Raw genomic sequence first — 72,089 nt, 5'->3', positions numbered from 1 at the left:
AACGGAAGGCTAACAGAGCGACACAGACAAGCGCCGCCTTTTCATTGTGAACTTTAACCAACCCGCCCAGCATTCACTATTTTTGGGCCGAGAGCAGAGTAGAGTGCGTTAGGGAACAAACGCCCGATAATGGTACCCTAGTTCAAGAAGAACTGGTAATGAATGGAGAGCGAAAAAATATTAGATCTAAGATTACCGGCTTAGCGCGTTAATCAGCGAAAGATTATTGGTATTAGCAGCTCAGAGGTCGGAAGCGGAAAGCCGATTAGAATGTTCGCAGGCGACTGCCCGTTTATGCGTCTCAAAGGACCGTTTTGGCGTCTATACGATCAAGTGCATAGTCGACCGTCTTCTGTTTGCGGTCTTCGGTGCGATCGAGTTGCTGGCACACTTCACGGACTCCAAGGCCCGCTTGAACGAAGAAAATAGTCTAGTTTCCAGTGATTTTCTTTCTCAGACTAAACAGTCCGTTGGTTTTGGGGAAAGGAAACGCGCATAACTGGCTCACCGGGTCAGTGGGCACTTAAGTCTCTCTGGGAAGTACGTGGCGGTTGTGTTAACCTAATGCGTCGCGCATTATACGGCATCTGCTTTACCCTCTAAACTGCTGCTGCTAAATGGCTTGTACAAAACTATTACACCTTTCTCTGTAAAATCTCGAGCTCTTAGGGCGAGGGAGTCCATTCCAAGTGAAGGCAAACGTAGCTGCATGTGGCAAAGCATGTGGACTGATCAGAATATTAAGTTTGCGAGCACAGAGTGGCCGCGGCTGGCGCAGGTTAGCCTCAGATAGGTGAGAGAGGGAGAGGCGTGTGTCCTGCAGTGGACGTAGTTGGCATGATAGTGATGATGTCACGATGGCCGCTGGAAGTCGAGTTCTCCACTGGTATACGAGCAGGAACAAAAATGTTCGGCTTGTTTTGCTTCCCTTATTATATACATTACCTTAATCTCCTCGTATTCCACTTTCAGAAAGATTCGGCATACGTAAACGAATCAATAGGTCCTATGTGCGGGACAAAAAAAAATCAGCGAACTCTTGCCTAAATTCTATAAACATGCGAAAGCAGAATTGCAGGAATGATAAAGACGATGATGACAGAATTGTTTGTGTATCTTCGCTCCGCAGATGTAAGTTGATGAAGACGACGATGTGCACTGCACAGCGCGCAAGTGTGTTGTGGTTGAACTCCAGGTGTGGTCGGTTGTGCCGATAGCCTATTACTCTCGCGCAGCGGCCAGCGAAGCTGATTTGTTCTCTCCGCCACGGGTTCCGAATCCCAATCGCGGATGTTTATTTCATTTATTTTTATTTGCTTCTTTCACTCGGCACAAAACCCACAAACATGGAAAGATCTTCCTCGGAGTTTACCCATCGGAATACTGCTACCGCGCTAAAAAAGAAAAATTCGTTCACGAAAAATAGGGCAGAATTAAGGCATACAGAATTTCTTGGCAGTTATATAGGCACGTCTTCGGTTCGGTACAGTTGCAGACGACGCTGCACCTGATATTCACTGAAGTATCGGTCCTTGCCTGCTCTTATGAGAGCGTTTGGAGCACGAATTCAATAATTATGAAAGACCAAACGCAGGTCTTTATGTTACAGTGATGGCTCTTTTTGCCTGACCTCAGCTAAGTGTGCGCACGTAGAAAGAATTTGGCAGAAACCTCCGCCCAGCGGCTCTAACCTCCGAACATGATCCCAGACATTTCTCAACTCTTCTGGGATCTCCCTTCGCTCATTATCGAAAGGGTAACGAGCACACTTAGTTATGGTAAAACCAAGGATGTCAAGCAGCATTCGCTTTTCCAACGAATGGCGGAGCAGGTTGCTGATCTTACTTCATAATTAGTTGGCGCAGATCACTTGGAAAGAAAGTTTCTCTATAGTGTAGAAAAAAACGACAGCTTAGTTACAGGTAAAGCAAAATAAAAATATTCCCACTGTAATTGCAAAGAGGATACACATCTCTCTTACCTACGGCGCTGCCACATTCACGCACACTGAAGTTTGGACGATTGTTTCCTCATTGAAGGATGCGTGCTCAAGGTAGTAGTCTGCCTCCTTTCTCAAATCTAAACTCAGCAGCACAGACTGCTTGGGCGAGTTCATGCATTGCCAAGAACATGGACAAAGAAGCACTTGGACAGCAAAGCAGTCGTGTCTCCATGTTCTTGTGCGCTTGTCCGTGTTTTGCGCACTCAGCGTTTCCCCCAATGTATTTTCCTGATTTTTTACTGTTTTTCGTGGAGATTATAAATGATAGCTTATGATCCGACGTTATCTGCGGGCGGGTGAGCACCGGCAGTGGTCGGTCACGTCCAGTAGGCAACGCCGCGCCAGACGCAAATTTGGCGCGCCTACAGTGCAACCACTCCGACACGGCGCAGCGTCTGCGCCTGGAGAAGCGCATGCGCACAACGCCCGACACTCCATCAGTAAATTCAAGATGGCTCTTTGCGTTTCTTCGAAGGGGCACAGGACCTCTCCAAACGTGAATTCCACGGTGTTGAAGGAGCAGACGATGATTGATGCCAGATGATGGAGACAAAGAGAAAATATATTTACAGGATGTACAAGGGCAAACTGCGTTACAAGTTGAGTCACACAGACCGTCAAGCTGGAATTGACAAAAACAATTCTCACACAGAGAAATTCGACAAAACCTTACTCATCGACCCGAGGTTAGAGTCTAGGTCTGTAGAATTGCGTGCCACTGCTCGGAGCCACTAGCTCAACTACACAGGACTGCCCTCCAATGATTTTGCATGCAATTTTAAAGTTTTTGCAAACAAATAAGTTAGGGCGGTCATATTTCGAGGGCCGCCTTAAGATTCGATAACCAATGGAGGTAGCCACAGCCTCTGAAGGTTGGACCCAACTTCGAGCCCGGGGCTTGGCTAAAAAGAAAAAGAAACATACAGGAAACATTCTGAAAACTCTCTCTCCCTGGGGTTGAGTTCTCGCCCTAATTGTTTGATGTTTTCCCCTTCCCTGCCGCACCCGCGCGTTGCCTCTCGAAGGATGAAACTTTTTTTTAGCTAATTGGCGGGACCACTGATCCACTGGCGCACCGCAGGAATGTCAAACGGGGGAGAACCGCAACGCTTCGGTGCCATGGAGAATGCCAAAAAAGAAAAAAAAGGCCCATCGCGGAATGCGAGGTGGTTCGCATTCTGCCGCCGTGGGAATGCTGCCCAAGACCAAGCGGCACCACGTGCTCATTGTGCGCGCCTCGCATGCTTTCTTGGTGCGCTTAACAAAGCCAGGTGTCTCCGGCCGTCACAGCGCTGCTGTTAAGCAGCCAGTGCCTCCTGCGCCTTTGCCACTGCTTGCGGGGGGAGGGGGGGCACGTGGGTAGGGGGGACCTCGGAGCTTCACTGTGAGCTCTCCACGTGGACCGGAGGCCCGCAGTGACCGCAAGCTAAGGGAATAAAAAAAATGTACGCGTTGATGAAGCGCGGCCTTACACCATCTGTAGTGGATTTTCGAAGCGGCTCAGTCCCATGGACAGGAAATGCGGTGTGGTCAGGCCAGCAGCTGCTGGCGCGGTCGACGCGGAATAGAGACTGTTCCATTGCTTGCATTGCTTCTATTCCACACCCGATTATTCTTCCACCATGATTCCGTGCTGGGCGCCGTCGAAGCGGGCCGGAAGCCACCGAACACGCTGGTGGTCGAGCGCCGTTGTACGCTGCTGAAGTGTAGTGGTTCGCGCTTTGGCCGAGGTTACGTCGCTATGTTTTAAGAATTGAAGAATAAGTGTTTTTTCGAGATTTTCTACTTTGGCAGAGCAAACATGCAGTATCTGTTTCATAGGAAGCATTCAACGAAATGGGACGCACAAATCTCAAGTCCTTTTAACGAGGTGGGTTCCATGTTCCTTCATCGCGGCAGCTCGGAGGCGCACCTGCGCTCTTTAGAGTTCATGCACTTATTGATTTGCAACTTTAGAAATACGCGCATGTGTTGGACAACCAGATGCAACAGGCGCAGCGATCACGTTACACAGTTTTTCGCTCCCACAGAGACTGTTTCCAAACATTTGTTGGAGTGAGCTTTGACTTCGGATTTCTTGTGTATGGCCCTTTGTAGTTGTTCACCTTACAAAACAACGAAAAATGTCGATAATCAAGTCGAAAAATGGTCGGTGAATCGGGATGAAATTCGGTGGTACACGCCATGCAACATTCAGAAGACTATTTTGTGCGAGCTAAATTTTTTCTCCCACCTATTTTTTTTTCATATCGAGCATAACGAAGCAAACGTGGATGTCCGGGAAACATGAATTCCCAAAAAAATGCTATTACGTCATACTATTGAGGAATGATTTGCTTTATGGAGCTTTATCACGCTTATATCTGCAAAACTGTGTCCCTGTTGTTGTTGAATATGCATTCAAGCAGGGCTTGTTGCATAGTGCTGCCTAGACGGGATGTGCATGAAGAAATAAAAGGACGTTGTAAGACTTAAAAACTGCGAACGCTGTCCTGCTAACCACCACAGTATTCGTCGTAACAATGTGCGTTGGTTAACTTCTTCACTGGAGGTAGCTCTTTCTACTAAAAATATAGGAAGGCGTACACAGACGCCAACGGATGTCCCGCTTATTTACTCCGCCCCTTTCTAAAGTGGTGGTACTAAGACGGTATATTCCTTTCCAAATAGTGTCCACTTCATCCTGCTTGTGCATTTTCCCTACGGACTTCGGATGTCAGCAGCAACTTTTGGTGCTATTTGTGATGGGGGCTATGTCGTATTCATCCGGAAAGGTGTCCAAGTATATGCGTAAGAACTCAAGTGAAATCGATAATAGAATGATCGGTACATAAAAAGAAATTCAAGCGTGACGTGGCAGCTAAAAGCAAACTTTTTTATGATTCTGGCGAGAAGCTGCGGAGTATGCCTCGCCATGCGGCTGGACTTCATGCCGCGTTTCGCAAAAAGAATGCTCTAATATGCCGTGGCTACCACATAATAACCGGAAAAATCTCGTCGTGCACTGCGACAGGTTCTTTCCTGATATCTTAGGTAATATCACGCGCAACACTTGTGTAAAAGAGACATACGAGTCATCAGGAACTGTCACTTCTCTCTAACTGGCGGAGTCACTTTAAAGGTGAATATCACATGTATTGCGTGAAAGCATTACTTTGTTTCTAAATCAGCGCCCATTGAATACGTAAGTCCTGGCGTACAGACGAATATTGCTAAGGCGCCACTAAAGGCAGACTAAATAAAAAAATATTGACCTTTCATGATGAATTAGCGTGCCATAAAGAAAAGCGGCTGAATTACTCAAAGAGGAGGAGAAAAAATGTGTTTCTCGTTCGAGTGGTCGAGCGGTTGGCTTCCTCATTCGAGGAGTCCACTGGAGATGGCTGATCGACTTACTTGCTGAACGAGCGCTTCTTGTCCATGCAGGGTATCGCCGGTGGCTCACACCGCTTAAATGATGTGCTAGTTGGGGTTTGGGGTTTGGGGTGTTGGGGTTTGCACCCGCACCGCCATCTGATGTGGAAGAATGTGGGACCTATGTCGGCGCACCAGGGGCGGACGCCACGATATGTTAGTGGGTACATCTTGCTGTGTGTAGGTCTCGGAATGTGTTTGTTTGAATAAGTGAAAGCTATGCCGTGTTCAGTGCTGAGCTTTTTTTGATGGGCAGGATAAATCCCGCGGTTAAGCCACTAGATCTCGAGGCGTTCGGCGTAAGAGAAAGGAGATAGCACGAAGGTAAAGGGTGGGCACTGATCGGACGATTGGTAAAATCCCGCTGGGTTGGTTAACGCTCGAGATAAGGCGTTCCCTCTTTCCTTCCCTCCAGTCCCGCGTGGCCCGGCGTCCACGTGATTCGATACTGTTCTTCCAGCTTCGGGTCCAGCCTCTCAGCGACCAGCAGCGGCGTTCACCCGTTGGAAAGGTTCCGGCTGGCCTGTCGCGAGTCGGTTACGACGTGAACTTCGCTGCCCCCCTCTCGATGGCAGGGAAATATTAATAAAGATCACAGTTAATATTAATAACGATCACAGATCACAGCGCCACCCCCGGTCCCTTTATGCAGGAATCTGCGATGTTTTGATACAATTATTTACGCGCATAACTCTGAGGCTAGGGAACATCACCATTCACTTTCAGAAGGTGATTGTAGCGCCATATCAGTGTCGACGTCACGAGTCTGAATCGAACGGCGGGGAAATTTTAAGTTGCAATTTTCTCGGCAAGAGAAGCGTCTTTTCTTGCTGAACAAAGATAAAAAATAGCCAGAAAACGCAACAAAACGATTTTTGCAAAGACCAGAAGTAGGATGCGTGTTCAGTGCCCTTTTTACGTACGAAGAGCTCATGCAAGCACCGGTTTTGCGTATGTTGAGAGTCCGCAACGACAGGGCTTCAGAAAATGGAATATCCAGAAGGCGTGCAATATTTGCAAGCGTGAGCTTGTCTTTTTGAAGAGGTGACTGGTTTTTTCATAATGCTAACACGGCTGCAAGCATATATACTTAGGACATGCAGAAAAACAAATGTGCTCACTCAGCAGCAAATACTTTCGTTGCATGCCAGCACAAAGGGCAGTGTCCTAGTCTGTGACTGGCGAAAGTTCTTCAGTTGTCGCATTGCGATTGAGTGTCACTGAAGGAGCAGCCGGCATTTCTGAGAGTGCCTCACACTGGCCCAAACTATCTCTCAGTCCTTCGATTTTAATATCATCGTACGGACCACAGAGGTCACTGGCGAAGAGATTGGTGCGTTGAACACGATTTTTAGTGACTGCAGTCTGCGTCTCTCTCTGATTTGTCACCCTCATTATCTTTTCTCGCCTACGCAGGCCGCTGGACCTCAAGTTCATGCGCATCCTGAGCGCTTTCGGCTGGTTCCAGGCAGCCACGGAGAGAGCTAGCGGGCGTTTAGATTTTATTTTGATAATATTTTCTTTATATTGGTGTTCCGGGTACATTTTCCATATTATTGTAATGTATTAAATCAAAGGAATGCATCAGTGGTCTCGTCATTCACATTAACAAGCTACAGGCGCTCTGCGAGCGCTTATGCACCTTTGTTCTCTGGGGACTATTCACTCCTAAGAAGCGAATAAAACGACCTGAACTGTATTAAAAGTACTTCGAGATGCTGCAAGAAAGACTGAGTGCGCCACGCAGAGTGGACAGAGCATTCAGTGAAGGGAAGTTTTGTAATGAGTCATCACTCGCCCAGATTCTCTGCAGTGCCCCTCTTCTAGGCCGTATGACCATAGCTGATGCGCTCTCGACAACGCCCACGGCACGCCAAACCATCCGCCGAGGGGAGCTTCACAGAGATAGCATGCTGTCGCTCGGCAAGGTACTGCAGCAGTTTTCGCTTAGGACGCGGTACGCTAGCGGCCGGGCGCTGTATTGCGGAAACAGTTCATTATTTCACTTATTGTTCTAAGAGTTCTGTTGTAACCCTTTTGTTTACTTTGAGAAGTGGAAATAAATACACGTAAGAAAAATGCACATTTTAATCCGACTCCTATAAAATACAGCGCCGCTAAACATCACCCCAATTGATATTTGGGGTAAATAGCCAGCTGCCGCAATTGGGAGGTTGCGCTCTGTTACGCTATGTGAAGTAGGATTCTCATGATGTCAATCTCCGATAAAGGAGCGGATACAGCTTCACGTGATTCGACATCACCGTCACCGCCTCGTCTGTGGACAACTCCTCTTCCCTCTCGTACTCTGCCGGTGCTTTCCTTCTCTTCAAGAACAAAGCTTCAGTTCTTCCTGGGTGGCCACCTATTATATTCTCGTTTCTGCAGTAGCAGGATAGAAAATAACGTTTAACCTTCGCGCCTTTCTCCGGCTCGAAACCCAACGCCTTAAAAGACTCCTCTGCCCTGTCCCTCATTCTTCAATCTCCTCTAAAGACTCCTGCCTCCTACGGCGTCTTCAAACAAACGCCTATCCCAACCAACACTATTTACATCGCCTAAACCCAACACTTTACCAAGAGAAGTGTCCTTGGTGCGGCGACATCTCAACCCTAACACATGTCCCTTGTTCATGTCCCCAAAAACCCCACCATCTAAAGCCGCGTATGCGGCCCTGGTGTTGTGGGAGGTGAAGCTGAGCGGCGCACGCCTCGACGACCAGGCAGCTCTCCTCTTCATCGCCAGAAGGTCGGCAGAAGCCTTTGGGCCCGTGAACTGACTGCTCACCCACAAGCTCTCTATCCGTCATCCTCTTCAATAAACTTTTACTCACTCACTGTCTGTAAAGAAAATTCTTTTCTCGCCTCCCATGGCCACCGTATTATTCCTCTTTGTCTACCATTTCTTGATCAATGTCCGGGCTCCCGAAAAAAAGCTAGAATGTTGTGATAACACATAACACCATGTAGCTCCTCGCAACAGTGAACAAGCAGCCGCCTTTCCACTGCGGTTATCCTGCTTACCAAAGCTTGAGTGGAGACTCCTATTTTCCTGCGAGATTTTCCTTGTTCGTACGCATTTTCATCTTTTCAACCTTGCATGAACGATATTCTAACTTCTCTGCCATCTTTCGTTTTGCCCATACAGAATCTCGCGGACGTGACGGGCGCTCGGGTTCCACAAATGTAGACGTCAAATACATCCCCACACTGAAATAACGCGCGTGCAAAGGGAGCTACGAAATATTAGCGACATGTTTTCTTGAGCACGCTCGAAACGAATGTGGAGGGAAAAAAATAATGCCTCGAGCCTGGTTATGGCCAATCTCTCTTGTGGGTATGTGCCATTTTATTACAACAAAAACAAGATCAAGTCGGCGCGAGACATCGAACGCACGCATCTTTTGTTCAGAACCATTTCTTCACGAAGCATCGCCAAGCTATGTGCATTCACCCAGGCCGTCCCGATAGGCCCTTTTGTCAGCTCCACCAGAGTGGTTCCCGACTCCAGTTTGCGATGCAGGACGATCTCGAACAAGGAGCTGACTGGTGCCATGAGAGCTGCCAGAAGAGTCCAATCCGTGTCACGCAGTCATCTGGACAATCATCGGTCGCACAGCTTACCAAGCACTTCGTCTCCTCGGTCTGACGCCTCAGCTGTTCCCAAGCCACTGGTGACTACCACCACCACCTCGGTCAAGGCGAGGAGGCATTAAGCTTCCAGAAGCGCCTGTGCAAGAATCCATCCTCTAGAGCACAGCCGTCAGCGGTCCCCCTAGCGACCTACAGTGTGAGTAGGCAGTTGGCGATCCACTGCGAGCAACGTTAAGGGGCAACACAGTTCTTAATGCGACGCGCCAGCATTACTAGCTTACTTATGAATAAAGCCGCCGCAGTGTGCTAGTGTGTGCACTCGATGATGGTGCTGCAAATCAAAGTGATTGTAAGAAAAATGCGGTGACGTTATCAAGTGGCCGTAGAATGCACACTTCCAGCCGAGATCCACTGGTTCAGGCAATCATATACATACCGTTCTGCATATACTGCCCACTGGCAGACCTCAACGTGGCGCCAGTTTTCCCGATTACATTCCGACCATTATTGTGACGCTACCGTTTCGAGTACAGCTTTCCGGGTGGTGTCATACGATTTCACACTGCGTGTACCTTACGGGTGCTGGTAAAGTTGGAGGCTACCTTGCGACAAGGATTCGAGCCGACCACATATGCACGTTTAATAGTATGCATTCTCAGACTCTAACTTTTCCCTTCAGGCTCGGTTGGGGTGTGAGACAGTTGCTGTATCATTTAGTTTATTCAGAAACCAATTTTCGTACCAAAATTCTGATGCAACCGCTTGTCGTACAGCGTTCCGGGTGGTATGCGTCTAGGGACAGTAAGTACTGTAATGATTTCGCATTTCATCAATTAAGCCGTCTTAAGTGTGTCTATCAAAATTTTGTTTCCCTCTCCTGCTTGGAAGCAGCTCCTCGATACCCATAAGCCTTTGCAGGACATAGAGACATGGCCGTAGCATGTTTCACTTGTGGAGCAAAAGCTACCAGCTGGCTGTTAGGCCTGACGACAGGCTGCTGATTGCTGTGGCTTACCCTCATTTCGAAGAAGAGGGGGGACTTCACACAGAAAACGTGTAATTGAAGAAAGTTTACAACACGTTTCGCACAGTGGCACTGCAAATTTCAGTGACAGCTAGAGGGGTTATAGATTCCCGTGATGTTTATTAGCTCTGTCGAGAGGTGCCTTTTCCCCGAGAGTGTTGTAGTAGCCAGGTACAGTCACGAGTTACGTGGCATGGAGGAGAGGGTTGGGAGTCGCGTGGGGCGAGGTGTAGACATGAGTCACGCACGGTAATGCATGGTAAGAGATGATCCCTATATATACATACTGCGGGGCTTGGTTTGGACAGAGAGTGAAGGAGCAGGAAAAAGGACCTAGTAGGAAGAGGGAGGCCATTGCTGTCATAACTGTGTTCAGACCAATAGGTCAGCAGCATTCTGGCCAATCAGCGTGGACCCTTGCAATGACATCAAGTGTGATGTCGGTCTATAGTCTGGCTTCTTCTTGCATGTCATAACAAGCCCCTGTATTCCCTTCCTTTTTCTGGTCAGTAGCTTAACGGAGGGCCTGGTTGTGGCAGTCTTGATGCTGTAGGTAGCATGAAAGGGTTCTCGCACAGCTTCCCCCTCCCTCACCGTTCTTTCACGTTTCATGTGGCAATCGCGGTAATACCGGACTTACTACTTCCGTCTCTATGGATGAGGGTGGCGCTGCTGAACACTCTCAAGGTTCAATTACACTACACATTAACACCCCCAAAAGCAGAAGGTTTGAGAACCGTCACCGTAGCTCAGTAGGCAAAGCACCGGACGCAAAATTCGGAGGTCGCGTACTCGGATCCCACATTCGGCATGGTTTGCTCTTTTTGTGTTTTCTACTAAATATCCTTCAAACAATAAAATAATTGCATTATTAATCCGCCATTCATTAACATCACAAATTAAGAAAAAGTCGCTTGTGCTCCTTGGTTTCAGTGACCATTACTTTTTTTACAACTGGTGGTGAGACAGAGAGCCGCGATTTCACTTCATGCACAGTTTCATATCAAGAATTAGTTCAGTCAAGTCTCAGCAGTGTGCACATGTCATTGTGAGAGCTTTGATAGTTCAATTGAGGCTAATTAGAGGTGCTCTAAATTTGATATTCATCAGCACTTGCGTACCATTCCTCATGAATTCCATCCCATGGATCAGCAGTTTTCGTATTTCCGAAATGACATGCGCACGCACTTTTTTATCGTTCGGTACACCTGACCCACTTTTCATGCACAAGTGTATTACTTTTGTTTCGTTTACGAACCCACTTTAATTCTGCGTTTTCTTTTACCTTAATATTATTTCCGACGTCTTCTCGTGTTCAACCAACGACAGAGTCCTCGCATCTCGCTTGCAGTGGCGCAAGTCATCGGCTTTCGCCATCGCCACTTTTGTGGCCAGGCTTCCCAGGAGGCAACCCAGGCTGCCATTGTCTTCGTCCACCCGTTCTGTAAGTGGCGTCTCGCAGACTCCTGCACATAGCTGCTCGCGGGCAAAACTCGCGACGAGGAGCTCACGTCAGCCGAGATGATTCGCAGCTGGAGTGTCCTTGCCTCAGTTCACGATGACATGGGAGGGAGAGGAAGCACGTCGCACTTACCTGCAAAGCATTCGCGACCCGCAAGCGAATGAGTAAGCCATGTATAACGTTGGCTGCTCCGGAGTTTCGCGACACAACAAAGCTGGTTACCGTCGACGGTACGCTGCATTTCCCCTGCACAGGAGTCTTAAAACTAACGCTTAAAATAATCGAATGGTCCCTTAGGATGACGGAGTGGATTCCAAGGGAAGGCAAAGGTAGCTGTATGTGCCAGAGTGATGTGAACACATCACAACAGAAAGTATTCAGGTATGAGTGGGGCGGCTGGCGCAGAACAAGGTTAATTAGAGATCAATGGGATGGGCCTTTGTGGTGCAGTGGATGTAGTTGTGATGATGATGGCGATGATGATAATGATGGCGGCGTCGCGGTGTGAGCCTTCCGCTGGTATACGGGGAAGGGAAGAAAAAAATTGACTGGCGATTTAGCATTGCTAAGCACGAAATAGTGTGCGCGAACACTGTTTTTAGCAGGTGGACACCACACCCACGTACCTGAAATCACCATTGAGGTGTAAACTGTCCCAGGGATTCAGTTATGCGCGTATTCAACATTTTCATCGTCATTGCTTATTTACGCAATGTACCCGGCCGCTGCCGTGACTCAGTGGTTATGGCGCTCGGCTGCTGACCCGAAAGACACGGGTTCGATCCTGGATGCGGCGGTCGAATTTCGATGGAGGCGAAATTCTAGAGGCCCGTGTACTGTGCGATGTCAGTGCACGTTAAAGAACCCCAGCTGGTCGAAATTTCTGGAGCCCTCCACTACGGCGTCCCTCATAGCCTGAGTTGCTTTGGGACGTTAAACCCCAATAAACCAAACCTAAACCAGCATTGTACTGCGTGTTGCGTTTCTACAGCAATGTTTTCAAAGCAGACATGCATTCCTCGAGCGCAGTGTTTCTGTCACAATGTTTTCCACGCCAGCACAAGCAGCACACACCTATCTGTCACTGCCGCCACATATATGAAAGCGCGAACATTAAGTTGGTAGTAGGATTAGTTGATGAAGACGACGATGTGCATTGCACAGCACAAGAGAGTTGCAGTTTAACACGAGGCGTGACCGGCTGCGGCTATAGCTTGGTGCTCTTGTGCAGTGGCCAGCAAAGCTGATCTGTTCGTGCCCCGCGGGTTCAAATCCCAGTCGTGGAAATGTTTTATTTGTGGTTTTCCCAAAGTCACTCTCATGGTCAAGCTTCACACAAACCGGGGAGCAGGTTTCACCTCGTGACCATAGGTATATCATGATTGTGTTCTAGCACAGCATCTGCCCCCGCCGTGCCATCACGTTTCACGTAACACTCGCGGTAATACAGGACGTACTACGCCCGCCGCTATGGACGAAGGTAGCACTGCTGAACACATTCATGGTTCGGCTGTCGCAATAAAATGTTTGGTTATTTTTGCAGGCATCATTATTGCGTTCATTGCAACTAATGTCTCGTCATCCACTATCGAAAGAATCAGACATAGTTGAAACGAATCATTAGTTGCTATCCGCATGACGAAACGAAAAACAAAAAGGAAGGATGAATCAGCTGTTCACTGAAGCATCATCCGGCCCTTCTCATACGTGAGACGTCGGGAGCATGAAGCCAATGCTATAAAAATCCAGACTAAATACGGAGCTCATTATTCTGCTTCAGCGACAGAGTCTCTACAAATGTCACTTTATGCCTGCCGTCCACTAGAGAGCGCACACAATAGGAAAAATTTGCCAGTAATCTCTACCGAGTGGCTGCACCTCATAAACACAGCCCGCCCATATCTCAACACCTTTTGTGGGATCTCCGTTTGCTCAGTTATCGAGACGGCAATACCCACAATTTGCTGGGGTATAGGCACGGCTGACATCCTGAATTCGTGCTGGCTTATTTTGGCGAAGCAAGTTTCTGAGCTCACTTCATTATTATTTGTCGAAGACCACTGTAAGAGAAAGTTGCGCAAAAATAAAAGCGATCGCCGATCTAAATATATACTCAAAGGGAAAGGAAAGTTAGTACATTCGCAAAGACTTTACATATCGTTTTTAGCTCCTCGCGTTGCCATTACACACACTGGAGCTTCGAAGATCGTTCCCTGAGTGAGTGACGGGTCCGCAAGGTGCCATCCCCCCGGCCCACTCTTGCCTCTCTCAGAACGTTTCCGCTGGTTTCCTCTTAGCTTCCCATAGCATCATTCACTGAGAGGCTGAGCGCGCAAACCGAGGAACAAGTTAAATGCTGGGCGAGCGCTGAGAGGCGATGGCGACAATGGGTGAGCAGAGGAGAGAGTCGCCGTTTGTGGCATTGCCAGCCATTGGGAGGAAACCAAAGCTCAGGCACCTCGGTGAACGGCACTAGCAGTTTAAAGCAATTTTTTTGTTTTTCTTATGCTTGCGGAAAACTCGAAAGTTTTTCCCGTCATGCTGCACGACTTACGCAGTTATCCTAACCGGTTTCTCGCTCTTTCCAGCCACGCATTGTCCACGCCGTGGAGTAATATGGGCGGCTACCCCCTTACACCAGGAATAATCTTGTCTGCCACGTGTGGCAAGTCTTCTTATGACAGCTCTGCAGATACTGATGCGCTGAGCGCCGCGTAAACAGGCACGCTCCAGTCTTTTGAAACTGACACCTCTGGCTCCCTGACGCAGTCAACCAAGCGGCGTCGATCAAGTGCACCTCCTGAAGGCTCATTTTATCCTTCGAAATCAGTTCACGCTGAATACGTTGGTCGGTATGTTTATCTGCATTGATAAATTAACCTGCCCGTATCAAAATTGGCTGCATTGACTGGAAAATGAACATTTACTACCTTTCAAACCTGTGTAAAGGAAACACGTGTGACCCTTCAGCTGCCATCTTCGCAAGCAAAGGGCGATGTGTGATTATGCGCGCATTCCTAGGCTAGGCCACACCCAAACAGTAATCGTGCAATTATTTTCGGTCACGATATCAGGGACTTCAGTCGAGTGTTGTGATGAATTTTAGGCATGATTTTTCTGAAGGTAAAAACGGCCATAAATAGCCACAAAATCGCTTTTTACTAAGAACAAAAGTTGGAGTTCCCAGTATCACGTCAAAGTGAGAACTCATGCAAACATATTTGCATGCGCTGAGAGTCTTCATCGACGGGGCCACCCAAACTCGAATTTAAACAGCATGCAGCACATCCATCTGCGACGCCTCTTCCTTCAGATGAGTTGACTGGTCATTTTAAAAACGTCCAACAATGCTTCAAGCACCGCCTGCATCTCAAGGCCCTTGTTTAACGGTCAGGCAGGGTATGCCGGCGTAAATAAGGACTACCAAAGGGGCAAACTTGCTTCGCATACCCGCGAATACTTTCGTTCCATGTCGGCATAAGGTAGAATATTCAATACTGGCGAAAGCTCTTCTGCTGTCGCATTACAGTGGAGTGTCATTGAAAGAGCAGCCGCCATTTTCGAAGCTGTCTCTCCATTACCGGAACTATACCTCAATGTCTTGCTTCGTGTAGCACCCCACGGGCCTGAGAGGTCACTAGCGAACAATCTGCGGCATTGAACACGTTTTTTTAGCGATTTCTTCTGTGTTTCTTTTTGATTCGCCTCCCTCATTCACTCTTTTCTCGCCTACGCAGACTGCTGAGCCTGAAGTTTGCGGGCATCCGGAGAGCATTCGGCCGGCCCTGGCCGGTTACAAGAGCCAGCAGGAGTTGCAGTTTTATTTTTAAATTTTTTTTTATATATTATGGAACGGGATACAGTTGTCAATATTATTATAATTTAATAAATAAAAATATTCATTATTTCTTTAACCAAGAAGCGCTCGACGAACACTTATTATCCGTTGTTCTATGGGGGATTGTTCACACGTAAGAAGAGGTTGAAGCTCGAGGCACAACTGCGTTAAAAATGCTTCTAGATGTTAAAAGAATGGCTGAGTGCATACATACCACACATGGTCGACAAAGGATTCAGTTAATGGGAGTTTCGTTAATTATGACGTAGAGTCATTACTGACACAGATTATCCACAATACCCAGCTGTAGGCCATCTAACCACAGGTGGTGAGCTCTCAACACGGACGCCAATTTGCGCTTAGGATGCATCACGCTAATGGCCGTGCTGTCCATGCTCTAATGGTTCGCTATCTCGTTTATTGTTCTAATGGCTGTATTTTAATCTTTTTACGTACTTTGGGAAGTAAAACAAAACTGACTATTAAGAAAGAGCCTGCGCGTATTGCTGGGCCTGTGCTAGAATACAGCAACGCCGAACGCCATGCGTCCTTCTACTGGGTGTCTATGGCTGCTTGCCGAAATTATTGGGCAGCGCTAGGGTGAGCTAGGCTGCGGTAAAGGGGGATCTACAGGATGGTAAAAAAGGCCACGGGGACACTTTGTCGGCCTAAAGTGTGCATGGCGAAAGCCTTCCTGATTACTATGTCACCTCGACTGTCTGCGCCGCCTGCTGCTGGGGGTGCGAGGAGGATGCGCGCCGGTGAGTGGGAGGGTAGCAGCTGGCACTGCGCCAAGATGAGCCGGTCGGACACCGTCACCGCGAGTATGAGCTCTTAAAGGCTTTCGCCTTAAAACCGCGGATTTTACCAGCGGGCGGCTCACCGCATGATTTGAGTGGCGGCCTCCTCCGCGTACAGTGCCTTTTCGTTTTGGGATTCTGACGGCGGTAGCTTCAGCACTTGAACTCTCGTGACTGGGAGCAGTGGTTATTTCGTTTACTTTTTTCGAATAATTACGCGTGTCCAAAGAGACTGAACCCTTCGCCGTGCTGTTTGCACGAGCCGTTGCTCAGAAGTAGCGAGCTGCTTACTATTGCGAACAGCGTTGGTGGGGAATGTTAAGTTTTGTTTTCAGGCCTTTTTTTTTTGGGAGGGGGGACCAGCTCCACGATAGAGGTCTAAGTTTCTGCGGAACATGTTGACACCGGTGTAGCATGAGTCCTGTGTAGTGGGCATCTAGCAGCTGACGGTCAGGTACGATGTCGGTCTGAGGGATGCCTATCTTTAAATGTTGCGGGAATGCGCAAGTTTCTGCAAAGCGTTGTGTTTCGCGTAGTGCCGTCACTTGCTCATTTACTTCGTGCTGGTGCAGTTGTGATGTTAGGCACCCGTCTCGCTTCTTCAGAGATTCTGGGAAGCCAGCGCGGGGAGGGCTACGAGGACAGCAGTTTCGGTAATTTCCAGGTCCGTCCGGTCCGTCTTCTGTCGCAGTACACACGCCTTTAACAACATGGTTGTAGGTATATGTAATCAACCTGCAGTAGTACCACACAGGCAACATAAAGGCCCAGATTCCTAGGACTCCTTCCAGCAGCTTTGTCTTCCAAATGGCACATTCGTAATTCTGTTCTTTCCCAGTTGTGAACTACTGTGCCCCAGTATTGAGTAGCCGGCTACAAGATCCTCAGAGCGTCTTCCTGCCTTCATTTGTAAATAAAGACCGTTCCGTGTCTCCCTCATTTTGATCGTATTCGCCTTCGTTGCCTACTGTTTCTTCTTTTTCTTGATCTTGCGCAAAGTCCACCCGGACTACCAGTATTTTCAGCAAGCGCAAATTCTGCGCAGCTCATCGCAACGGTAAGCCAGGAGCTGGAAGCCTCCCGCCTTTCCACTGCTTTTCTCCTCCTTACCGGAGCTCCACCGGAAGCCCCTGCTTTCATTCGTAATTTTATTTCTGTTTCGTATCCGTCTTCATCTTCTTGGAAGCCCCACATTAATGACATTCTATCTCCTCCATCTTCGAGTGTGTCAGCACAGAAGCTTCGTCTGCACGGACGCTCTCGGCTCGCTGAGGTGAGCGCTCTGATGCGCCTTTGCGCCCTGCCGTGTATGCCAATGAGGCGCGCCGTAGGCACAACCTGGAGCACTGCTCAAACATACTGCCTCCTTACAGCCCGCCTCACCCACAACATTGGGCGTCGATTGGGTCGCCCGCGTTGCTGTCATTGCGGTGGGTTTCCTCACACTCCTCACTTTGCGGAGCATCCTTGCGGAGCTCTATTTTATCCCGTATCTGTGCCTCCTATTCTTCCTTAAGAGCGCCGCAATACAGAGCTCATATCAAAGTTTAACGCAGGATATCGTCATCCAGGAAAGCGAAAAGTACTCAGAGTGCGCACCGAGTCGAACTCAAGTAGTCCGCGGGCTGCCAGAGGAGGAAAATGAACGCATTGCTATGGCGATGCGGGCAGCTTTCTGACTTGTGGGCGGAGCTTTCGGGCTACCCCAAGAAAATAGTACGCTGTACTGATTCCGCGAGTAGTCCCGGACTGTCCGGGACTGCAAATCAAATGTGCCAACAGGAACAGTACGTTGGCTTAACATTGGCATCGCAGTTGTTATAGCAACGAGCGATGCAAAATCGCGTGCCCGTTAGGTCCGGCCTTTTATGGCACGAGCCACCATGCTTGCTACCTTCATAGTGTGTCGTCAATCGGCAAAGTGCACATATTTTCTTGGTATTTAACAGAAATTTCTGGCGTGTTTTGCCATGCTAGCGCTCTCTTGCATTAAGGAATCATGACTTGTGATGCTGTTAGTTACATGCTTTATTGCATAAAAATTTTCTGCAAAATTGGCTCGGAAAACTGAGTTATGGCTAAGAACGACTGGCGCATATTGTTAGTCTTTCTTGCTAGACTCAGAAGGCAAACTACATGCTTCTGCAGGTGGATATTGCACTCTGATATCCTGAGTATCTGACACCTGGTTTAATATCTGCTGCGGGTCCTTGGACCGGTGATATTAATCCTTATATCACGCACTCCGATATTACGCACTCCGCCAAAGCTTCTGCAGGTTGATATCGTAACCTGATATCCTTGTATATATGATACATGGTTTAATATGTGCTGTGCGTCCTTGGACCGAAGATATTACACTCATTTGGCGGATGCGTAAAGCGCTCTTGCAACGGTTTGCCCGTAACACCTTTTCATACTTTCTTTCGTTCTCTCTTTCTCTTTCTTTCTCTCTCCGCGCTCCTGTTTTCAGCACGCCGCGGAGAGCCTTCGTTCGGCTTGAACCAGTAGGCAGGCTTTGTGCACTTTCCTTTTTCTTTTCTTTCTTATTAGCAGCGGGCAGGGTTGACGAATAAATGGCGCAGTGTATGAACACGGGTTGGCCCAAGACATTCACGCATGCGCGTCGGTCCTCGGCGGTTGTATTCGTAGGCCCGTGCGTTGTTCTTTTCATTATCACAGCACGGGGGATCGATGGAATTCGGCATGTCGTAGCTTCGAGGGACTGAAATTGTTGCAATATTCCGCATTGGAGGCCGTGCCCTGTGTGGGGCGACACACACATAAAAAAATTACTGAAGGTCCAGCTCTGTTAGTCCAGGATAGACGTAGCGAAAGCGTGGAGGCTTCTTCATCGGAAGAGTGCATTCACTAGATGCGCCTTTATTTATGGTTAAAGCTTGAGCCGTCGTGGCGGAATGGTAGCGTTTCCACCTCAAACACCCTGGTTCTGTTCCGAGTCTCGGCACAGATTTTTTTTTAATAAGTGACTGTGCGGGGAGTTTCAGTGGCTCCCATAGATGCCGCCACCAAATACGGTGGTTAGCGGTTAAACGCAGGCTCTGCGAAGGCGCGTTTATACTTCGGCGTAACGCGCGCGCGCGCGCTGCACGGCGACGTCACGTCGGCCAAAGCAACACCCTCGATACTCCAACTGCGCTTCACCGCCAACGCGTTGGGCGGCTTCGGCGCACTCTGACCGCACTGGCGGAGACTTGGAGCATGTCTCTATTTCAAGCCGAGTGCGCCAGCCGCCGCCATTCTGGCCAGACCGGTTCAGATCCGCGGAGAGGCGCGCGTTGTAATATCACGTGCCTCCTCGGAGCACCGCCACGGCGAAATCGCAAGTTCGCCCGTAACCGACGTAAGTTGGAGCGATTGACGCAGAATTCTACTCCAAACCAAGAAAGACCATCAAATTTATCGAGCGGCCCTGATGAAGCAGCTGGTTCAGCCTGTGGTCGCGAAAAAAGAACAGGCCATTCGGCCTGCTCGTTTCCTGTAGTGTATGAAGATAGCCTGATTCATGCACCCTTGTTAGGAGATGAAGAAGCAAGTCCTAAAGGAGCAGGATATGAGAAACCAAGTGCACAAGATGCAGTCGGTGAATTACAGCAGCCTAGTGACGCACTTGATTGCGCAACGCAAACTACCGATGACCTTCTTCGGCGCAAGCAGTCGGATTCAAGGAATATAAACCGAATGACAGTGCAATTGTTCAGGAAAGCAGATGCTATCGGGAGACTGCAGTGAGAAAACAGCCGCCTAAAAAAGAAGCTCAGTGGTTTTGAAAACCACACTCTCCACTCGGCGTTGAGAAAGTGCTTGGACAAGGTCGGCGCAGCCCAGTTCTGCTTAGAAGACTGCCTAGCGGAACAGATCGCCAATGCATGAAGGCAACGGCCCGTGTGGTCTCCAGACTTTGTCCGGAATGTGTAGTTTTGTACTACTTGTCCCCTAAGGCATACCGTTACATACGCAACAGAGAACTGTTGAAATTGCCTTAAAAAAACACGCTACTTCGCTATGTTGGCAAATCCAACAGTGAAAGTGGGATCACACCATTAATGAAAGAACGCCTAAAGCAAGAGGTGGGGCAGCTGAAAGAGCAAGCGCGGTTTTCCTCAATTATTGTGGATGAAATGGCTATAAGCTCCAAATACATCTACGATCGTAAAATGGACTGCTTTTTTGGTCAGCAAACTGTGAGAGAAGATGCTGGGACCGGAGAGAATGTAAACAACATCGTGCTTGCCAAGAAGGTGCTGTGTTTCGCTGCACAGGCCTGTCCACGTCGTACAAAATTCCTTGCTGCTTTTTCTCCACTAACCGATTAAGTGGCAAGCTCCTGTATCAGCTTACAAAAGAAGTGATCGCTGAAATTGAAAAGTGTGGCCTCTACGTCGTCCGGATCGTCACGGATAACCACAAGATTAATGTCACAATGATGCGCCACCTGGGCAATGGTTCCCTCAAGCCAGTGGTCAGTCATCCAAGTGATCTAGAAAGAGGCCTATTCTTGTTTTTTGACCGGTGTCTTATTATAAAAAACGTGCGAAGCCTTCTGGACGGGAAAATGACAGATGGCAGTCAACCAATAACTGGAGAGTTTGTGAAGCAGCTCTATGTCCTTCAAAAAAATGAGATTGTGAAACCAGTTCGATTCCTGACACAGAAGCACATAGAGCCAACTAATTTTGAGAAGATACATGTGGGCAGAGCAGTGCAGCTGTTTTCAGATGAAGTTATCTCGGCGCTTTCTTTTTTGAAAGAATACCCCAGTTACCACCCTCATGCAGAACAGTTCAGGAACGCAGACGCAACAATATTGTTAATGAAGATTATGCAGAAGTGGTTTGCCATCCACAATGTGGCCAACCGATCAGCACATGTGCATATGAGAAAGACTGCCCAAATGCACTTTTTTGCGCTACCGACGAACGCCTACAATTGCTGGAGAAGGAGTTCCCAGACTACCTCGCAACTCTCTACAATGCCTGTAAAAGGAGCGGGAAAAAGTTTCTTAGTGCTGAAACCTACGAAGCTATCTTGCTGACAAGCAAATCTACGGTAGTATGCATTAAGTACCTTCTCGAGAGCGCCTTCTTTTATGTTTTAACAAGGAACTTCTCGAGCGACCCCGTCGAGCTCCTCTTCAATTCTTTGCGGCAAATGGCAGGCCGCAACGACTGTCTGGATGCAAGAGCCGTGACATTTAGCCTGGAAAGGATCTTGCGGACTGGCAGCCTCTGCCCATCCCAAGCTTCAAACGTTGAAAACGGACAGACTGCTTTGAGGTAGGTGCATGCTATTTGAGCTCCGGGACGAGTGCTCATAGTTGTGAACTGGTTGTCTCTTGTTTCAAAATAGAAAGCTTATCACATTTCAGGCCCTTGCAGAACTAATATTTCACGATGCGAGCAGCTACTAGTGTTGTAGCCTGCCTGCTGACTAGAATTTTTTACAGTTCAGAACACACGAGCACGCAAATCCTGCTGTGCCGATGGGCAATGTGTTACAAGCAGTTTTTGCTTTTATGTGGCTGCTGCTTAGTAATGGTAGTAAATGTTTTACATGTATTGCAGTATGCATGGTGCCTCCCTGAATGTGACGTCCTCCGAACTTGATGTTCCGGCTGAAGCAACAGCACAGGCAACCACGCGCGATTCGACCGAGACAGCGCAAGTTGCCCCAGCCAGGTATATCTTGCATCAAATGTTTCTCAAGAGCTTACGCTTGGCTGGCTCGCTGGACTACTAGTGCTGTTCTTTTGCAGCCAACAGCGATTTGTCTAATACATATATTTGGCTGATATAAATAGTGTGCATATTTTGTTTCACGTTCACGGTAACTGATGATTTTGTGATGCCCATTGACGAGCTCTTCACATCCCTGAAAGCGATGCCTCGTGAGTGCACACTCGTTCACCTACTCCACCCATGTGAAGTGCCACCAAAAAGCGATCATTTTGCGTTACGTCACAGCTATGACAACTGAGTGGTATCAATGCCCAAAATTTGAAAATTTTGAGGGAATGCACGTTGAGTGGCGACATGATAAATGTCATATTTGGTTTATGCACTGGCTTTGTCTCTACATGCTGTCTAAAATTTGCTCTGCGGAACTTTTTTATAGGTTAGTGCCAAAAGCTGTTTTTTTAGTGCTCTCACAAATGGGAATACATTGCAGAATGTCTAGCTCCAAATAATAATATGGGTATGTTCTATTTCAGTGCAGCGGCCGCCATCAACCATAACAAATGTCAGCATCGCTTATATAGCAGTGTTCTTAGCGAGAGCAGTTGAGGAGCGGAGGACATGCAGCTTCTGCCCTCCCCTCCACCTGTCGGATGGACCCAGTCCCGTGCTGATGGGGCGTATTGAATTGCAATCAAGGGGTGGGCTAACATTCCCAAAGTCAGAATTTGTCACTGTCCTTGTGACCGGTAAGAAGGCTGTTGACATTGCTCTGCCGCACATAAAAAAGAGCAACGTGCGTCAGCAGCTGGCTGAACTGTTATTGCCTCGACTAGAGCAGTCTCCCCTTTTCGTTTGCCCAGCAAGGGATGACCACGCCGCAAGCACACTATCTGTAGTGTTTGATAAGTTCATGAGGCCACTCTTAGCCAACGTCGGCGCTACTGTGACAGACAGGGCTGCTTACCGCAAAAAGCGGTACAGGAAAGTGCTCCGTGTTTGAAATAAACACAATGTAAAAACGGATGCCGAACAATATGGCTCCAATTTTGTCTTTGTAAATAAAATGTCATTTATCCTCAAATGGTTTTATCTGTCCTCCTGCCAAGCTGTAGCTTCGGCGCTTAAAACACTCTTTTTTGCTTGCCGCGCACGAAAGAAAAAAAAACGAGACTAAATTCGCCCCAGTTCCAACCATACACAACGTAAAAAAACCTTATGCATTGCAGGCTTTTATTTATTTGGGGATACTGCTAGCCCATTTCGAGGCTGTAGCAGGATTGGGGTATAATATGATACATTTGAACACGTCACAAAAGAGGCATCCACAAAAAGGAAGCCCAACATTTGAGTGGGACAATGCATTCAGTGGCATCTGTAAGCGTTGAAAGTTAAATATATTACACGCATGTACAAATCTCATTTGTACCATTTCCAGAGGAAAACTGACAGAACTCCTTGATCTCTATATATCAAAAGTAATTTCAGGTTCTAAACTAATATGTAAAAGAACTGCAGAATTAAAATAATCCTCTCCGCTCGACTGTAAAATGTTCCGTGTTTGGAAACCATGCACGGCTACAGAAATAAAGAAAATTTCCTGCGTGTTGTGAAACGAACGCTCTCATGACGATCTGCCTCACCCCGGTCCTAAGTCAGCGTCATAATTTAAAAAAGCAATTGCATAATTGCACCAGTCAGCTACTTGTGCTGTGCGATAAACTTCTAGTGCGCGTCGCACACAGACTGCGAAAACTGCGTTTTCGTCCTCTGCGCCCGTCCGCATCAGGGAAAGCGAGCCTTGGGTTGCGCGCGCCACGGTGAGGCGAGAGGAGCAGTCACACCGCTTTCTCCGATTACGCTCTCTCCGTGCGAATGGGACGGCCTGAGCAACGGCGCGCCGCCGGAGCTGATCGCGGAGGCCACGGTCTGATTGTATAGCTATGTTGCTGTCGCAGTAAAGACGACACAAAAGTGGTTGCGGTGCACGCGAGCTCTCCTTTTCAATACTCCGACATTTTATCAGGTATGCGACGCAGCTGGCGAAGCGAGCGAAGGCGAGCGCAACGACGAGGAACGCAGTGTGACGTCATACCGAACGGCGGCGGTGCGAGCCGCCCGACATCATGCCAGATGGTGCGGCGAGCGCGCAAAGCCCAGTAACAGGCTCACATATCTGGGAGGACACCCGAACCGCGCACTAAAGGAAAGGATATAGGAGGGAGGGAAAGAAGAAAGAGAAAACTGAAAATTTAAAGTTGCATTTTGAGGAAAGGCGCGGCGCTGCACAGTGGCGGAACACCTGTGGCTCGGTGCTACTGGTGTGCGATGTCAGTGCACGTTAAAGATCCCCAGGTGGTCGAAATTATTCCGGAGCCCTCCACTACGGCACCTCTCTCTTCCTTTCTTCTTTCACTCCCTCCTTTACCCTCCCCTTACGGCGCGGTTCAGGTGTCCAACGATATATGAGACAGATACTGCGCCATTTCCTTTCCCCCAAAAAAAAACAATTATTATTACTGGTGGCGCATGCGCAGTTGTGACCAGGGAGCGAGAGAGTGAAATGCGCCGTGTGTCCTCACTGCTCCTCACGCCTTGTGCAAAGAGCTATTTTGTAGAACGTGGGCACGCCGACCGCGTCCAATCTATTACATAAGCAGAAAGTATGCAACCGGGGTAAGGACAGTAAACACTGTACTAGACGAAGCTATAAAATTACATCAAAGGCGGGAGCGCAGGGTGTATTCCCCGTGCGCTTCAAAGTTGTTCCAAATTTACCGGAGACACGGTGTTGTGTAATAATATTTAATAACCGCCTGAATTCACATTGAGCGCAGAAAGCTATAACTGCTCAGTTAGCATATTTAAGAGCTTTATTCGCAGAATCCAAGGTAGAAATGATTTTCATTTGCATCAATGAAGCTCTCCCAAAGCGTTCCACCAAACTTTTAATTAAAAACACACTTGTTTTAAGCTCCAAGCGTAAAAACACATTATAGAAACACCTAAGCAATTCTTATGGCGTGTAAATGCGCGAGCTAATGTAACTTCGCCACAGCGTCAGTGGACGCCTCAATCGCATTTTGAGTATCCGGTGGCGTTTACCTAGAACTAGAGACAGTGTACCCGCCGCGGTGGCTCAGTGGTTAGCGCGCTCGGCTACTGATCCAGTGTACCCGGGTTCGAACCCGACCGCGCCGGACGCGTTTTGATGGAGCCGAAACGCTATGGCGCCCGTGTGCTGTGCGATGTCAGTGCACGTTAAAGATCCCCAGGTGGTCGAAATTATACCCGAGCCCTCCACTACGCCTCCGCTTTCCTCCTTTCTTCTCTTAATCCCTCCTTTATCCCTTTTCTTACGGCGCGGTTCAGGTGTTTACCGATATGTGAGGCAGGTCGGAAAAGGCAGACGGGACACCTGAACCCCGCCATAAGGGAAGGTAAAAGGGGGGAATAAAACAATAAAGGAACTGGAGGTTACCGGAATAATTTCGACCACCAGTGCCCGTTGAAGATTCCCAGGTGGTCGAAATTATTCGGGAGACCACTACGGCACCTCTTCCTTCCTTTATTTTCTTAGGCCGACCTTTTTCCCTTCCTTTATAGCGCGGTTCAGGTGTCCGCAGATATTAGGGACAGATACTGCGCATTTCCTTTCCCCAAAATCTAATTTTCCATTTTCAAATAAAGGCGCATTAAAACGCGAAAAAAACGCCGTCACAGCTGAAGGCGCGATGCGTCTAAGGTTCCTATCTTTGTACAGTTATGAACTTGTGGTCCTGTTAACGCTCCAAGGCGTTAAATTGATTTCTGCGCCAAAACGCCTCACCCACCGACAGAGCTGTTGGAATAAAGCCCGGTGAGTTTCACCCGCCGCTACAACTGTGCGGTGACCGACCCCCCCCCCCCCCCCCCCGTCAGTCAGCCCATGTGTTGCTGCTGTTACGTCCGCACCGCTGCGAAACTCTTGTTACCATCACACAACGGCACATGCACACATAGGGTGATTGGCCAAGAACTGGGGCCCAGAGAGATTTTCAGGTAAATATTTCCTGGACGAAAATAAAATGAATGCTGAGGAAGGAAGAGGAAAAATATGCCCTCGAGGTGAGGCAAAAAGAGGAAGACGAGGCAAACCTCCTGACGAGGCCTACACCCCGAATAATACATCGAACAGTGGCCGCATGGCAAAAAAAAAAGACAACAAAAAGGAACAGTGAAATGAAACGGGAAATGCTTAACGCACACAGGAGATCGACACTAAGGTTTATAGCTTAGTGGTTTAATGATAATAATAATTGAAAGAAGAAAAATAATATTGAAAAAGTTGCCAAGGTAGGTGATTTTATTCCATTATAAAATTTTGAACAGTGGTAAAAACAGATTTGTGGCTGCATACCCAAGTATGGTGGTTCCAAACGACAATATAATTGGGTTGCTCAAACAACGGCCAAGCTGTTGTAATAGGTTCTCTAAACCCGACTTCTCTTCATTGTGTAGCGGCGAGGAAACAACAAAAAATGGTCTATAGTTTCGTGCTCACCACAGAATACGCGGACGGGATAAAGCGCCAACGCAGACCTGTGCAAATAAAAATTTAAGGGTGGGATCCGGCAGCGGGGCCTTGAAAGAGATACCTCAAGCTGCCGTGAGTGGCTGATTTCCTCCTGCACGAATACCTCAGGTGCAGGTAATCATCAGATCTCAAAAGAGATCCAGTTGTCATTCTTAACAAATTCTGTCTTCAAAAGCTCGCTGCTGTGATGTACGCTGTAGCCGGAACGAGAGGTAGCACGGGGCCATTAAGGGACGCCTTTGACAGGCAGTCCGCAACTACATTGGCTGTCACACCGCTATGACCAGGCACCCATATCATGTGAACAAGGCTCAAATGCGGAGGCAGTAATGAATGTAAGGTGTTCAAGATTGGCGAATCTACAGCCGAAGCAAGGGACGAACACAAATAAAGAGAGTCTGTAGAGACAGTGACTGAAGAGAAAGATGGCTCTAGTTTGCGAAGTGCAAGCACCACCGCCAGAAACTCCGCTTGGAAAATTGGGGTGTAGTCGGGAAGCCGCACACAAAGCGACCAACTAGAAGCATGCAATATATTCCCACCCCTGCCTTTTGATCACATTGGGAGGTGTCAGTAGCTATGATGAAAAGTAGTTTAATGCGAAACTGAAACTGTGTGCGTTGAATCTTCTTCTTTGCCTCAGTATATATCTCGACCGCATTCTTCTTCTTTGTCGACTACTTCTTCCCCTTCTAAATGTTTCTTCAACCTCACTTGAAAAAAAGGAATTTCTGCAAGCACAAAAACCACGGCGTTCTTAGCTACGGTAAGCCAGGAACTGCAAGCATCCCATCTTTCCTCTGTTTTCCCCTCTTCCTTACTAGAACGCCTTTAGAAACTCTAGTATTCTTTAGACTTGCTTCTTTGCTCATCTCCGTGTTCATTTTTTTAACTGTAATGAATGACGTACTGAGTCTTTCGCCTTCTTCCAAAGTGGCCAGGCAGAATCCCGCAGACGTCATCGACACCCAGGTTCCACGAAGGTAGACGTGAAATGCATGCCCGGACTGGATTTAATCGCGAGCTAGCCCCCGAAGTATTGTCGACATGTTCTCTTCTGCGCGCGCAAAAAAAACCTTAACTAGAAGAAAAAAATGTCTCGAGGTCTCCCTACTTCTCGAGCCAATCCGTTGCCGTGGGTATGTGCCATTGAGCCCGAAGATATCATCATCATTATCTCGAGTCGGCTGCTCGAGCTCTCTGTGCTCGAACGGCACGAGACATCGAACGCACGCCATCTTTTCTTTAGAGCCGTTCGTTCATGACGCCCCCCCCCCCCAAGCTATGTGCGTCCACACCATTCCTCCCAACCAGTACACTGCTCAGCTGTATCAGAGTGGTTGTGGACTTCAGCTCGCGATGCAGGACGATCCTGGCCAAGGAGCTGACCGTTGCTGTGAGAGCGAGAGCTGCCGGAACATCGCAACCTGTTCCGCGCTTTCATCTGGGCAGCCACCGGACGCCGAGCTCGCCAAGCACTTCGTCGCCTCGGGGCCACGCAGGACCAGTACCATCGGAGCAATCTGTGCCACGGGACCATCTAGGCAGCCACCGGACGCCGAGCTCGCCAAGCGCTTCGTCGCCTCGGAGCCACGCAGGAGCAGTACCATCGGAGCAACCTGTGCCACGGGATCATCTAGGCAGCCACCGGACGCCGAGCTCGCCAAGCGCTTCGTCGCCTCGGGGCAACCCAGGACCACTACCATCGGAGCAACCTGTGCCACGGGACCATCTAGGCAGCCACCGGACGCCGAGCTCGCCAAGCGTTTCGTCGCCTCGGGGCCACGCAGGACCAGTACCATCGGAGCAACCTGTGCCACGGGACCATCTAGGCAGCCACCGGACGCCGAGCTCGCCAAGCGCTTCGTCGCCCCGGGGCCACGCAGGACCAGTACCATCAGAACAACCTGTGCCACGGGACCATCTAGGCAGCCACCGGACGCCGAGCTCGCCAAGCGCTTCGTCGCTTCGGGGCCATGCAGGACCAGTACCATCGGAGCAACCTCTGCCGCGCGGTCATCTGGGCAGCCACCGGACGCCGAGCTCTCCAAGCGCTTCGTGGCCTCTGGGCCACGCAGCACGAGTACCATTGGGAGACAAGCCGCTGGTGAATGCCACCACCTCCGTGGCAAAGGCGAAGAGGTGCTTAAGCTCCTAGAAGCGCCTGTGCAGAAATGCACGCAGCCGGTCACAGCCGTGAGCCGTCCCCCACAACCTGAAGGGTGAGTTTGCTTTTAAGCCTTCTACTCTGCCGAGTGGCTGTGGTGCACTTGCGAGATTTTCCTCTAGGCTGCTTCTCCGTTACCCGCCTCGGTGGCTTAGTGGTTAGAGCGCTCGGTTACTGATCCGGAGTTTCCGGGTTCAAACCCGACAGAGGCGGCTGCGTTTAGATGGAGGTGAAACGCTAAGGCGCCCGTGTGCGGTGTGATGTCAGTGCATGTTAAAGATCCCCATGTGGTCGAAATTATTCCGGAGCCCTCCACTATGGCAACTCTTTCTTCCTTTCTTCTTTCACTGCCTCCTTTATCCCTTCTCTTACGGCGCGGTTCAGGTGTCCGCCGATATGTGAGAGAGATACTGAAACATTTCCTTTCCCCCAAACCATTTTTTTCTTCTCCGAACCCTGTATTCAATGCCTTCGGTCAGGGCGCGTGTTAAGGTTCAGCCGGTCGTCATGCAGGTTCCATTAGCTCCAGTTCAGAAGTATCCAGGGGTCGATTGTCGACATTCATATTGCCTGTCGGCGCCATTTTGCCTCTCTGATTGGCTCTCAGATGTTCCAGTCACCGAGGTCGTGGGTGTCACTCACCGTCAGACGCACTTTTCGGGTTGACGTCAAAATGAAGTGGCGTCGAAAATACATTTTTAGCAGCGCTATTCTTGGTACCTGGCTGGTAAATATATGTGACTGTGCTGAGCAAAAGAAGCTGCAGGTGCTACGTATGAGAACACATGCAGTCGACTTGCCTTTTGGAGGAAATTGCGGCATAATGAAAGGTCGCTTCCTGAAATCTGATTGGCTGGAACAATGTCACGTGAAGCAAGTGATACGCAAGCATTATAGATTGATGTCACATTGGCCCTTCATCTCTTCATCGTGTATAGAATGTGCCGCCATCGCCAAGAATGACTGCAATTTGCAGCCATAATTTCGCCCGGCCGCAGTGTAAAATTGGAAAATTGGTTTTTGGGGAAAGGAAAATGGCCCAGTACCTATCTCACATATCGGCTGACACTTGAACCGCGGCTTACGGGAAGAGATAAAGGAGGCGGTGAGAGAAGAGGTGCCGTAGTGTGTGTGCGTGTGGGAGGGGGGGGGGGCTCTGTAATAATTTCGACGAGCTGGGGATCATTAACGTGCACTGACATCGCACAGCACACCGGCGCTTTTGCGTTTTGCCTCCATCGAAATGCTGCCGCCGCTATTGGGTTCGAACCCGGGAACTCCGGATCAGTAGTCGAGCGCTCTAACCCACTGACTCCACTAGGTGGCTGGATGCCGCAGCCGCATTCCCGCTTTCCGAAGTCGGCGCAAGTGCTCAGTCCAAAGAGGAACCTACTTTGCCTACTACTTCTTCCTCCTCTTGATCTTCCTCCAAGATCCACTGGAAAAATGAAATTTTGCGGTGGCCCAGTGGTTAGAACGTTCGGCTACTGATCCGGCGTTCCCGGGTTCGAACCCGACCGCGGCGGCTGCGTTTTTATGGAGGAAAAACGCTATGGCGCCCGTGTGCTGTGCGATGTATGTGCATGTTAAAGGTCCCCAGGTGGTCGAAATTACTCCGGAGTCCTCCACTGCGGCACCTCTCTCTCTTCCTTTCTTCTTTCACTCCCTCCTTTATCCCTTCCCTTACGGCGCGGTTCAGGTGTCCAACGATATATGAGACAGATACTGTGTCATTTCCTTTCCCTAAAAACAAATTGAAAAAGCAAATGAAGCGACCGGAAGTTCAGTGGCATGTCCCGGACGTTTGGTGTCTGCTGTGTATTTCAATGCAAAAAGTCACGTCTTTCGATCTTCCGTCCTAAGTTTTTCGCATTTTTTTCGTATACAGTCTACTGCAATATCCAAGGAATAAGCAAGCTCAAAGCGAGAAGTGTGTACAATGTTTCGGGAACCCTGTAATTTCAAAGAAACCGAAGAAAACAGGCAGGCATGCATGTTCCTATTAGTGGCGAGCAGGTCGTGCGGCGGCACATGAGCCTCAAGGGCAAATTTTGGCCCTTTTCTAAGAACTTCTTCAAAATTCTGAGGGATGGAGATTTCCCCAACCGTTAGCACTGGTTTCCTGGAAATGCTCTGGCGCTTTTCACCATTTCTGAGAAGGTGTTTAAGAATCCCTCAAGTCTCAAGCCGGCCAAATGATCGAGGTGAACTGGTCCGTTATTCTTAAGCACCTTCTCAGAAATGGTGAAAAGCGCCAGAGCATTTCCAGGAAACCAGTGCTAACGGTTGGGGAAGTCTCCATCCTTCAGAATTTTGAAGAAGTTCTTAGAACAGGGCCAAAATTTGCCCTTGAGGCTCATGTGCCGCCGCACGACCTGCTCGCCACTAATAGGAACATTGCCCAAAAAGTGAACCGTGAAGATAGCGAGAGGTGTCTGCTTGAGGGTGTTGATTGCCTCGCGAGGTGTGCCTCAGGGTGTGCTAACCGTCGTTCGTGCCGTGTTTTAGATGAAATTGTTAAATATTTCAAAGATAAACAAATCGTCTTGCTACAAGCTGACAAAGATGGGGGATTCGTCGTCATGAAACAACAAGCCTACAAAGAAAAAGCACTGCAAGCTGTGGAAAAGAACTTTGCACCTGTGAGGAAAAGCGATGTACGCGTTAAAACTAAGTTCATGGATTTTTGCAAGGACCTCAATCTGTTTTCTTTACCTAATGATATTAGTAAATGCAGAGGCAACTGCTTGAACGTCTTCTTCACGGCTAAGACTCACAAGCCTGAAATACCCTTCAGAACGATCATCAGCGAAAATTGCTCATGGCAGCAATGTGCTAGCCGGTTCCTTTTAAAGAAGCTCTCGGTGATCAAGGTGGATGATCCCTTCGAGACAAAGAAGTCCCAAAATGTGTCAGATTACATTTAGGACAATAGCCTGGTCGGTTATGCATTTTCTGTTGATGTCGAGGATTTGTTTTATTCAGTTCCTCAAGCCGAACTTTTAGTTGCTGTGAAAGAATCTGTTGAAGTTACTGGCTAAATTTCCTTTCAGTCTTCAGCTGGTATGTCCCTTGACAATTTTTTAAAGCTTTTAGAATTTTATCTCAGCGTCACTTTTATCTCTTTTAACAAGCAACCTTTTCTTCAGCGTAATGGTGTTTGTATAGGTTCATGTGTGGCGCCAATTTTGTGTCACATTTTTTTAGCATGCATTGATCGCCTTTTGAATCAAGATTTTATTGGTGGCCCTGTTTTAAAGGTCTTCAGATATGTAGACGATTTTGTAATTCTTTTAAAAGCCACTAATGACTCCACATTCGCAGACTCCATCCAACAGGTCCTAAGGACATTTGAGAAGCATGGTAAAGGCCTGAATTTTACCCATGAAATTCCTGACAACAACGAATTACGTTTCTTGGATCTGAGGCTGAGGTTGTGCAAAGGACATACCTGCTGGGCCTATTTCCCGCGTGCTAACAAAGAGCTATTGCCCTACAACTCAAATCATTCTAAGACTGTGAAAAGAGCTATTGCTTCGCTTTGTCTGGAATCTGCGCTTCGCAGGTCGTGTCCACACCAAATGCATGCTAGCATTAATAATCAGGTCAAACGCCTTTTGGCTGCAGGCTTCCCTTGCTCGATCATAGTGGCCATTGCTGAAACCCTCCTAAAGAAGTCTGGTGCCCGACAAAAAATGGCTGTCGCGGAACGCGCGAAGACAATGCCTGAGGTGATACCTTATGTACATAAGGTGTCGCATAACCTCAAAAAAGTGGCCAGCAGGCACAACGTGCCACTTGTGTTCTCGGCGCCAAATAAGCTGGCGAAGCTGTGCCCGCGCATTTGCGGCGAACGTGAGCGTGGATGCAAAACTAAACATGAAGTAGCCTATGTCGGATGTGCTCTAGGAGTGGTGTATATGATCCCCCTTTCCTGCGGAAGGTGCTATGTCGGGCAGACGGGGCGTTGCCTTAACGATCGTTTAAGGGAACATGCAAAAAACTTGAGGGTAAAAGACAAGCTGGCGAACTTAGTTTCGCATGTTTTGGAGTGCAAATGTGTGCCACGATTTAACGAGGCTAAGGTTCTAGGCAGAAGCGCAAGCAGAACATCCAGAGTCTTGTTGGAAGCTTTCCACATAAACAAAAAACGAGATCAGTGTGTGAGCGATGCCTCAATAACGTTGTTCTCTGCGGAGCGGGCATTTCTTGAGACGCGTTTAAAAAATAACTGATTATTTTTTTAGTCCTGTTTGTTTCTTCCTTTTTTCCTTTTCTGTTATTCACGCTGTCGATTACTGGCGCTTTGTGGCTTGCTGTGTTAAGATATATATCTTAACTTTTTTGATATGAAAAAATGTTGACGCCCCTGGTTGTGTGCATGATATGATGTGACAAGGCTTTAAATACTTCCCCTGAAGCGAAAAATAAAACCAGTTGTTAGTAGCGCTCATCCCTTGTGTCGTCGTTCTCTCGCCGTGTTGGTCTTTTTTAGCGCTGACCTGTTTCAAACGAAATTGTTTGCGTAATTCATGAATTTTACCACTTGCCACTTCGAAATTTGTGTCACACTTCCTTAATCATGCTAAAGAAGCAGTTTACCCTTCCGGGCACACACCACTGTGCATCTGAATTTTTTTTGTTCATACAGCCAAGGACTGCAATGGCCTTCTTCGTGCCAATGTAGTTCACCCCTATAATCTTGAGCACTTAAAGCATTGACTGAGGAAATCTATAAGGTGTGATGGTCTGCCCTTCCCATAATACTGCAGTGCTTGTGTTGTCTAAAATTCTTTGCTTTATTCATTGCGTCCCTGTTATTTCACTCCTACTTGCTCAGTTTTCGGTACTTCTGTAGTCCAGTAAAGACCATTTGAAGCATTATTAAAAAGATGAATCAATTACTGTTGAAATGGGCTGAGTGACTGCAATTATGGATGGACACGGAGAAATTCCTTTGTGTTGGTTGGGCTTTTGAATGAAGTAAAGCAATATGGATGCATTTAAGCTTAGTAATTGGTAGTCTGTGCTTTATGCCATCGTTGGTACCTCATCAGATAGTAATATTTTTTACCTCTGTGAACAAAGGCAAAGATAAGCGGGTAATACACTGTCTTGTCTAGGGCATGGCATGTGTTAAGGGAACACTTAGATACGTTGGCTGACAGCCGAGATACAAAATGCCCTCAGTTCATTTCTGCCTTTTATACCAGCATGTGGTGATAAGGTATGTACATGTGCCACATTACCATGGTTGCACCAAACCATGCGCACGCAAGTCGTAGTCACACCACATGTGCGAAGCTACCACTCCTTAAAAGTGACAGCTGAAGACTTCACATCTAAAGATTTTTAAGCAATTTTATGCTTTTCGCACTCGAATGCACAGTGTTATTTGAGAACTCTAATACAAAGTGGTGATGGGTTCTTGTCCCTTACAACCAGCTGATATTGTGAATTATTTGGCTTTTGAAGACCTTTAATTTGTTCCTTGATAAATTTCTCGGAGGAGGTTACCAAGCATTTATGATATGTATTATCGATCTGCTTAATGGACTCTGTGGTTGCAGGGGCCTATGGTATTTGTGAAGGGCCGCATGCTGCACATTTTGTTGCAGCTGTGTACAGCAAGGCCAGAATGAATCGAGAGCGTGCATAAGCCATACTTTTCTACTTTATAGTGAGATATCCATTTAGGAAGAGTTCTTACGTGCTTCAGTCGATCCTTTACTCGGAAACATGAATCAGGCTAGTTGAATACTACAGCTGAAAGTATGCGGATCAAATATTTAGTTTTCTTCATAAGCGCTGTTCGCATTTCATTCCGGCCTGAGTGTACCTATGTGCCTTGCCATATTTTATGAATACTTGTTTTCGTCTGAAATGCGGCTGGACATATTCTGTATGCAGTACTCTTTTCTATACACTACACTTATTGTTCACAACTGCATTTTGTCTTGATTGTCTTTTAGATTACCTGGTGGACACTTCTTTCTGGCCTTTCACAGATGCCTTCAGCCCTTTATTTTTTGCTGTTCCTCCCTGAACTGTTTTTTTCTTTTTTGCTCACCAAAGCCATGGTCATGAAAACAAAACTTTTCTCGAATGCTTCTGTCACACATGAGAAGTTTCTTTGGGCAGTAAAAAATTAAAGCCATTTTAATATGTCCTCACCTTTCATCTTCACTCTCGCCTCTACGTTCCTCTCCTTCTCCTATGTGGAGTAGCATACGTGAATACTTTTTTTTTTCCAGCCGACTTCACCTCTCCTGACATTAAACCTTTCTCTTTTATGAGGAGTCTTACTGCATTGAAAGGAGCTGCCTGGTGCTGCTGTAGATGCATTACTGTTGTTCTCCACCAAAGGAATTTTAGGGCTGTGCATGGCAAATTTTTGTTTCACCTGGCACATTTTGGTGTGTATTTGAATCACACGAACAGTGTAGGTGACTATATGCTTTTGGTAAGTGTTATGTGCTTATGTCAGACAGAATTAATGATATTGAGGGCCCTTCTAAGCACTGAAAAGCAACTAGCATTCTTAAGAGCCTTTTTTTAATAAACCTACCTGCCGGTCTACACAGTGGATGTGTGACACGCTTTGTAAATTTTTTGTGAAGTCTGCAACCAGGCACACTTATATTTAATGTTCACAAAGAAAACGATGAGTACCTCACAGAATGCTAATGATGTATATGACCTCATATAGTGAATATCTCCCTGTCTTGCTTTCGCATTTTAAGTTTTTGACAATAAGACACTATACGTGTTCAGAGCGTTGCGTTTGACGCGATTCGCAGCCGCGTTTCGTGTGCCGCCGCTTGCAAACGTAACCAAGGATAGCGTTAAATTGGATGAACCTCGATTCCTAAAATGTATAATGGATTGCCGGGCTAAGCATGGTTTTTTCGCACCCAACACTTGCTGTGTAGGCCCCGCTTGTAGAGACCGATCTCCCGCGCGCTACACCGCTGAAGAAGACACAGTGGGGTTAAGCTTTCCAACGCCACTGATGCGATGAGGTTAGTTTTGACAGCCGATAACCAGCCGTTTCTCCGCCAACTCCTCTCTCCCTGACGCTGATCCCATCTCACAAGTGCGGAATCGCCGCATATGGCAATAATTGGACGCGACGCGCTTCGCGATGGCTTTGGGAGATGAGCTGAGAGCGGTTTCCTCGAAGCTGCCGACGCCGCTTAATCAATATCCATGGACCTAAATGGTTAAGTGAAAAACTGGGAGGAGCTGTGGAACAGAAAATGCTGTTTTACAGAGGATCCCTTCATTGTGCTTCATGCTGTCGGAAGTCTGAACGGGCTGCTACTGCTAGCCTACTGTCTCAACGCGAGGTGACAACACAGAAGCGGCCACAACTGAGCAACGTTGCTGAAATCCTCTGATCTGCCGCCAAGTCTCATCGCTTCATGCGGATGTGCCAACGGCAGCGCCGCGAAGATCGCGTCATGCTGTATAATTGCCGCTAAATCATTATTTCCGTGGCGACCGGCTTGCAGGGTATTTCGCGTCGCGTTCAGCACCATCACCCGCAGCTGGCTTCAGGCAAAACTTTGGAGCATCGATGTTTTTTGTACTCGGTGCCAGGCAACTGGCGACAGTATTTATTTTTTCCTTTTCTTTATTTTGCACTTTCGTCATGTTATTCTGCGTTTACGTACCTTGGCGCCGCCCCGATGTACACGTCACGGACTCACGGCACGCCCCGCTCTGGGCGGCATTGCGAATATAGAGAATCGGGCCCCAGATTATATTTTACTGCGAGCAGATTTGTTAAGCAAAGCACAGTTACATTATCACGCCTTGTGTTTGGAACGGGCGTCTCGATACTAGTAAGCTTTTTCAGAACCTAATGACGCGGGCGTAGCATGGCTTCCATGATGAAGAAAAGATAGCAGATTGCTGTTAGGTCTGACGACGGGCGTCTGATGGCATCTGTCACCCCGGATTTCAATGAACAGGGGGGACTAAACCTGTAAAACATGCAAATGAAAAAAAAACTACGGGACGTTTAATTCTAAGACAGCGGGCTTGAGGGGAAATGCACAAATGGTTTAGTAATTTTGGGGAGGGGTGCCTTTTTTCGAACGGGTGGGAGTAGCCAGATGCAGTCACCAGTCGATACGTGTGTAGGTGGAGTTGGGGAGTTGCATGGGTGTAGGGTAGGGGTTTTGAAGGTCACGCATGGTGGCGGATGATCTATACATAAGACGGCCGTTCGGCACGTCAGATACAGTGAAATAGAGCGAAGGGGCTGCAGAGGGAGATTGAGACCGCAACTGTCATCCGTGTTTTTCACACCAATCATGATCAGTATTCTGGCCCATCAGCTTGGTGTTTTACAATGGCGCATGCGTGACGTCAGCTCATTCTGCTTTACGACAAGGACAACGACACGGCATAAATGGAGCCATAGCGCTAAGACTTAACGCGGAAAAAAAAATATTCGAGACTGCCAAAATTGAAACGTGAACAATGGTTGCATGCGCTCACAGTTCCCAAATCCTGAACGTTCCTGGCCAAATAGCGGTTTGCGCAAGAATACCAAGAATCAAGTGAGGCGTGCTAACAGGCGCTAGTTTATCACGACTCGTCCGGTGTGAAACGGTCTCAGCTCTCTGCTATTTGTGATACCTACGTGTGAAGGGCAAAAAAGAGAGAAAAGCGATCGTCAACGGAGTTTTGTTGCGTTCCATTCAGTGTGCCTTCTTGACGGAAAGTCCTCACAGTGCTGTCTTGTTGCATCTCAGGAAACAAGACGATGCCTCCCGGAGGGCGCTAAAGACAAAAAACCTGAGCACAGGAGAAAAATGTGTCTGCGGTCATGGTCGTTTATTCGAATCAGTTCACTCGGGACGCCTACTTTCTTGCCGGTAGTTATCAACTTACCGTGATCATAATTTCGTTGTTTAGACGTGGCGGTACTGACAACTGAACGTGTCGTGGAAAATTGTGTGTTAGCTCCAGCTGTTTTTATGGCCGTGTAACTGACGCTTTCCCTCGGTGAGTAAGTCATTAGCCTAAGGTTTCAGTGCGCTCGGGCTTCGAAAGTGCCACGCTCAGCACAGGCGGACGACAAAGCGACGATGTAATTGCGGACAAGCAGATATTCATCTTGATTCCTCCCCTTGACCCCATAGCAACGCTCGTCGCTGTAGGTACGAACACGCCGATGACGAAAGTGCCAGGTGCGTTCGTAAAGCACGGCGCCGCGCCGCGCCAACCGCGCTATGATTTTCGCCGTTCTGGTGGCGTTTCTGCTGATTCTTTTTACTCGCGACCCAGTCCATCTGCCGTGTATACGCCAAAGTATTTATTCCTTACTTTTTAGAGTTTCTGTTCATAGTGGCAGCAGTTTTTATTTGCCTAATAATTTGCACATCCAGCAAAAGTATTTGAGCAGTCAAAGCTCAGCTCTAAACTTTATTATAAATATGCAGTTGTCATTGTGAGAGCACATGGAATAACACAATTAATCCTGTTAGAGATGCACTAAACTCTATAATAATCGATCAGTACTTGCTTTTCCTTGTTCATACACTTCACACCATCGATCAGCAGTTTTTAAAGATCCCAAATTCTATGTGCACGCCCGCTTTTATCTCTCTGTCTGCTCACCCACTTTTGATGTATGTGTGTTTTTTCTTGTCGTTTACGAACCGAAATTCCTTGTGGTTTTCCGTTTACCTGAATTTTGTTGCACTCGTGCTTTCGGGTGCAGCCAACGACGCAGCCCTCGCACCGCGTCTGCACAGGAGCAAGACATCACCTTGCGCTCCACGCATCGTCACGTGAGCCGAGCTGCTGTCGCTCGGAGGGCGTCCGACCGAGGTACACAGTACTGCTGCCTCTGCCAGCTGGTTCAGTAAGTAGTCTCACTAGCGCCTGGGCACTGCTACAGATTGCGGTTTTCCACAGCGTCATGGGCAAAACACGCCACGAGGAACACGCGTTAGCGTTGATGACACGCATCTGCTGTGTCCGTGCATACACGCATCGTTGAACAATCACGCAGGAGAATGAGCGCGTCTTACATGCAAGGCGTTCGGGACCCACGGGCAACTAATTAAGCCATATATCACCGTGGCAGCTGGAACAATCTCGGTGTCAGATGGCACGGGTATACGGGCAGTGTAACTGTGGACCAGACAGTGAATGCAGATCCGGACAATTAGATGGAACTTGGAGAGAAAAAGAGTATTAGATCTAAGCTTACTGGCTTAACGCATTAATTAGTGAAAGCTGATTGGCATTTGCTGCCGAGAGGTCTGGAGTGGCAGGCCCATTTTGCCGTTTCGCACGAGACAGCCCGGTTGGGCGTTGTTGTCACTTTGACGTGGTCCCGTAGCGCTCGGTACCCGTTTCATGACTGAGCGGTATGGCTCTCTTGTCGGTAGCGAAGACTCCGAGTCAGGCGTCGGTGAGAAGAACAAAAGGGGATTTTATAGACTATGTGCAAGTCATTATACAGGACAAGATCGGCACGGGGGCCAAGAGCTAACAGCAAACGCGACTGTCCTCGCACAGCGACGTCCGGCGAGTCTCCAATGCGTCACACATCTCACTCCACTCGTGAGCGGCACTCGGCTCACGGTGGGTTGGTCTCTCTGTGGATCGGGGCTCGGTAGATCGGGGGTCTCTCCAGGCGGCTGTGCTGCCAACCTTACACTTCTCCCCCAAATTTCACTCAAAATTTCTTAGATTTCCCTAGATGCGAAAAATAATATTCAGGCATGCAATAAAAAGGTGCGTAGTTGAATTGCAAACTCTTTTATTTCGCAGATACCCTTTTACCACACTTTGATAGCAACTTTGAATACAATAACACATTTATTTCCCATGCAAACTCAAATATCACGATCACGAGTAAGAAAAACATTCGAGTTATCAAAAGCTAACAAATCCTGGGCTAAGCCCTCAAATGAATGAAAATCTCGCAATGAACACTTATGCTCACCGACTGCAGTCAAAGAGCGAGGCAAATCCACTTTTTGCACAAATGTTGACGTGAACGAACAAACGCTAAAGCATAGGACACGCCATTCGGGTGGCATTCCGACTTTCACTCATGCATATACACGTATTTTTTTCATGAGGCCAATTAAGCGTTCGTTCACTGCAAAGTCATAACAGTTGGCTCCTCCTAGAACCCGCTTGGCGTGAAGAGTAGCTGCCAGGGTTTGCCTCACCAAGGTGTTCCTTGTGTTTGTTTTCTTTCATCAGGTTGATCTTAGAGAAAAACTCTCTCCACTGTTGCACTGGAGTGCGGCAAACAGAGAAGCTTGTAGAGGCAAAGCCTTAATTCAGGGCGCCCGTCCGCCTCATCGAGTCTCTAGAGCTCTTCTCTCCAGCGCTTCCCTCATCATCTCTATACAGTCCTTGCATTTGCTTCACCATGTGAATAGAATGTCTTGTTGTCCCCAAAAGTCTCCCTGAGTCCCGTCATCCTCGTACCTTCTCCCGGTCCGACCACGCTACGTCGATCCCAACGCATTCCCCTCGTGCAGATGGCGCATTGTCAGACTCTCAAAATCAAGGTGGGGAAGAAACGGCGAATAAGGAGCCGATTCACACCGAAAAATAAAAATGACCCACACAGAAAGTAAAATTTCCCTACATTACAACAAAGATCCCTTTTCCCCTAAACAACATTTAAATTCTCCAGATCTAGGGGAAAATCTCTAGGGTTGGCAGCCCTGCCAGGCGGCAGCGTTGGGGCTTATAAAGCTCCGAGAACCGGTTGTCACCCAAACGGCCTAATACAAAGCCAGCACTTGACGGTCGTCCGAGAGGTCCAACCAGCGATCGCGCTGGCCACCCGCTTCAAGTTTGCCGCGCGCGGTGACTTCCAGGTAGAAAGGGTAAGCGGCGCCTCGCTTTCTAGCAACTTGCTGCGCGTTTGGATAAGTCGCTCGCCGATGCTTCTCCATAGGGCGCCGCTGCCTCGCGGCGCAGTATGTTGGGTTATCAAGGAAGCGTTAGGGCGCTTGTGCCTTGCGGCGCAGCACCGAACTTGTCCAAAGGGCGTTCGCAGGAGAAATTTTGCATCTTGTAGATTTGGAATCCTGGCTGGTTGTCCGGGCACAACAGCGTCTTAGAGGCCCGTGTTGGCGCCTATACGCTCCGTGCATACTCGTATTTCTGCAGCAGCAGCCGGTAGTATGAATCAAGCCTATAGCGTTCACCAAACTATACTTGTGCACAGCAGTGAAGCAAACCAGTCAAGAAACATTTTTGTTGTGTGGCTAAGCTTTTACTGCAGGCGTGCAAAACTCTTAAAAACATTGCTGAAACGCGGCGAGGCCACCTTACGGCGGTGTCAGTGGCTCCGTTGAAAACTTGTAGACGTCCGAAGCGCTGCTTCACAACTTCTGACCAAATGTAATCTCCTTGGACTTCTTTTTGCCTTTTTTTTCTCTGTCACATATTTCCCAATCACCAGAATAACTCGCGCAGTGTGCTTTCGACACGCGGGAACGGTTTCCTTGCAGAAGCCTTACAAAGCACGCAAATCTCCACAGATTTTCGTGATGTACTGCGCGCTTTGGCTCCATGAGCCTGCGTTATATGGGTGCTTGCAATTGTGACACGCACGGCTCGGTTGGCCTTCAAAAAGGAGGGTTTCTTGCGTCGTTTTGTGTGCCTGCTTTCTATTCTGTTGTAAATCTGGTGTACCAACTAGCCCATGCAAGAGTTTTACTCGCCAAAGAATTTGGCCATTTGCAAGCTGCTGAGAATCCGCGCTCGTTCCCGTTTTTTACGCATGTCGCGCACTGAGAAAACACTGTCGGAAACTTTGAAGGGCTTTATACGTTTCTCGTTGCGAGGCCATTTTGCTGAGAGAAGCCTCAGGACTCTATCGAAGGGCCACCCAAGCGCGCGAAACATTTGAGTACGCCAGTGTGGATACCTCGGTTTGAGCGCGGCGCGACTGCTCTTTGCGGCGCATTTGACGGCGAAATTAGAGACTAACCTCACAATTATTGTTAAGGATTGGCCCCTGAATCTCTTCAATTACTGGTCTTTCATGCCTGACGTCAAGTAAAAAGCGCGCACAATACAAAGGATTAGCCAGCTATCCTCGCCCTGCGACTGTAGTTGTGAACACGGGCCAGCCATTTCTAGATATTTCTTGTGGGTTCTTCATTCGTTTAGGTATCGAAAAGGCAATGCGCGCAGTTTTCTGGGTCATGATCGCGGCTGTCGTGCTGGAGTCGCAATTCTACACATTGGCGGAGCAGGTTGCTGGTCTCACTTCATAATTGCCGAGTGCCAGTAGAGAGAAAGTGGCGCCATAATAATGAAAGAAAACGACGTTCTAATTAGATATAAAGAAAAGGAGAACAAGTACATTGCCAACAGCTTACGTATCGCACTTATTACTTACGCTGCCACACGCACACACACATTGAAGCTTGGACGATCGTTTCTTTAGCAAGTGACGGGTGCGAAAGGCGTCGGTCTCCTTCCTCACCCCACCCCTCTTTCAGCGCTTTCCCGCTGAACTGACCATTTGCGGAAAATTTTCTGAGCATGCGCGGTGAAGGCGTAGCTAGCGCCCTCTGTAGACGTTTTTGTTTTGTTTGGAAAACATGAGCCGGCCGTGCATTCCAGCGCTGTAGTGCGGCGACTAATGTGAGCTGTAACTGCCATGTAACTGTCATTTAACAGCAACGCGTTTCCACCTAAACTAACCACGCGTTTTGCAACAGGGATACTTGGACGTAATAAAAGCCGCTACGAGATACAAGGCGCAAAAGACGAAGCCGTTAAAGGAGCCAGTAAAGCAGACAACCGGCACGTTTCAAAACGTATGTTCCTGCTACATTTTGCGCTTGCTGCCAAGTATGCACAGCTCGGTTGTTCTAGAAGAGTTTTGCCATCGACGCACGTGCGTATTCAGTGACAGGCAAATTATTTATCCTAGTATGAACATTCACCATAAATGCTACAATTGATGTCAAGCTGTGCTATCTGAACAGCGCAAGCACGCGTTAGAGCGCAACCTCGCCTATATCCACGCATTCTAACACTGCAGCCGCCTGTTAGCACGCAAAGCAATGTTCTGCCTTATCAGCACGAGCCGTGATTGAGGTAGTACAACTGGTCGTTTACTAATCAGTTGAGTGTGGCCTGTGGCAAAAGGTGCTGTATGAAGCTAGCAGAAACTCCTGTCCTATCAGGCAAGTGCAAACGTAAACGTCTGTGCGCATTGGTAAAGTGCATTCATTATATTGCTACACTCGCCCGCGCATAGGCGCACATTCATGCACATTTTAATTTGGTCATTCGGCGTTCCGTTGAGGTAGCAGAGTGTAGGTATTGCCACACATGATCCTTTTTCAGGCTACAATGCGAAAACTCTTCGCTCCACCCCGTTTCTAAAATGGGAAATGGGATGTTTTTGTCCTATTTCGTTATCAAACGCATGTTTCCGGCAAAGAAACAACACAAAAACAACAAAACAAGCCCACGTGAACTGCTGAACGCTGCCTTGCGCATGTTTGGTCCAGAACCCCTTTCCAACCTAAAGTGTCAGCGGAGATTTCTTGTTTGCACGACAGGCGAAGCTCGCTTTTCCGAAAATGGTCAAAGAAAATTGCCAAAGAAAATGCCTATGATAATTGTAGGGGAAGCTCTTTGTTGTTTGAGGCCAGGACGGGAGTTTTGCGGAGTAAGACATTTAGAGCCAGGTACCACGAGATAGACACGTTGTGCGTTGCGTGCGGAGAGGAGGAGGAAATGGCTGAAAACTTGATACTTTTCTCTAAAGGGCTTCACCCTACAGTGGAAAGCAGCGGGGCTGATTTATCCAAGGCATTGGGGTTTAAGGACAGTGAAGGGAAAGTAGATTTTAAGCGTGTAGAAGTAACCAAGCGAAGGTTATCTCATTGGTGGCTAAAATCAAGACAAGAGTAAAATTTCATAATTCATGGCTAGGTGGCTTGAGCCACCGCCCGATTTAAAGGGTTCAGCCGTATCCATCCATCCATCCATCCATCCATCCATCCATCCATCCATCCATCCATCCATCCATCCATCCATCCATCCATCCATCCATCCATCCATCCATCTATCCGTCCGTCCGTCCGTCCGTCCGTCCATCCATCCATCCATCCATCCATCCATCCATCCATCCATCCATCCATCCATCCATCCATCCATCCATCCATCCATCCATCCATCCATCCTTTCCATCCATTCCATCCATTCCATCCATTTTATCCATGGTCATTTCTTCTGGGCTTTCCATGGTGTTTCTAAAGGTAGGCCTGGCGCGGAACCGCAGGCATGCAGTGAAAAAGACGACGATCGCTAAGGCGCGATTGGGACAATAGGCGGGTGCAATGGAGAGCCTTCTACACTGCGAGTGGGAATACGCATTCGAAGAGTAAGCACGTTTCTGAGAATCCCTACTCTGACCGAGCGAACGCGCGTGGCCTGTGTTATTCGAAGCGCTCAAGGAACCGGGATGCTTGCACCCTATAGGTCAGTGTACGTATACCGCTGTCGGTTTCTTTATTCCTGGTAAGGCGCAAGCGCACCTGAATCTGACCGGAGCTATACCTAAGTGTCTTCCCTTTTGCATGACACCACGCAGGCATCAGAGGTCACTAGCGGCCAATTTGCTGCTTTTAACGCAATTTCTAAGCGACTTTTGTCTGTGTCTGCCTGGTGGATTCACCGCCCTCATTCACTGTTTTCTCGACTACGCAGATGGCTGAACCTCAAGTTAATGGGCGTCCTGCGCGAGCTCGGCGTGTCCTGCTACGCCATGGAAAGAGGCGACGACAGTTTCGATTTTGTTTTTCAATCGTTTTTCGATATTTGTAAATTTGATGCAATTGTAAATGCTATTGTAAATTATTAAATGTAAAGAACGCATCAGTCGTCTCATTATTCCTTTAATAACATATAACCGCTCTGTGAGCACTTATCTACTGGGGGAATGTTCACTCGTTAAAAGGGGTTCAAGCTGCAGGTAGAACTGAATTATAATAAAAATTAGACGATAGAGCATTGAGTTAATTCCTGTATATGCAGAAGGTCATTGTCTACATTCATAGATCCCTTGGAGTCCTCATGCCCCTCCTGGCGCAGTGGTGCAGCGGCTAAGCGATGCGTCGGTGCCCTGCGATGGAAGCTGTTCCAAGCGGCGAGCCTCGTGTGCGGCCCAGGTTGATCCTTCCGAGCGACCAATCAGTTTAACTGCCAGCTGCCACGATGGGCAATTTTCTCACTATCCTGTGCCCAACTTGTGACGGCAGTGCAAGGTCACGTGACCTAGGTGGCCTACCTGGCTCCTGGGTCGCTCTCTGGGCGTCACCTGCCAGAGTCGTGCTCGTGATTTTTCGCCCACAACGCCGGCACCGACGCCGGAGGCGCCGACAACATATTTTCTGCACAATGGGGCCTTTAACGCTATCGCGTCAATACTTCGAGACGCTACCAGAAAAACTGAGTGCACCTACGCATTGTAGACCAATCATTCAGCTGTATGATCCACAGGTCAGGAGAAATAATGCGCTTTACGTCATGAAATCGGACAATCCGTTTCTGTTGCTCATCCTACGTCCACAAGTGCTATTCGTAACTTTCAGCGAATGAGTTGACGTGACACTTGCTCTGCTCTGGAAACACTGAAACCAACCCCGGCGCACCCAGGACGCGCTCCGACAGTTCGAAGTCGAAAACAAAGGACTATCCTGTAGCGACCAGCGCTTAATTGGCAATGTTTACACGCATCAAGAATCGGACCTTAGCATTTTCCAAAGGCCAGACCCAGCTCGGCGCAGATAATAAGATGAAAGACAATAAAACATCGCTATAACGTAAAATTTTAAGTGTGTTCAATCGGCTCGAAGTTCTTGAATCAAGTACTAATAATCCTAATGCCATTGAACCTGGCTGTACTTTACAGCGCTTCTGGCAGCACTACAGTCTCGTTTAAATGATCTGGAAGACCAGTTCTGAAAAAATAATTTGATTCTGCCTGGTATTCCTGGTGCAGGCGAAACATGAAATTAATAGAGATAGCACTTGCTTCGTTTTCAAACGCACTCTGCAGCGGATCCTCGCGAATAGGTGTAAAGGGCGTATTTTTTAAAGTTTAACAGATTTTTGTTTTAAAACCTGAGTGATAATGCTGGTGCGCTCTCTTTAGCTTTATTGTATAAGGCACACATCCCATACCTCATATGAATCAGTAATTAGATGTTTAACTTCAATTGAGTTATAAACATTTATTTTCTATTTTAAAGGGCGCGGTTTTAAAATTTATGGCTGTCAACATCGAAGGTGACTGTTGTTTTTAAATTTTCTTAATCGGCAATGTTGTTTGAAATAAGAACGACAAAATTACGAGCTTGAAAGTTTGTTGAGTTGGCTTTTCCGCATTACAGAATTATGAAATTCCGTCCCTGCGCGTCGTATCGCCGCCGAAATCAAGTTAACTACTTCTGGATACACCAACTGCGTCTGTATTTGATGCACAAGAAGTGGCAGAGACGCCATTTTTGAGATATTCAATACGGGAAAGCCAACTCAACGGTCATTCAAAAGCATATTTTTGACATTAGATATCTAGAATCACATTGTCGATTAAAAAAACAGATCACCTTCGGCGTTGACGGCCATCAGTTCCGCTATATAATTGTGCCTCCTAAATTCTAAAATAAAAGTCTTATTAGCTAATTTTATTTAATTCATCGTTTACTTATTGATTCATATGACGCACACAATGTGGGCCTTGCTGTGCTGTGCTGCCCAGCGCAATAGGAAACACTGACGTATCTCTCGCAGTAATTAAAATATAAATCTGTTAAGGTTAAAACCAGCCCGTAAAACGCGCCAATCGACTTCGCACTTTTTCACTATCAAATTTTCGCCCTGTTATCAAATTTTGTTCTTTCGAATTCAAGGCGAACGTATTTGACCTCCGTACGTAGGTAATTACCGAGAAAATTTGTATATCTGAACTGCTTTTCCCCAGTCACGCATCTAGCAGGCAGGAAACTAACATCATAATTCGTGAAAAGCCTACCCTTAGACGCAACGGATATTTCGGTGAGCGAAGAAGCTGGGAACCCACAGTATGACACGACGGAAAGTGTGCTGCCTCTTATCGCCATCGCGCAAAGCCATTCTGCTAGGTGGCGCTAGAAGCATTCGTAACAAATAATAATAATATAATAATAATTGGTTTTGGGGGAAAGGAAATTGCGCAGTATCTGTCTCATGTATCGTTGGACACCTGAACCGCGCAGTAAGGGAAGGGACAAGGGAGGGAGTGAAAGAAGAAGGGAAGAAGGAGGTGCCGCAGTGGAGGGCTCCGGAATAATTTCGACCACCTGGGGATCTTTAACGTGCACTGACATCGCACAGCACACGGGCGCCTTAGCGTTTTTCCTCCATAAAAACGCAGCCGCCGCGGTCGGGTTCGAACCCGGGAACTCCGGATCAGTAGTCGAGCGCCCTAACCACTGAGCCACCGCGGCGGGTGTAACAAATGCGAATTAAGCACATTATTTAGCTCTGTTGTGAAGTTCAAAGAGTAATTGGGAGGTCGATAGCATAAAATGATTTCAAGGTCCCCTTGAACTGTAATGTGGTAAAACTGTATCGTTTTAGATATAGGTGATATGACACCGCCGCCTGGTCGCGAGTTGCGATTGCATTGGTAAACTGTAAATCGGGAAGAATCATCAAATATCATACTGTTATGTAGGTACGCCAGATTCAAGCCAAAATTTTGTTACTGTGATGCCAGCCTCGGACTTATCGACAGCGGAATTAAATAATTCGCGTAACAAATGCGAATTATTTAATTCCGCTGTCGATAAGTCCGAGGCTGGCATCACAGTAACAGAATTTTGGCTTGAATCTGGCGTACCTACATAACAGTATGATATTTGATGATTCTTCCCGATTTACAGCTTACGAATGCGATCGCAACTCGCGACCAGGCGGCGGTGTCATATCAGCTATATCTAAAACGATACAGTTTTACCATATTACAGTTCAAGGGGACCTTGAAATCATTTTATGCTATCGACCTCCCAATTACTCTTAGAACTTCACAACAGAGCTAAATAATGTGTTTAACTATGTTATCTGACATCGAGCAGCACCCATATCATTACAAGGGAATTTTAACGTACCTGACGTCATTTGGTCTGCGGAAGTAACTCGTAAAACATTATCTTTGTTGCTGAACAGTGGGGTTCTTGAACCACTTTTAATTTTTTCTTCTTCTCAGCTTTCAACGCAACAAACCCGGATATCAGTCTGCACTGCTAACATATTAAATTTAGTATTAACTTCTCATCCTGATCCGATTTCACACTTGATCTACATGGCCTGCTTAAGGTACCGCTTGCTACTTCCTTTTTGCTTCGGCATTCAAACTAACGATGCTGACAAGAAAGTCAAGCGAATCAGCGATTTCAACATTGACGACTTTCAGGCCGCCACTGAGGAACATTCTTCATTTCTCGATATATTTCTAACAGATTTTTACATCCGAGCCACTCAAACCAACAGGAGCATTTCATTGCTAAAATTTGTGAACGGAAAAATACATTCCTTTACGCACCATTACCACTCATACAGATCTATTGTGGTACAACGCACGCATAAAAAGGCTTCCGAATAGAAAGTACGTTTTTCCAAGGCTCTTTTTCTGCAGCATTCCTTGTCTCACATGCTCACAAACGATCCCCACAAATTTTTGGCGAACCTTCAATAATTCGATTCAACTATCAGATATAAACGGTATCTTACAGTAGTAGTAGCATGCCCCAGTAGTGAGTGGCATGTCAGAATATCACATTTAAGGCCGATCATCAAGCTACTCTTATCTTGACCGTATTCTTCTCTTTGTCGAGTACTTCTTGTCTTCATTAAACTTTCTCCAGGGTTGTTTGGACAACAGGAAATTTGTACTGGCACAGACAACTACGGAACTCGACGTAAAGGTAAGCGAGGAGATGAAAGCACCCCGTATTTCCTCCGCTTTCTCCTTCTCCTTCCCTGATCTGCCGCCGAAACAATTGAATTGTGGTTGTTGTTTTTGTCCTGAAAACGAATCGCTCATACCCACACCGGGGGATCGTTCAAGATTTGGAAGGCATAGAAAGGCTAATCTACTGTACACTTTCGTGGTCAAAAAAAGAAGCAAGAAAGGCAGAAAAAAATGCACATGTTAACGCGCGGGATAGCAGCACCTGCGGGGCGGAGGATTATATCGTAAAACTTAGCAAGGCAGTCGATGAGCTTCCAGTGAGAACATTTGAATGGCGGAACAGGCAGCCCTGTGGCTGAACCTATTATGATGGCGCCAAATGACAGCAAGAGCAGACAGCTCAAATTAAGGTCAAGATGCTTCAAGGGCTCCTCCAACAAAATTACTCTCAAATAAAAGCAGCGGCGGAAAAAAAATGGTAGGGTTTAAACGTAGTTCAACCAAGTAGACATGCGGAAGCACGTGTTTAGCCTGGTTGGTTCATGGTTTTGCTTTGCTGGGTCGTCGGAACTTCTGGCGACGATATTAGACTCAGGTTAAACTCCGATCGAGGTTAAGCTGATCTGATCTGTTTGCGCCACAGATAGATGTTGATGTAGACGACGATGTGCAATGCATAGCGCGAGAGTGCGTTGAAATTTAACAGCAGGCACTATCGGCATGCCTTTCGTGGCGTTCCCTGAAACCTTTGTAAATAGTTCATGTAAACAGAACACAATTTCAATGTAACAACTACTATATAAAAAATGAGGCGATAGCATAGTCCTCCCCTGCACTCGATTTACGTCCGCGCTAGCGAGCGGACGTGCTTATCATGTGCTCCAACGGAGTGGTGTTAGCGGCTGTTTCTGGCCGCTGTAACAGGGTTTTTGATGAAACTCAACAGGACTACCAAGTTATACTGCCGTATTTGCCCTCAGTTCGGATAGTTTTGAATACCGTCTTTCTATTTTCCCTCCCCTCATTGTCCGTCAGAGTAAGCAACCAACATTTGCGTACATCATGGCAGCATCTCAAGACCAGCACCATGGCAGGGAGTCAGCGTTTCCTGCGCGGGAGCGACGGTCAATTGTCTCTGTAAACGACGAATGATTTATGGCACTACATACCCAGGTAAGCCACATGCCGCCCTTTTGCTCTGATGAAACATGGCAGCGAATGTTAAGAAAGCCCTACGTGTAGCCACATTGAACGTACGAGGCTTGGCATGTAGGCGTAGGCCACATTAGCCGCCTATTCATTGAAAACGACTTTTACATCGCTGCCGTACAAGAAACCAAGGTCAGCAGCCGAGAGCAGACGGACCGCATAGTGCAGGCTTTCACTACCAACTACAACGTGTGCATTTCTGATGCTGTAGAAGCATCTGCAGGTTGCGCGCTATCTATACGCAAGAGTGTGGGAACTGTGGAGGAAGAAGCTTTTGTTTGTGAAAATGCCCGATTTATTGTCCTAGATTTTGCCATTACTGGGTCTTTTTGGCGCATAGTGTGCATTTACACGCCCAACAAAGAATGTGAGCGGAAGGCGTTTTTTAAAATCTGGAGCCGTGTCTGAAATCCGAGCGGAACATTATATTTCTTGGAGATTTTACATGTGTTTGTAGCCTAGAGGACCGAGCCAAGGTCGGCCGGTAAGAGATCAAAGTGTTAATATATTGAATGGGCTAGTTGGCGATTATCAGTTAACAGATGTTGGCTGTCTTTTATCCACAAGCACAGGGGTGAAATTCACGCATTTCCAAGGTGAGAGCCATGCTAGGCTTGATCGCATTTATATATCGATGAATTTGGCACCTTTGTGTGAGCTATGATGTTAGACAGTATCTTTTTCTGATCATTGCCTCGTTGTGTTCAGCCTGGGTTCCAAAGTAAAAAAGTCTTAATCTAACTGGGACCTCTGGAAATGAAATGCTAAACTCTTACACGACGATCTTTTGTAAACGATGTAAAGCAATTGTTACACACGGCAGCGAATGGTTATAGTAGCTTTGCAGCCAGCTGGGAAGGCCAGCGTAAACCTGAAAGCATTCGAGCGACCAACTGTGCTGCAACATAAGGAAAAGCAAAAAGAAAAGGACTTGCAGTGCCAGCTGAAGTTACTGCTGAACATCGAAATTGCGCAGCCTGGTTTCTGTATGCAGCAGATAAAGGAAGTTAAAAGCAAACTTGAGCTTGTAAATGAAGATAAGTATAAAGGGGCAGTGGTGCGAGCACGCGCTGAGCGATTATGGCTGGGAGAGACGCCCTCTAAGCGATCTCTGAGTGACGAAAAGGGTTATGGCCGAAAAAATGAAATCCGCAAAACACTGTAAATAAATAAGGAAACCACCGAACCGCATCTTATAGAAGCCGCATTTGTTGATCAAAATCGAGATTTACTGGGAAAGGAGCATGCAAAGAAAGATGGTTTTGAACTTGATTTTTTGAAAGATGGTTTTGAACTTGAATGCTCAAATTAGATGACAGTGTTAAAGATTGAAAACGCCAATCAGTGTAACTGAAATAGAATGTGCGATTGACCAGCAAAGTGCAGGAATGTCCCCCGGACCTGATGGCCTAGGCGCCGTCTGCTACAAATTTTTCAAAGGGGAGCTCAGTTCTTTTTTGCATAGAGTCTTCAAGGAGGGTTATGAAACGGAGAAAATGCCACCCAGTTTTAAGACGGCTCATGTTGTCTTGATTCCGAAGTGGGACGGCGCAACGAAGCTACTGTTGACGGGTTCCTATCGGCTGATAAGCCTCACCAACGCCGATTTTAAAATCTTTATGAAAGGGCTGGCAGGAAGGCCACAAGGCGTTTTAAAATATCTGGTAGGTCCCCATCAAACCTGTGGCATTCAAGGGCGCACCATTACCACCAATGTACACGTGGCGAGAAGCATTCTCGAGTGTTGCGACGATCTCGGAGGTCGACTTGTTATGTTGCAACTCGATCTGGCGAAAGCGTTTGATCTAGAATCCCCTGACATCCTTTTTGAGCTCTTAGAACACGTAAATATTGAGAATATTATCACAAATGGTATCAAAATGGCGTACTCTGAGTGTCTTGCGCACCTCATTGTAAATAAAAGACAGCGAAAATATTACTGTAAAATCCTCTGTGAGGCAAGGCTGTCCATTGTCCCCCTTGCTTTTCGCGTTATATCTTGAGCCCTTTTGCTTAAGCCTGATACATAATGAAAGGATACGCGGTTTCACGCTCGAGGGAACAGAGGTTAAGGTGCTTGCGTACGCGGACGATGTCGCTATCTTCGGCGATAATCGAGCCAGCGTTCAAGAAGCTGTTCAGGCGGCCGGTGATTTCTGCGATAAAACAGGATGTCGCGTTAACTGGGACAAGTCAGTAGGTTTCTGGCATGGCGAATGGGACCAACAACTTGAAATGTTTGCCAACGTAAAATGGACAGCGCTGCCCTTGAAATATCTTGGTTTGCCCCTCCAGCGCCATGATGACAGCGACCAATACTGGAAGAATGAAATATAAAGTGCTCGGGATAAAACGCTTGCATGGAACGGTCGCAATCTTGCCATGTTCACACGTGCAACTATTGCTAATCTTTTTCTAGTCGCAAAGATATCGTATGTTATGCACGTAGTATTTATGTCGTTTGTGAACGTACAAAAAATACATAGAGCATTTGATGTTTTAATGTTGCGTAGCACATGGGAAGGTACTAGCAGGACAAATTTGTTCCATTCGCTTCGTAATGGTGGTGTGGGTCTTGTGCACCTATATTTGAGGCAAATTGTGTAGCGTTTTATCTTTCTTCGCGACCAGAATGATTTTTTGCGCACATTCATCGAAGTATATCTGCGAAATGCAGATATCTGCGAAATGTGTCTGCCCGAGTATACATTGTGTCATCTTCTGCTAAAAGAAGGGCAAGCGTAAAAGGATTTTGGCTGGAAGTTGTTTTGTCTTTTCACTTGTTGAAAGTGCGTTTTGCTTTAGAGTACTTAAGTTCGGTATCAAAAAAGAAATTGTATAAAGATTTATTGGATGTCATGCTACCCATACCAGTGTACCGACAGCTATGCTATGCAGGCTCAGGGCAGGATGTTCTCAAAAGGGTGCAAAGAATGCCAGTAAAACCCTGGGTTAAAAGCTTTTTCTTTCAACTCCATAGCAACACACTTCCAGTCAAAACATGGCTAGATAAGAAGGAAATTTTTGTGCCATGGACAGTAAATTGTTTCTTGTGCAAAAAGCCAGAAACGATCTAACATGCATTCATCGACTGTTGGCACCATTTATTTCATTGGGACATCCTTCAAAAGGTGTTAAAGAAAGACCTTTCAATCACACCGTATGGGACCCTGTTTTTGCCTGTCGGTGACGAGGGGGGTTTCCCTCATGACCTCATCATGCTACTCGGCCTGCATAGTTTATGGACAACGAGGATGGCATTTATAAATGCGGATGTAAACGTTTGACCTGTGAAAGAGAATTTTATAGAAAGTGTAATGTACGTGCGGGAGCTTACCGCGCCCGACTAGAGCCACCTGAGTGGCTACCCGTGCTTGATGAACTTGCTGCTCTGAAGAAGTTTTAAATTGCTGCTTTGACCAGAGCGCGGTCAGCGTGTTTTATTGGAGTGATTTGACTGTTGTCAAAACTGGTAATAAAGAAAAAAGAATAGTCCTCTGCTGCAGTGTGCCGACTGCAGTGGGCAGCGAGGCTGATCTGTTGGCGCCGCCGCGGTTTCGAAACACCATGGTGGCAATATTTTTTTTATTTCTGCACCCTCAAGATAGGGACGTCACAAGATTCTTGGTTGGGGTAACCCCGTGTTTTCGCACTAAAAACCCAGAAGTGTTTTATAGACTCTGGTTCATTGCAAAATGAGCTCGCGGGAGAAAGCGCCAACCGAGACCAGTGCCGATGGAAATTTAGCGGCTACACACGTCTGCGCAGCCTTGTAAGGAAGACTTCAAGCTGCTGTGTGAGATAAATTTCGTGCTGGAGGATTTTTTGAAAGGAGTTCATAATCAGAAGATGTTATAATAGACCCGTTTTGCGCGCATAATAACGGACGTGTCTCAGGTCCATCTGCTTTGATACACGCGGCAGACGGGAGGGTAGGGAACACGCGACCGCTGATGGACACATTTTTCTGGTTATCGGCAGCCTCAGTGATGTCGGACAACTGTTACCGGGTACCCATATGAAATATACGTAGACCCAGTTGTTCATGAAGCTGTGAAAAAAATGTGCCTAAGATGGGAAAGTTAGCATTCGAAGAGAGGAGCGAGTACTTTAATAAGGAATCAGTAATGACTGCCGCTGTGGAAGCAGATGGGTCTAGCTGGCGTAGAGCAATCACTCCTGTCAGAAATTGCGTTAAAAATTGTATTGCACTCCCGAAGCGGCAAAAAAAGGACTCAAAAATTGAGGGCAGCACTTTGTTGACCTAAAGTGCTGTGAGGCGAAGGCCTTTAGCGTGGTGTTCCTGCTTGTGTCACTGATGTGTGGTTAAGATGTCATTAAGTACACAATTGCTTGTTAATCTTAAATTCTGGAGACACTGGAGGGCGTTTGGGAGGCATACGTCTGATTCGACGCCTTTCCGGAAACACTCTCCAGCGTCCTTACGCTAGGCAAGGAGAACTACAAATGCGGTCGCAGGAAGTAGCGTAGTCGCCACGCTGCCTGTGAAGGCATGGCTTCCTGCTAAGGAGATACATGCGCCATGGACAGTGATTTGCTGCCTGTGCAATACACAAGAAACTATTGACCATGGTTTTATTCTGTGCATTGATGCTATGTTCTTCTGGGACATATTACAACGAAAAATTAAGAAGGATATTTACATCACACCCTACTGTATCCGTTTCTCGCCTGCGGAGAAAAACTGTGTTGAGCGATACGATCGCTTTATGTTGCTGGGAGAATTTAGTCTCTGGAAAAGCCGCATGATGGAGCGCCACGCCCAATCACCACGCTTGTCGAGATCTTTGTTTCGTGAGCAATGCGCTTTGGTGCGAAGAGTAATACTACCCTGGAAGAACCGCCTCGGTGGCTACCCTATCTGGATGCATGTGTGTGCCTCCAATACTTTTGATGTTTTCGAAGGTGGTTTCGTGCAGGGGCATACGGTGACCTCGTGTTTTCTGGCGTAAGCGCGCTTAGATTTTTCCTTTCGGCACTATTTCCATGCAGTAAAGAAAAGAAGAAGTAGCGTAGCCGTTAGCACGCTCGGCTGCGGACCGGAGAGATGGTGGTTTGAATTCCGCCGTGCATAAGGATTTTTTTTTCTTATCGAGTCATGGATGTGACATGACTTGAGCCCGCGCATGACCTGAGACTGTACAAGGCCATTGCCGCAAGTATGAGCCATTAAAGGCTTTCGCCTTAATACAGAGGCCCACACATTATTGCCGCACGTGCCTTTTCGTTACATTGCGAGGCGTCAGTTGATATCCTTATGCGAAAAGGAAGGCTCCTTAAATGATCTTCTAATAAGCCTTTCAGAACAAGAGGCGGCAAAATTTTTGCATTTTAGAAAAGATTGCAGTCAAAGACAGATTATGATGATGACCTCAGGCTTATGGCAAATGTTTTCCCCTTCTCCTTCTTCTTCTTCTTCTTCTTCTTCTTCTTCTTCTTCTTCTTCTTCTTCTTCTTCTTCTTCTTCTTCTTCTTCTTCTTCTTCTTCTTCTTCTTCTTCTTCTTCTTCTTCTTCTTCTACCTCTTAAAACATTTTTCTTCCTTCGTCCATGTCTTCATCTTTTTCGAACTTCATCTTTCTCTTTTCAGAAGCCCGACATGAATAACATTCGAACTTCACCATCTTCCATTGTGCACTGACAGAAGCCCAAGGACGTGACGAACGCCCACGTTAATTGATTGTAGACGAGAAATGCATGCGTGCATTGAAATTAATCGCCTGCTCGGGCACCTCCAGAATATTCGCGTTTCTTTGCGCACCCGCGCAGCGAACGTAAAGGAGGGGAAAAAAGAATACCTCGAGGTCCTCGTTCTAAACTGGACCCCTTTCCTTCCCTCTTCCAATCTATCAGACTACATACTATTGCCACTGCTTTTCCCGTCAAAACTTTCCTGTATCCAGTAATTAACCGCCTGTGTCTTGGCCACTCCCCCGTAGTGGGTATGTGCCAGCAACGTCTGAGGCCTTCCTTCCTTCCAGTCAGCTGGCCCAGCAACCCAGGCTTCGGGGCAGCGGCTAAGTACCTGGCGGTATTGCGCTAGCTTCCTAAATTATCCTTCTTTTTGTATGTGCCTGCTTGCTCCTGTTCTGGGGTGATCGGGCGCGGGACGAGAGCTTAATGTACACTTCTTCTCCCGGCCAGGGGTTTTCCCCTTGGTCGGCATCTCTTCCTCAAGACCAGCTCCCAATTGATCTCTTTTTCCGCAGTTTCGAGCATTCCGGTCGCTTTAGTGCCTTCCGATGGAGGCGCTATCCGACTGAACAACCCGGAGGCAGTGCAGGCAGCCCTTCAGTCCACATCGAAGCACTTTATGCACATTACCGATGTCCGGCAGATTGGCAGGGGTGGTATTTTGTGCACGTCACCGGATAAAGACTGTATTGAAGACCTGCTAAAGAGTACGACATTCGCCAACCACCCGGTGAGCGCATTCATTCCGCCTCATATAGCATGTTCCAAGGGCTTGGTCCGAGGGGTCGACTCTCGATTGAGCCCTGCGGAAACGCTTGAGAACCTCTTGCCTGCAGGAGTGATTGCTGTCCATCGATGCAGCAGGATGGTTGACGGAGTAAAAATTCCTACGGAGTCCGTCATTGCCACATTTGAAGGAACATTTTACCCGTCAGAGATTAAGGTGTGGCCATTGGTTTTTCGAGTGGATGCCTTTAACTCTCGGCCCCTTCAGTGTCCAAACTGCTGGCGATTTGGCCACAGCGGCAAAGCCTGCAAATCGGCCTTACGCTGATGTGCCTGTGCGGAACGTCATTGCAGAAAGGAATGTCCTGAACAGCAAGAGATGTTGTTTGTGTAGTGGTGCTCACCCTGCTGATTCGCCTGACTGTCCTGCATGAGCACAAAAAGTTCATGTGCTCGAGGTTATAGACAAGCGCAGATGCACGCGGAGAGAGGCTTTTGCCGCAGTCAAGGAGAGAGCCTCAGGCTACTCTAGTGTAGCCGCCAAATGCCCACCCATAATGGATTCTAGTTGGTCCCAGGCTATTACAGCGGCAGTTGAGAAAGCTGTGGCAAATGCAATGGATCGCATTATGGAAACCATGTCCACGTGCATTTCGCAGGTCATAGCTGCTCAGATAACCAATCTTCTGCAGGCGTCCACCGCTCCGCTCTTGTCTTCTTTGGCTTCGGAAGCTACCCTTCCTTCTGTAGTAATCGATTCCGCTCCACAGGGCCAAAAACAATGTGAGCAACAAAAGACCTCTCAGGCCTCTCCTTCGACCAGCGTTATGGACGCATCCTCTATGGACTGTATGGATATGGAGTCTGATCTCCGCGCCCAGAAACGAAGTGGGTCTCCTCTGAATATTGCAGGCCCATCTTGCCCCCAGTCAAAGACAAAGAAAAGTAACGCAAGTCAAAATGCTAAGACCAGGATTCTAGAAAAGGCAGTCCCGGCGGCGGCACTCCCGCCAAGATAGGGTTCTTAAATGTAGTACAGTGGAATTGTCGATCTATATTCTCAGCTTCAACAGATTTAAATTGCCTATGCAATCAGCTTCTACCAGATTTAGTTCCTTTGCAGGAAACTTCGCTAACTTCAAATTTCAATTATCATCTCAAGAATTACCGTCCGTTCCGGCTTGACCGGTCATCGCGAGGGGGAGGGTTGTTAGTGCTCATCTCTACAAAGTTTTGCCACAGGGCATGCATTTCTTTCCAATATGCGGACAATGAATGTGAAATCCTTGCGGTTGACCTCAGCGTCCCAGGTCAACAGCCCTTTACGGTAGCTAATGCATATTTGCCGTCTGGTGTGCGTGACACTCGGCCCCTTGACTCACTCATGTCTAGTAGCCGATCTCAGGTTCTATTACTTGGAGACTTCAATTCGCACCATGTGACTTGGGGGTTTAAAACAGACAGCTTTGGTTCTAGACTATTTGATCGGGATTCTGACAGCAACTTGATTTGCAACAATTCCGGATTGCCTACGTCTGTTCGGAGCCAATGCCGCTCTGCCTTGGATTTAACTTTTTCCTCCCCAGGAGTCTCTGTTATGTCTTGGGCGCCTGTTGACTATGCAACAAACAGTGATCATCTACCGATTAGTTTCAAGTTTGAGTGTAAATTAACTCTTCCCGAGCGACATCAGCGCACGTTAATAAATTACAGTTGCTTTAAAGACACGCTAAAATCAGCCCTCCAAATCACTTCAGACACTTGCGCTCAGACAAGTGCCGAAAGCAAGGCTGCACATCTATGTTCAGTACTGGACCATGCAAGGCAAAAGTCTGAATTTTTGGTTAAAAGAACCAAGGGTGCAATCGCGAACAATTGGTGGAATGCTGACTGCACGCGTGCATATAGACGACGGAAAGCAGCTTGGAAGAAACTTCTCATCAATCAATGCCCAAAAAATTGGTTGGATTATAAGTATGTTCCAGCAACATTTAAGCGCACCGTCGCCCGTGCAAAGGACGAGTATAATACAAATCATTACGATTTCCTTTCACAATCAGTAAATAAACGAGCTTTGTTTAATTTCATGAGGCGCAACAAGGTGATTCCACCGGCTGCCAACATTGAATCCCTCGTTCAGTCCCCTGCTGACATCGCAAAGGCCTTAGAGGATATTGCGTGTGGCTTAGAGCTTCGCTTTACATCTGCCTTACCTTCTCCTACTATATTTACATGCACCTCTAGTGATTTCACTGAGGTATCTATGCCTGAGCTGTCGCAAATTGTTCTGCGCTTATCCCCAGCGGCTCCTGGCCCCGATAAGGTCACTTCATCTATAATCAAAATTTTGTTCAATGAATCTCCTGCAGACCTGTTGGCTCTAGTTAACCATTCTATTAAAGGTCCTTGGATACCGCATGAGTGGCGTCTTGCTGAAATAGTTCCACTGCTTAAAAAGCAAGGGGAGGGTTTGACTTTAGACAATATACGCCCTATTTCTTTAACATCGAACCTAGTGAAACTGGTGGAAATGGTCCTTCTCAGCCGTGTCATGTCATTCATTTCAGAAAATGCTACATTGAATCCATGTCAAATTGGTTTCAAGCCGGGTTGTTCAATTTGGTGTGTTCATACTGACCTAGAGAGTCGTATTAAATTAGCTCGCAATAGAAAACAGTTTGCTGTGCTTGTCACCTTGGATGTCAGTAAAGCATACGACAGCGTTGAGCACTCTACTCTATTACTAAGATTACAGGAACTGAACTTCCCAAGCTATTTTGTAGCCTAGATTTCTGCTTTTTTGGAAAAGAGAGAATTTTAATGCTGCCAAAATGGTGTTTCCTCAAGATTTCCACAGACAAGAGGTGTACCGCAAGGATCAGTTCTCTCACCTGTTCTTTTTAACATTTTTCTAAGCTCAATTCCATGCTTTCAAAATGTGAAAACTTATGTGTACGCCGACGATATTGCATTTTTTGCAACAGCAGGTGACATTCACACTCTTTATCGAACCCTGCAAATTTACTTCAATGTTCTTGACAACTGGTTAGGAAGAATTCATCTGTCCCTTAATGAGAAGAAATGCGCATTGTTAGTATTTCCAGTTTCTGTTCCTGTAAATATCTGCCTGGTCTATAGAAATAACATAATACCTCAAGTTCAGACGGTGAAGTATCTCGGAGTAATATACGACTCTACTCTTTCCTGGCGGCCACACATTGAGCAACTTTCTGCCAAAGAAGTTCGGGCCATTGGCATCCTGCGTAGGCTTTGTAGTGCTAGCTCAGGCATGAGAAGGCATACACTTCTGATGATTTATAAAATGTACGTCCGCCTAATTTCGGATTTCGGGTGTGCTTTATTCTCAGGAGCTCCTGCCTATAAACTTCGCCCTCTTGTGCTGTTGAAGCGTGAGGCGTTGCACCTTTGTCTTGGGCTTCCAAAATATGTCGCCAATGCTGTTCTGCACCTTGAGACGCGAATGCCATCGTTATCAGCTGGGTTTCGCTTTTTAACGGTTCAAACATCTTTGAAATTGTGCGACTCACCTCTTCACGCTTCCAGTATAATATTTCTTAGTCAACCTTCCGCCTTTTTTAGTGCTGCCTGGTCTCGTTTTCATACCCCGCAGATATGTTACGTGCAGTCCCTCCTTGATCCCATAAATATTCATTTCACAGATGTCCGCCAATTGTATAGCAACTCATTATCTGTCCAGATTGAATTCTATGACATTTTCCCATCGAATGCAATGCTGCAGCCCTTCCCGCTTCTTCGGGGTCTGTTACAGGACCACCTCAGGTCCTTTCCCTCTCATGTTCTTATTGCTACCGATGCCTCGCAGGATCGTGAGAAGGCAGGTGTGGGAATATTTTTGCCTTCACTGGATTAGTCTTTTTCTCTCCGTCTTCCTGACTTCACTCCCATTTTTCTGGCTGAATTATTAGCAGTAATCTTAGCCTTACGAAAATTAGAAACTACCGTTTCCCAGGTTGTGGTTATGACAGACTCTCTGTCCATTTGCTCTTCCTTATCCTCACCCACCGAGTCTCGGGCATTACGCCTCTTTAAGTTCCTGATTCCGCTCCATCTAAATTCGGTAAGGTTGCTTTGGGTACCAGGTCACATGGGTTTTCACTTAAATGAGGTTGCAGATTCCTTAGCAAGAGCCTCTCTCTGCGGCCCAATTGTTGCTGTCCTGCCAACGTGTGCATATACAGCTGCGGTGAGGTTTCGCGGCTACACAATATTTCAGGAATTTGCTGCCCGAATATCAGCATCTTCTGCATCCTTGGAGTAGCAAAGACTGGCGCTCACGCAGACTAGAGGTCTCTTTCACGCGCTTGCGTTGCCGGGTTCCCCTTCTAAATTTCTACCTTCACAGACCTGGCCTGGCGGCTTCCCCACTGCCTTTTTGTGCCGAACCTGACACAATAGATCACTTCCTGCTGTTCTGACGCCGCTTCTCTCATTTGAGGAAGCGTCTTTTGCGAATTCCATTTCATCAACTGGGCTTGCCTGTGTCCTCCGCGGTTGTTCTTTCCATTGGCGCTTCTTTGCTTGGACGAAGCGACAGGAGTGTGCGCTCTGCTGTGCAAAATTTTCTTCAAGAAACGCAGCGCCTCGCATTCTAATTACTTCTTCCCGCTCTCAGTCAGTACGACATTGAAACATTACAGGCACGGTATACTATTATGCACATTAAGCCATTGTCCCGTCTTCGATCTCCAAGTTAACCGGACCCCTGTCCTTCCGTCTTCCAATCTATCAGGCTACATCCTATTACCACTCCTTTTCCCGTCAAAACTTTCCTGTTTCCAGCAATTAACCGCCTGTGTCTTGGCCACTCCCCCGTAGTGGGTATGTGCCAGCAACGTCTGAGGCCTTCCTTCCTTCCAGTCAGCTGCGTGAGACATCTAACACACGCCACCTTTTCGCAGGCCCATTCCTTCATGAGGATGGCCGTCCACCGAGACCGTCCCGACCTGTCGGCTGCTCAGCTCCATCAAACCGCCGGCAGACTTCAAATCTTTATGCAGAACGACCTTGGACAAGGAGCTGACTGCTGCCGGGAGTGCTGCGGGCCCAGCGCAACCCATGTCACGCGCCCACCTGGCCAGCCACCGGTCGCTGAGTTCGCCAAGCACTTCGTCGCCTCGGGCCCACGTCGCACCAGTATCATCGGAGCAGAAGCCCCTGGCGCCTACCACCGCCACCGCGGTCGAGGCCAAGGGACGTTTAAGTTGCGAGAAAGGCCTGCGCCGGGGTACATCATGCCAGGCACAGCAGTCAGCTATCCCCCCATCGACCGGCGAGGTAAGTTTACTTCTAAGTCTTCTCTGGTGGGTTGCTTTGGTGCACTGACTGGAGTTTCTTGTAAGCTTCTTCTCCGAAACTCGTTTTGAAGGTAATCGGTTAATGCTCGTTTTCGGAACGATTGAGCCGGTTGCCGCTCAGTTCCCACCTGCAGTATCTGAGAAGTATCGATATTTTTTTTCCGTTGCGGATAGCGTTCATGGGCATTGTTTTATTTTCACGCCTTTTGCTCGGAAGCAGCACCTCGCTGCCCGTAAGTTATTCAGAACATAGTGAATGGGATATATGATGTATTGCTTGTAGAGTATAACTTGGCTGCTGGTGGTTAGGTGCGGTGTGTCGCTGGTGGCAGCGGCCGTCTCCTGCGTTCAAAGAACAAGTACTTCACCGTAACTAGGCTGTGGGCTTTCCAGGGTTTTAAAGCGAGAGCTGTAATAGCATTGCTCAAGCCAAACAGTGTCGCGCCTGTCCCGTGACTTCTTAAAAGTTCTGGCATTGCCAGCCATGGGGAGGAAACGAAAGCTCAGGCACCTCGGTGTGAAAAATACACTGGCAGTTAAAAGCAATTTAGTGTCTCTTATGCTTGCGGAAAAAGTTTTCCCCGTCACGCTGCACGACTGACATCGATATCCGACCCGGTTTCTCGGTCTTTCTTGCCGCGCATTGTCCACGCCGTGGTATAATATGCGTGGCTACCCTCTTACATCGGAAATAATCTTGGCAGTCCCTTGTTGCAGGTCTCCTTATGAAAGCTGAGGTACTGAATATGATGCGTTGAACAATCGAGTAAACAGTGACACACCAGTCTTTTCAAACTGTCACATCTGGCTCTCTGACGCAGTCAATCAAGCGACGGCGATCAAGTGCACCGCCTTAAGGCTTATTTTATCCGTCAAAACCAATTCCCGCACATGTCAGTCGGGATGTTTATCTGCATCGATCAATTAACCTGCTGTTATCAAAAGCGGCTGCATTCACTGGAAACGGAGCTTTTACTAGCTATCAAACCAGTAGAAATGAAACACGTGCGGCCCCTGAAGCGGCTGTCTTCGCAAGCAAAGGGCGATGCGTGATTATGAGCGCATTTCAAGGCTAGGCAACACCAATGCAATTATTTTCGGTCTTGATATCAGGGACTTCAGTCGAGTGTTGTGATGAATTTTAGGCATTATTTTCTGAAGATAAAAATTGTCATAAAGAGGCACAAAACCGGTTTTTACTAAGAACAAGAGTTGGAGTTCTGAATATCACTTCAAAGAAAGAACTCATGCAAGCATCTTTGCATGTGCTTAGAGTCTGCACCGACGAGGCCACCCAAACTCGAATTTGTAAACGTGCACCACATTCATCTGCGTCACCTCCTCCTTCAGATCAGCTGACTGGTCTTTTTTTTATATAAAAACGTGCAACGCTGCCTCAAGCACCGCCTGCATCTCAAGGCCCTTATTTAACGGTCTGGTAGAATAACAGCGTAAGTAAGGACTATCAAAGGAGCAAACGTGCTCGCATACCGGCGAATACTTTCGTTTCATGTTGGCCTAAAGTGGAATATCCAAGACTGGCGAAAGCTTGTCTGCTGTCGCATTTCAGTGGAGCGCCATTGAAAGAGCAGCTGCCATTTTCGAAGGTGTCTTTCTACTACCGGAACTATACCTTAGTGTCTTGCTTTGTGTAACACCGCACGGGCCTGCGAGGTCACTAGCGAACAATTTGCGGCATTGAACATGATTTTTCAGTCATTGCTTCTGTGTTTTCCTTTTGATTCTCCACCCTCATTTACTCTTTTCTCGCCTACGCAGGCTGCTGAGCATGGAGTTAGCGGGCATACGGAACGCAATCGGCTGCCCTCCATGGGCAGTTACAAGAGCCAGCAGGAGTCGCAGTTTTAATTCTAACAATATTTTTTTAAATATTAACGAACTGGATACAGTTGTTAATGCTGTTCTAATTCATGCAATTAAAAGAAATCATTAGCCATCTCATTATTCGTTGAACCCAGAAGCGCTCGGCGAGCACTTATTCACCGTTATTCTATGGGGGATTATTCACTCGTAAGAAGAGGTTAAAGATCGAGATACAAGTGCGTTAAAAGTGCTTCTAGATGCTACAAGAAAGGCTGAGTGGACACACCACACATGGTCGACAAAGTACTCAGTGAATAGAAATTTGTTAATTATGACGTAGTCATTACTGACGCAGATCATCCACAATACCCAGCCGTAGGCCATCTAACCACAGGTGATGAGCTCTCGACACGGACGCCAATTTTCGCTTAGGATGCATCACGCTAATTGCCGTGCTTTCCATGCGCTAACTACGCTATTTCAGTTATTGTTCTATTGGCTGTATTTTATTGTTTTTTCACGCACTTTGGGAAGTAAAACAAAACTGCCTATTAAGAAAAAGGCTGCGCGTATTGCTGGGCCTGTGCTATAATACAGCAGCACAAAACGCCACGCTTCCTAATACATGAGTGTCTATGGCTGCTTGCCGAAATTATTGGGGCTGCGCTAGAGTGAGCTAGGCTGCGGTAAAATGGGATCTACAGGATGGAGAAAACCGCAGATTTCCGCAGCAGGCGGCTCACCGCGTGATTCGTCGTCAGCGTGCCGGCCTCCTCCGCGGACAGTGCCCTTTTGGGATTCTCACGGCGCTATTTTCAGGCACTTGGACTCTCGTGACTGGCAGCAGTGGTGGTATCTAATTTTTTCGATTAATTACGCGTGCTGAAGAGACTGAGCCCGTCGCTGAGCTGTTTGCACGAACAGTTGCTCCAAAGTAGCGAGCTGCTATCTATTGCGAACAGCGTAGGTGGGGAATGTAATGTTTTGTTTTCAGGCCTTTTTTTTTGGGGGGGGGGGGGGGGGGGACCAGCCCCACGATATAGGTCTAAGTTTCTGCGGAATATGTTTACAGCGGTGAAGCATAAATTCTATGTAGTGGGCATCTAGCAGCTCACGGTTAGGTACGATGTCGGTCTGAGGGATGCCTATCTTTAAATGTTGCGGGAATGCGTAAGTTTCTGCAAAGCGTTGTATTTTGCGTAGTGCCGTCACTTGCTCATTTACTTCGTGCTGGTGCAGTTGTGATGTTAGGCACCCGTCTCGCGTCTTCAGAGATTCTGGGAAGCCAGCGCGGGGAGGGCTACGAGAACATCAGTTTCGATAATCTCCAGGTCCGTCCGGTCCGTCTTCTCTGGCCGTCCATACATCTTTAACAACACGGTTATAGGTATATGCAATCAACCTGCAGTAGTACCACCCAGGCACCATAAAGCCCCAGATTCCTACGACCCCTTCCAGCAGCTTCGTCTTCCAACTGGAAAATTCTCAATTCTTTTCTTCCCCTGTTGTCAACCATTGTGTCCCAGTGTTGAGTACACATCGGCAAGAGACAATTTTGGTAAGCTCCGTATTAGTGTTTTCGCACTAATATGCTGACAATTAGCAGAAAGGTGTTGAAATGGTCTGGTAGGTATATTATTTGCTGCGCCATTCCTTCTCGCCTGTCTACGCAGTGATGTGTAGCGCAGCAGTTGCAGGCAGCGTCCATCCCGAGCTTGTATGCTGAAGCGGTAAGATAACTGCGTCTAGAAAAGCATCCAGGTCAGAGAGGCAGCAACCAAATGCTTCCCGACGAAGTAAACAGATGTGACACTCAGTTAAGCGCGCACAAAAAAAACTTTGTCCAGTTGTATGTTACACTGCTTAATATTGAAAGGTCTGATAACATCCAAAATTAATGCTGTTAACATGGGAATGGCAACAGCCTACTGGTGCGCAGGGGATAGTATTTAATGTCATGTCAATGTGATTAGTGATCTACCGAATTCAAAAGCTAATCACTTATTTCTACACCGCAGCTGCTAATTATACTAAAAGGCCATATTGCACGGTGTTACAAGAAGCCATCATTCCCAAGCAGAGACGTATGGCATTTGAATATTATTTTTCTTTAACTAGCAGTTCCGACAAACCAGTTGCACTTGATTTACATTTGATATCTCGGCGATGTCTACAGCTCTAGATCTCAATCCAATCCCTTGGCTTGGTGGATGCCTATCGTCGGCTACATGCTGTCGTCTCGTACGAGCATATCTGCCACACAGATTATATTTTTCTCTTCTTCAAATGACTTCACTCTGACGACATATTATCGGTACGTAATGCAGAAATTTTGGTCGAGTTTTATGTAACAGTATGATGGCTATGAAATATTTTGACGTCTCAATACAAAGCAAGCTGTTTGTACTCATTGTGCTTTACATTACGCATGCATTTCATCAGCAGTTACAATCTCAGTCGTTTACACATCGTAATGTTCTCTACCAGGTAGAACCGAAACTGGGCAAATGGCATTCAGTGTACAGAATTTCGCTAATTCCAATTAAAATAAATCATCCGATGTGACACGAAAGTGAGTGCGACCGCAGCGGTGGCCCAATGCTTGAGCATCCGCCTCGCATGCGGGAGGTGCGGGGTTCGAATCCCAGTGCCTCCGGTACCCACCGATGATACAGTGGGTACAAGCTTTCCCCTGGCCTGGTGCTCGGCTTATTAAGGGTGAAATGCTTAGGAAAGGGGTCTTTGACCCAACCTTGAGAAATCGAAAATACCTTGTGTCATGGCGCTCTTTGGCCATAGGTGCCTTTGCGCCATAAAAATCCCCAATCATCATCACGAAAGTCAGTGCTTAATATTTATTCTCCAGTTTCTCACATGTCTCCGAGCGAACTCATGATAAAATGCGCCATTTAGACTACAAATTTCATCATAAATATGTCCGCAAACTTTTTTTTCCGACACACAGCATAAGCCGTAGGAGTAAATTTGGTATGCTACGGTATTACAACATGAGCCCAAGCTCTTATCAGGCACCTTTCCATAAGTGCTTCTACTCTGCAAAAGAAAATAACAAATTAAGTAACAAAGAGCAGCTTCGCACGGTGAGCTGGAATGCAGGACGCCCAATATGGCGCGCGTCCGTGAAGAAGGAATTGCATATCGGCTGTTTTTTGAGGCAAACAACAATAACAGCCATACAAGGCAAGCAGGAGAGAGAGAAAGTGATTTAATGACAGGAAAGGTGGGGAGAGGTCGGCCGGCGGTAAGGTGACCCTGGCCTGCTTTTCCACACTGGGGAAGGGGGAAAGGGAAAGTAAAAGGAGAGTGAGGGTGCGAATGGAGGGTGATGACGTCATAATCCAAGGAATTGCTTGGAGTGGTCTGGATTAGAGGCGACTACGCACACACTGTGTGGCGCTCATCTCGCGAGACAACTTGTATTACATGGAGCGCGTGTCTTCCTCCTGCAGCATATTGGAGTCAACGTGGGGCTATGCGCAGTCCGACGAACTAACTCTCAAGGCGAACCTCGGGCGCGCCGTGTCAAATTTAGAAGTGTAAAAGTCACACATCACTTCGGTCGCGTAGCCGCACAACCGCAACCCAAGTCTGCACGTTATACCACACGAAACAAAGCCCGAAAGAAACATCGTGCTGCAAAGCAGCGCCTCCAGCAGACAAAATTGTATATCACCACCTGTCTGCCGCAAGGCGGTGGATCAGAGTCAGAGTGCCCCCCGGTAGATGCCCTGGCAGCGACGCAGCGGGGAGCCCGAGCTGGCCAGGACGATCCTCCATCAGTGTATAATATGAGGCATGGCGGCAGCAAAAGCAAGAACAGCACACAGCATTACATTCCCACGGAGGAGCCAGCGACTGTGCTGTGTGAATATACTCCTGTGTGCTGCTGTTCTTCACTTCACTTTATTACCTTAAAGGCCCCCTGGATTTGAGGTGTTACATAAGGGGTGGGTACATGTAAAAAAAACAGATTTAATAACAAAGAAAACACGTAAGGTACATAAATTATTCGCTGTTAAATATGGTCTCTAAACAATTCACAAATGTTGTTGGACAGGTGATTGCGGCGATGTCGTGTGGAAGGCTGTTCCAGTCCGTGGCTGAACGTGGACAGGATGACGATGCAAATGTAGTAGTACGCGTACGAGGCCGGGCAACTTGAAAGGGATGAATAATGCGGGGGGAAATGAGTGCCGGCGGATTGATGTAGGGCGGATGACGAAGTGAGGTGTAATAAAATTTATGAAACAAGCACATACTGATGATACGACGTCTACAAGCTAGACATGTTATGCCACCACTTTCGATGCCACCATGCCTCGTACTGCGGCCGTCCAAGTAGCTCAACTACTAGCCTCAACTAACGATTCTCCCGTTCATAGCAGGAACGTCTAAGGGCCTACCGACGAATTCTGTCTGGCGTCATTTCAATCAAAAGTTTATAAAAGGCTATCAGGAGACAATATGCCTCTGCAGGTACAAAGTTTCTTGTAGTTTGCCGCTTCAAAAAAAAAAAAAGACTGTGTTGTATTGCGGGCTCACCTGAACACAAGAAAGACTTATTTTCATCTAGCCCACTCACATCTTTATGAGTAAAAGAAATAAATTTCACTTTCAAGCCTAGCTCACCAACGCTCTTTCTTCAAGCTGTTGCCGACCCTACTGGGCAGTTTCTCACCTGCCTCTCCGCTGCATGAATTTTGGGCAAGCTGCGACTGGCGACGTTTCATCGGTGCCTGCGCCGCTTCTGGACGCTGATTAGTCCTAATAACGGCAACCTAGGGCTCCGTTAGCTGACCCTTGTCTTAAAAAAAAACTGGCACTTTGCCATCTTGGCATTTATCCGGGCCACTGCAGTGTCCCGTTTAAGACAAGCTCCCCAATACTGTTTGTTCAGTTTAGTGTCTAAAGAGTTCACATTTACTGTGACAACGATGTTTTCAGGCCACGGCTAGTTACAAAAAATACAGTAATTGGCGTAATATCTGGTTGCAGAGCTATGCACTTGTCCACGATGCTGTGGTTGAAGGCTCTCGAATAAATTCGACCTTCTGGGGTGCCCTAACGCGTGCTGAAATCTAAGTACAGGTTTTTTTTATTTCGCTTGCGTAAAAATGAGGTCGCGCCGTGAGCTGCAAATGTACCCGCGCACACGTATTAAATTAACACTGAAAAAAAAATGTAGTTGACCTCTATGGACAGATTGCAGCGTTCTAATGACAACTAAGGAGACCACTCTCACTGATTTTATAAAGCAGACATTGTAAAAGAAAAATGAATTGCAATAACCACCGCCCCCCCCCCCCCCCCCCGGCCATTTTCGCAAGCAAAGTGCGGGGCGTCAAGCCAGTCTTTCTCGTGCAGATCCCTGAGGCTAAACAGCACTGCCATGCACTTCCTAACGGTTATCATCGAGTCTGTATCGGTATTTTTCTCACGAGTGTGAATAGAGTACGAGAAAAAAAATTTAATTTCCTAATGTTATGCTTTTTTTCAGCAATAAATCCATCCTTTGCTTGCGAACAAGTATCATGATAACTATGGACAGCCACATAATTTATTTTTATAATAATAATAATTGGATTCTGTTGTCTCCAGTGTCTGTTCAAGTCGCAAAACGCCATAATCGCTATACGGGCGATGCGTTCATGCTATATTTTGAGAGGAATGGTCGTGTGCTGTGGAACTATAGAGTCTGGCATGTCACTCTGCATTGTTTGTGTCCTCACTGGCCGTCGGCACAGAAATCGGGAGATAACCCGCAATCAATCTGCTCGCTTTATTAGCGACCCGCTGCAATGGCTCAGCCGCTTTAGAGTTCGGGCGGTTTTGTTTTTTTTTGTCGGGCTTGAAAAAAAAAGCTGCCAGCGCTGGAGCCGGCAGAACTCTAACGCTCCAATGAAATGGAATGGAAAAAAATTATTGCGCTATTTACTGAGTTATTCAGCGGCTAACAGATACCTTCCATTTTAAGGAAGGATCTTCTGTTCCATGCGGTCGGCGCCCCTGTTCCAGGGCACCGCTGAGCTTTGCTACTCTTTGGTCGTGTTGCACCAGTCTTCTCTGGGCTGACTCTCCGCTGGAGAGCAAGCTCTCCCACTTCTCCGCACTCGGATTTTCTAATCTGTGAAGTGGGAACTTGTTCCTGCACTCCCATGTAATGTGATATAGCGAGGGGGTTGCTCCACAGTACGGAAATGTGTCCTTGTATTGATTGGGACACATTTTGTGCAGAGTTTGTAAATTCGGGAAGGTTCCGGTTTGCAATCTTCGCCAGCTAACTGCTTCGTGTTGCGTTAGTGATGTGTGTGTCGGTGGATATACTAATCTTTTGCCCCTGTGGTAATTTAATAGTTCTGCATACGTCGGTTCTACCGTGATATAGATCGTTGGGACCATTTCTAGCTCCACTCAGTATGTAAGCTCGCGAGCAAGGCTATCAGCCCTTAGGTTTCCCTCTATTCCAGTGTGTCCTGGTATCCAGAATATAGTGTGTTGTGTCGATTTTTTTGGAGGCCCCGCTTTGAGGAGGATTTGCAGGGCTTTTTTGTTTATTCTGCCATTTGTATATTTCCGGCATGCTTCCTTGGAATCTGTGAGTATTGTTAGGAATTTGCCCGTTCGGTAGCCCTCCGCAGCTGCTAGAGCCGCAGCCACTTCTTCCCCCTCTGCTACCGTACAGTTCCTTAGGGTTGCGTATGTAATTGGGTCGCTATTGTCAATGCAACTCTATGTATTATTGTGGTACGTTCCCACGGGTATAGGGCGGCATCCGTGTATACTGTGTTTTGTTTTGTGGCTAGGTGTTTCTCGACGTATTTCGCCCGCGCTTGTCTCCTAGCTGCGTGTAGGTTTGGGTCCATATTTTTTGGTAGAGGTCCTACTTTTAGTGTCTGGCGATAGCTGTCCGGGATGGTAGCTGTTCTGTCCTCTATTTCCTCTATTTTCTTGTATCCAAGTCTTTTAAGGAGCTTTCGGCCAGAGGAAGTCTGCTGGAGCCTGTGCAGTTGTGCCCCCAGCTGTGCTTCGTTCAGTTATTCAAAGGTGTCGTAGATGCCCAGTTTCATTAGCTTCTCCGTCGGTGTGTTTCTTGGTAGGTGGAGGGCTCTCTTGTACGCTTTTCTTATGATGGCCTCGGCTTGGTCCCTCTCACTTTTGATCATGGCGTCGTAAGGGAGGGAGTAGGTGACTCTGCTGATCACTAGGCTCCTGACCAGCTTTATCGTGTCTACCTCTTTCATGCCACTTCTCCTCTGTGACACTCTGGTGATCACTCTGCTGACTTGCTCTGTTCCTTGTTTGACGATGTTGGCTGTGTACCCATATCGTCTGTTGATTTGGATCTACATGCCCAGTATTCGTGTTGTTTCCTGTTCCGGTATCTTTTTGTACCTCTAGGTAGGCGTCGATGCTGTCGTTCGACCTCGTTCCCTTTCGTATTCTTAGGATCTCTGACTTCTCGGTGGAGCATGCAAGGCCTCTCTCCTTGACCTACTGCTGCACGCAAGTTGCCGCTTCTTGTCGTTTTCCTTCTTTTTGGCCCAGTTGACCCAGACTGTAATGTCATCCGCATACATGGCGTTTTGTATGCCTTCGACTTTTTCCAGTTTCTGGTCTAGGCCAATCATTGCGATGTTAAAACGTATCGGCGAGATGACTGAGCCTTGCGGATTTCTCTTGTTGGGCGTGTTGAAAATGTCGCTTCTCATGTCTCCGAGCCCCACGGTTCCTGTTCGCTCCGATAGGAAGGCTCGCACGTAGTCCTGTTTTCTCTTGCCGCAGTTGGTGTTATTCAGTCCCTCCATTATTGCCTCGTGGCTTACGCTATAAAAGGCTCCTTTAATGCCTAGGGTCATATGATGACGTTTTCACCGTTCCTGGGCACCGTGTTGAGGACCTCTTTTTTTTTCTTTCTTCTTCGTCCAAACAAGCCTGTTCTGTTTATAAACGTCTAGATTGAAAAGACTGCCCAATACGTATGCGTCAGCCCAAGTAAGTGAGCCGCCGGTAGCTATAACTACAAAATGAAATAACTGGCAACACTGCTCACCAGCGTGGTTTTTACACTATAGAGCCGAGAGAATCTGTTTACTTTCAGAAATGTAAGCCGAAGTAATTCATCCTCGTGATCTGAAACTCAACACCGACATAATCCCAACCTTTTCTGACACCACGTTCTCAGCATATAACACAGCCAAGACAGCGACGCTATCAGCCTACGTCGGAGGTCGCAACCTCAGATCATTCACAGGTTTGGGGCACCTTATTGCCACACATAAAAAGTACCACGATAACGAAGTGTCAATGGTGTTGAAGCTTTTTGGTCGTCCCGACTCTCCCTCCCTTAATTCTACCCGTACGATAATGCAAACACCGATCAAATTGTCTCGTAACAAAAGTGAGGAAAAGGAAAACATGCACACATAACAAGATAATAATTACTCATTAGCATCCACCCAAGTGCAGCCATACAGCTACAAAGGAAAGCTGTGCAGCTTCCACTGAAACTTCGCAGTTTTTGGTCCGAGGTTAGAACCCGGCATGGCTGCACTTGGGTGGATGGTAATGAGTAATTAGTCCCTTATTACAAATCTTCTCCACCTTGGGGGATTCTCCTAAGCATTGAACCAACCATGTGCGCACAATATTACGGAACTTGGCACGTCATAGAGCAGTTTTTTAACTGAACCAGACGGGAATTCGCTGAAA

General features: G+C 47.4%; 1 pseudogene; it reads left to right on the top strand.

Annotated features, from left to right (window-relative positions):
* The first annotated feature begins 20,577 nt into the window (after positions 1-20,577).
* Positions 20,578-28,631, top strand: LOC144119946 (uncharacterized; annotated as a pseudogene).
* Positions 28,632-72,089: the final 43,458 nt, after the last annotated feature.

This window comes from Amblyomma americanum, chromosome 1 (genome assembly GCF_052857255.1).
Source record: "Amblyomma americanum isolate KBUSLIRL-KWMA chromosome 1, ASM5285725v1, whole genome shotgun sequence".
NCBI classification, from domain to species: Eukaryota; Metazoa; Arthropoda; class Arachnida; order Ixodida; family Ixodidae; genus Amblyomma; species Amblyomma americanum.
Note: the sequence above shows the minus strand (reverse complement) of the source record. Positions and strands in the feature narration are given on the sequence as shown.